The sequence below is a fragment of the Zingiber officinale genome, chromosome 2A (assembly GCF_018446385.1).
Source record: "Zingiber officinale cultivar Zhangliang chromosome 2A, Zo_v1.1, whole genome shotgun sequence".
Classification (NCBI taxonomy): domain Eukaryota; kingdom Viridiplantae; phylum Streptophyta; class Magnoliopsida; order Zingiberales; family Zingiberaceae; genus Zingiber; species Zingiber officinale.
The window spans coordinates 41,366,556-41,438,644 of record NC_055988.1 but is presented as its reverse complement, the minus strand read 5'-3'; the positions used below and the strand labels follow the sequence as shown (position 1 = coordinate 41,438,644).

The following is a 72,089-nucleotide window of genomic DNA, read 5'->3' as shown; positions in this document are numbered from 1 at the left end:
ATTTAAAGAAAAGTTACTGTCGGGATTACGAATGACACACAACAAAGGTATAACTCCCTCTCATCAAACTTAGTATATGTGGTTTTCTCCTTCGCATAGATCTTCTGGAAAGGATCTAGTTAGTTTTTTCACTGTACTTTCTACGTGTTTAGCAACCTAAATCCTTACAAGTGAGTCAGCTCGGGACAATGGCAGTACAATTTGAAAACCTACCAGTTTAGTTTTCGCATTAGTTAAGTATTTTCTTTGAAGAATAAGTTCTTGAACTATATGACCAGTACCAAAGGTCATTAGTAGTTTATGTTTTAAGAGATATCTATGTATCTTAGTTGAATTAAGAACTCATTATGAAAGTACATGCAACTAAGATTTGGGTCATCCGCATGCTTGGATATATATGTAAAAAAAATTAACTAGGGACGTTTCACTAATGGTGTAGGTGAGTTCATCGACCTTGACCAAGTTATTGTATAGTTTAGCATACAAACCTGTCTTAACTGAACTATAACAATAAACTAGGTTTTATAGTATATAATAGTCGATTACCTCAATAGAGAGTATGCATGATCTCATAAAGAAGGTCCCATAGACCAGGTATCTAGAAAAAAGGGTATGTATGATATGGATGAAAACCTAGTCTTATGTTCTTTTATAGAATATCTAGGATCAGTACTAAGAGTATGAAAAGTACCAACATCAGTATTCTTTCTCTTAATACTATTAATCATAAATAAATAATTTAATTCTAAAGTAATTTTAAGAATTGATAAGTTTAAGTTTAGGGTATTATCGAGGTATTTTTTGGATGACTATATAAGAAATAACGACCAATGCTGATTAGAATCATACTAGGATTGACAATAGGGGAGAAAATCGATTTGGATTCTCAATTTGGGGTGCCTAGAGTTGAGGCTTTGGGTGCCTATATAGGTGAAATATAAGGGCTTAGACATGGTTCCAAGCACTTGTATAGGCGACGGTTCAAGGTGTCTAGATTGGAGTCAAGGCACCCTAAGCCCAAAACCATGGGCAATTTCGCTAAACAATAGGGAGGTGGGGTGTCTGGATTTAATTTAGGCTCTTGGAATTTGATGGTGAGGGGTGCCTAGATTAGGTAAGGGCACTCCGAGTTTATTAGGTATGAGGTTTAGGTAAAGGGTTTTAATGTTATCATTAGTCTTAGTTAAGATTAATTAAGTTTTAAGTTAAGTTAATTAAGGTTTTAGTTAAATTAATTTTTAGTTAATTTTATTAAAGTTTAGTTAAATTAATTTTTAGTTAAGTTTATTTAAGGTTTGAGAAGGATTATTGATTAAGTTTGAGTAAATATTTTAGGTTTATTTAATTAAGTTTATGTTTTAGTTAAATTTGAAATTAATTAATTGGTTTTTTAGTTAAGGGTGAATTAATAATTAAGGTTTAGATTTGAACTTTAATTAAGGATCTATTAAGGTTTATTTCAGTTTAATTTTAATTAAATATTATTTTGGATTAATTGAATTTTGATTTATCAAATTAATTACGTTAGACTTCTAAGTTAGAGTTTTGGATTAAGTTACTTTAATAGTTTGAGTGAATTAAGATTACTTAAATGACTTAATGATAAGTTTATTAATTTAGAGTTTGTTAATAATTGTTAACTAAGTTAAATATTATTAAATTAAGGTTTATTAAAGTTTAGTTAATTGAAGATTAAGTTTAAATTTAAATCTTAGATCCATCTTATTCATTTCTAGATTTCCTAATAGGACTTATATATTATGTAAGATGGTTGTTAATTTTATCTTTATAAATTTATTTTGAATTCTAAGGATTGATTAACATTTGAGTTAGATTTAGGTTTAACAATTAGTTAGTTAAGTGTACATTTCAAAAATCTACTTCTAGGCTATAGTGAGGCACAAGGGGTCTTCTTGAGTATTGGAATAACAACTACTTCTAGACAAGGTCTTTTAAATAAATTATACACCTAACTTTATTCTTGAGAAATCCTGGTCTAACTAGTCTATGATGTGATGAGGTAACTTTAGTTAATTTTACTTATCTAAGTAGACCAAGTTGACTCCTTAGGCCAAGCTTCCCTAACATACTAGATTGTGCGAGCGTCAAGCAAGCATATTGTCCTTAACTAACCATTGTAATTTAAGCAAAAATAAAAGCATGCATTTAAAAGAAATAAACAAGCAATCCATTTATTTGATAATAAAAATGTTTTTTTGATTGACTCCCCTTTGAACACGGCTTAGATAAGATCTATCCAAAACATGTATGTGTTTTTGAGGGACCTAACATTGGTTTAGTTTGACTTAATTAATCAAATTGATTTTTCGAACCCATGCTTGGATTCTAGGTTTATTTCGATTAACTAGAGATATGAAAGACTTGTTTTGATAGATTCTTACTTTGTATCCAAGACTGGTTCATTTGTACACGACTTGTTGATACCCAAGAAGCATGTCAATGCCCTTGGATTTGATAGCGAACTTTTCCAATGAACCTTTAAGTTTAGTAACTCGATCTTTCATATTGAAATTCTCTTCGTAAAATTGTTGGACTTGAGTTGAGGTTCTAGCCAAAACTTGATCAATTACTAAGCTTAGGTTAGTATGCTCCTTGAGGAGTTTAACCTCCTTGAGTAGCGACTTGACCCGGTCATTAGAATTTTCTAATTTATGAGTTAGGTAAGAGATTATGCTAAGTAAATTAGATTGATTAGTTGATCTTATAGTGGGATTAGGTCCTTCAAAAATGGATACAGATTTGTGGCTTGATTCAGACTCAGCTTCTAACTCAGTCTCAGACTTAGACTTAGTTATGTTGGTGCAATCAACCTCCAAGGTTTTAATGTCAGACAAATATATTTATGTTTAAGTAGGGAGCTTGATCTAGGAAAGTCCTAGTTGTAGGTTAGGCAAGGGAAGTCCTAGTTGGAGGCTAGGCAAGAGAAATCTCGGTATATCGTGGAAGCTAGGTGGATAGGTTTGGAGGACCTGATCCCTGGGTAGCCGAATACTGAGGCAAGGGAAATCTCGATATATCATGGAAGTCAGGTGGATAGGTCTGGAGGACCTGATCCCTGGGTAGCCGAATACTGAGTCTTGGTGAGTGAAGCCAAGTGGTGAAAAACCTAGGGGGAGATAACCTTAGGTAATGAGAAGTCTTGGAGGAGTGAACTCCAAGCAAGGTTGATCGGACACGCGGTCGATCGGACTAGCGGATCTCGGTAAATCTAGGATTAGGTTTACCATTATATTCTGTATTACTATTATTGTTGTTGGCTAATATAGTATTGCAGAAAAGATCTTAGTGGATCAGGTGATCAGACACTGAGCAGGCAAAGTCCAAACAAGTCTGGAGGATCAATGTTTTGCAGGTAAGTTGAGGTATGCAACTGGAGGAGCGACAGTGAGGTCGGGTTCTTGAAGGGAACAACCTAAGGTCATTGATCCAACTAAAGAAACCGAGAAGGTTTCTAAGTTGAGATCAAGACGGTTCTACTATCTTATATTACTCATGCATTATTATATTATTGTGCTAACATCTGTTTTGCAGGATTACTGTCTAACAGTGTTTTACAGGATCGGCCGGATCGGTCAACCGAACCAAGTTGACTCAGCACATATCAGTTCTGTCAGCAACGATCAGAATCAAAAGGAAGTTGAGCTTATCGGTCGATCGAACCCATTGATCGGTCGACCGAACGATCAATATTAATGATGCAGTAAATGCAGATTGTTGGTGCAGGAAGCATCCGACGATCGAATTCGTGTTTTGATAACGGCAAAGAATTTAAAGTTAAGATCTTTTGTAGTCTAACAAGTCTACTTGAGGATTTCAGGAAAGTCCTAGCTGCGGTTAGGCAAAGGGAAAACCCTAGGGGGCGGTAACCCTAGGTCATAGGGGGTGGTAACCCTATGCGGAAAGTCTTGGCAGGTCGATGGCTTCAGGCAAAAGTCCTAGGGGGTGGTAACCCTAGGTGGAAAGTCCTGGTGTCGCGAACCAGGTGAAAGACTGGACTAGCCGGGAAGCGGATGTCCAGCAGAAAGTCCGGAAGCATCGAGTGCTGAGCAAAAGTCCAGTCGATCTGGAGGATCGACTGGCAACAGGTAAATCTCCTGAGTGGAGTAGGTGAGGACGCGTTCCCCGTAGAGGGAACAGTAGGCGTCGGGTCGACCTAGGGTTTCCGGTTGGAAACCCGAAGTCAGACTCGGACAGTCCGGAGACTGTCTATACTTCATTTATCATGTTTATTGTGCTAACTTTGTGTTGCAGGATAGTGTTTGGGACTAACGTATCTTGCAGGTGCAAAGGAGCAACCTAAAGCCTCGGATGAACAGTGTCCGAGGCGCCTCCATGGAGCTTGGAGGCGCCTCGGGTGCAAAAGCTGAGCTGGCTTCGAAGCACCACTGGAGGCGCCTTGAAGCAGGCAGAAGGCGCCTTGGAAGGCGCCTTGAGAGGGCTATAAGGCGCCTTGAATGGATGAAATTCGACCAGGTCAGTTTTGATCCACGCGGAAGACCAGGCAGCATGGAGGCGCCTTGAACAGCCTTCAAGGCGCCTTGAACACCCTTTATAAGGGGGTTTCGACCAGCACTTCAATCAATCAAGTTTGAGGCTTTCCTTCTTCAACGTGCTGCTAACAAAATCATTCCGAAGTGCTGCTACAACATTCCGACAACCCGGAGCTCCGCTTTCTTCTTCTTTAAGTTGTCGGTATAACTTTATTATAATACTTTCTTTGTAAGAAGCTTGTAATTCTTATCGAGATTATAGTTGTTGCCCACCGGAAGCGATCAAGGATCGCGGGCCTTCGAGTAGGAGTCGCCTTAGGCTCCGAATGAAGTAATTCCCTGTGTCTCTGTTGTTGATTGTTTTATTCCGCTGCTTATTACTCTGATAGTTTCTCGTACGATTTACGAACTCGAAAAACGAAATAGCCACGAGCGCTATTCACCCCCCCTCTAGCGCGTCTCGATCCAACACAGATCACGACAAATCTCGATGAACAAGGAAGGAGCATGTTCGGTCGACCGAACAAGGGGATCGGTCGACCGAACCCTTAAAGATCAGTAAATGCAAAAGATCAATGCAACGTTAGACTCCATCCAGGAAGGGAGTGGGTTCGGTCAACCGAACAGAGGGATCGGTCGACTGAACGACATTAACACTTATAAAAAGGAGCTTGAGGACTGAGGCTCAGTATTACTCTTTAATTGACTCAAGTTCTGTTCTGCAAGCAACCCGTGCTACAAGTCTTCATCAGCTCAGCAAGTCACACGATCCGGGAGTGTCGACCAAAGCTTAAATTACACTACTTGTCGGTATCTTTTATTTATAAGCTTGCATTGTAATTTACTTAAGCAAGATAGTAGATTGTTACTATCTTGTTCATTTGTACGATCTGCTTCTTTCTAAGGATTTCGGAAAGACGGGTTATAGTGATTTGCCTATCGGTGTGATTAAGGATCATGGGCCTTCGAGTAGGAGTCAACCTAGATTCTGAACGAAGTAAATGAACTTGTCTATTTACTTTCCGCTATACACAACTTTGATTTAAAAAGAAAAGAGAAGTTTTTAAAAAAGCGCGATATTCACCCCCCCCCCCCCTCTATTGCACTTAATCGATCTATCAAGTTCTAGCCATCATTGTCAAGTGGCTACTTGTTCTTCTTCTTCTTTGGAGGATGGCAATTTGTCCCACATTGCTTCTAGAGCTTTCTTGGTCCGTTTGTTTTTCTTGTTCTGAATCACTTTCTTAATTTCTCCTATGCTGAACTCTTTCTTCTTTTTCACTAGCTTCCAAATGAGGTTGACTAGTTTAGCTATAATTTCATCATTGTCGTCAGATTTGAACTCCTCTGACTGTGGTTCAACTCTCATTCATTTCTTGTTCTCATTTTGTTATCTTGTAAAAAGAGTTATAACCTCTCAGCTTAGCTCGTGTTAGTCTGCTCATGGAGTTCATGTACAAAAAAGTTGATCTAATTTAACTTTAGACAAGTCCTGTGAGACCTTGTAAGCATCAACTATTAATGCCTACAAATTGTTTCTCGAGAAGGCTCTTAAAGCATACCAAATTATGTTCTGATCTCCACTATTTGACTGATTACATGTAATCTATTGAGAATATTTTGTAGGCGACATGAAGTTGACTGGCAGGCTCTCCTTCTTGCATCGTAATATTATATAAATTATTTAACAATAAATCTTTTTTACTTACTTTTATGTCGAATGTTCCTTCATAGAGCTTGATCAACTTGTTCCATAAGTCTTGAGCGTTGATGAAGGGACCGATGTGACTGAGTTTCTCCTTGGTCAATCCACACTAGAGGATCTGAGTTGTTTTGGTGTTAGCTCAACTTGCCTTCTTAGGTTTGGATCCCAGTCTTTGTAGTTCATTTAACTTCCATCTGGTTTGGCAGTTGGCAAGGTGAACTCAGTTTGGATCGAGATCCACATGCTCACTTAAGTCTTCAGGTGGAACTCCATGCAACTCTTTCATTAATCAAAGTCATCCCCGGTGAAGAGCGGGGGATGGGCTGTGTTGTAACCCTCTTGGTGTGTCATTTCAAGAAAAATCTTGCACGCATAAAAAATAAGACAAATAGTACCAAGACTTGGTCTTAGATTAGTTATGCAAAAGAAAAAAATACCCAAAGGAAAAAGTTTGCTTGAGTGGTGTTGCACCAAATTTAAGTAATTTTATAAAATTATAAAAACATATTAGAAGAGGTGATTGTAACAATTCTAATTAAGAATGAAAAAAAATTGAAAATTGTACTAAAAAAGAACAAGCTTAATTGGTGGTTTCACCAATTTCGAGCACCTCGTTCTGATACTAATTGTTGGATTAAGAAAGAGCTAGAGAGAGGTGAGTAGTGCCCTTTATACATGTTATAAAATCGTTCAAAATCAAAGTCATGGAAGTAGAAAACTAAAACACAACAGATAGAGACACAGTGGTTTATACTTGGTTTACAACCCAGTGGCTATTACTCCAAGGTCCGTAGTCAGTTTGACTACTTTCATTGAGCAATCACTATCAATTCGTTTCTTTTACAAAAGATTGAATTTGGTAACAATCTTACCGACTCTTAACTTAAAGTGTACAAATAAACAAACAGAACAACAACTTGTGTTACCAAAGACTAGGCCCGTTTGAACTCATAGAGGGTCACAATGTCGTTGTGTCATTGTAGCTTGAGCGTAGTGGCGCTTTGCAGTTGGAGAAACGTAGACTTGAGCATTAATTCATGTTATGAAGCCTCTGTAGGTCCTTTGCAGCTAGCAAGAGGGGGGTGAATTGCCTTACACAATTTAAAACAAACACCTTTCTCAACTCGATCGGGCTCAACAAAATTACACACTTAGTTAAACAGAATGAAAGAAAAATAAGTACGAGACAAGTAATGATTTACTTAGTTGGTAATTAGAGGATTGCTACTCCAAGGAAAATAAGCTCAGTAGAAAAACCTTCTTCTCAAACAAAATGTTGGAGGCGGAGAAGCCTCATACATGAAAGTGATGCTCAGAAATGAAGAACTAAATAGAACTTGAAGTACCATGTGTGTTGTTCTAAAAGGAGAAGGCCAGAGCTCTATTTATAGCCCATTGCTTGAAACTGACTGTTGCTGACATGACACGGTCCAAGCACCTAGAAGAGCTCCAGGCGCATATGTGTAGATAAAACTTTATCCACACGCAACAGCTACACAACTGGTGAAAGATAATATTTTATCTAGTCTAGGTGCCTGGAACAGCTCTAGGTGCCCGGATCGCCTTCATATAGGAGTGCCTCACCAAGGTGCCCTTATTTGGACCAAACTAGTCTGAGCGCCTACTCGGAATAGCTCCGGGTGTTTGGACCACAGTCAACTCCTCGTTGACTTTCTGTCCGGGTCTTCCGCTCCGACTCTACTCGCTTGGGTGATTTTGGCCATCCAAAATAGAGCTCACCCGAACCCATTTTCTAGCCTTCTTGAGTAACCTTCTGCTCAGACTTCTCGACCCTTAAAAATGTTATGGGCTTCCTTCTTGTCCATCGGCTTACTCTTTCGAAACGTCTCATCCCTCAAACGCACCGAGCCCGTCGACTCTCTCCCGTGTCATCCTTTTCGTTAGCTACGTCTTTTGCTTGACTTCTTATGCTCCTAAGTTCTTGTACACTTAGACATAAGGTATCAAAAAATAACAGGATCTAACTTGACTTGGTTGATCATATCAAAACTACCATGGGGTACTTACAACCTCTGGTTGTGACCTCATTTTATAGCTCTATCCAGGCATCTAGATCGGTATAGGGCGCCACTAATAACCTCTATCTGATCCACGCTCGTCAATCAGTTATTCAACTTTCGACGCCTACCCGGCCGACGTGGCAGCACATCATCGAAGCCCTATCCGACGAGTCTTTATTCCTTCTTAGGCTCCTAGATCCCTTTTAGGCATCTATAAGCTAACATGTGCCAACCAACTAGGATGCACCACCTCATCTAGACTTGAAGGTGTGTTTCGAATGGTCTAGGCACCTAGAATAGGGGCACCTAGAGCTCTGGTCGCTTGGAGTTACTTTGGGTGCTTGGAGTCCCTTTTTCGGTCAGCTCCCATAGTTAGCTTCCTACATCACAATGTTAGCACAGATAGTGAATATGAGTATGATTGATAACTCTTCAAGTTGACCAGTATCAACTTAATTTTCTCGTTAAACCTTTAGGTTGAACTGATGTATACTGCTCTCTTTCCAAGAGCGCGTCCTCACTACTCTACTCGAGAAAGTTTACTTGGTGTCAAACCTTGGTCCACCTAACATGTTTGGACTTTTACTCAATTGATATCTTCAGGACTTTTCACTAGACCTTTAGCCTTCGACCCGTCTAGACTTTTTCATCTAGTGTTCTTGATTCTTAGGACTTCTCGCTCGATGTACTTGATCCACTAAGACTTCTTGCTTAGTCTCATTGACCAATAATTCCTTGCCTAGTCTTACCAACTAGGACTTCCTTTACCTAGCCTCAACTAGGACTTTCTTACAAGCTTGATCAACTTGTTAGAATACCACAAGACTTAACTTTGAATTTTGCTAATATCGAAACTTAGATTCGATCATATGATGCTACTTACACCAACATAAACATCTAGGCAGAGTTTATGCTCATCATAACCTTCTTTTTTGATTGCCTAAACTTCTATCGACTGAAAACCTTATCTAGTCACCCAAAAAATATCACTACAAAAAAAACACTCATATAGGGACGGTTTTTTTGACTTTTAAGAGTGGTTTTCAACCACTCTTACACTTTTACCAACGGTTTGAAAACCGCTCCTCTTGTTGCCGTCCCTATATCCTATAGGAGCGATTTTCGTAACCGTTGGTAAAAGTTGAATAACCGCTCCTATTATACTTTATAGGTACGGTTTGAAATCGATCTTACATATTGTACGTATAACAACGGTTTCAAACCACTTCTATAGCTATAAATATAGGAGCAGTTCAAACCGCTCTTAAACTCTTTAGGTGTTAGAATGGTTTAAAATCGCCTCTATATGTCATAGATATAAGAGTGATTTTGAAACACTATTAATGATAGACATTAAGGAGCGATTTTAAACTGCTCCTATATGTAGGTATAGGAGCACATCAAAATGCTATTAAAGCTTAAAATTTAGGAACAGTTCAAACTGCTCTAAAACATGTTGGATGTAAGAACAATTTCAAACCGCTCTTATACGCCATATATGTAAAAGTGATTTCAAGATGCAATTGATGCTAATAATTTAGGAGCAACTTCAAACCACTCTTAAATATGATGGGTATAAGAGCACTTAAAATGTTGTTAAAGAGCACTTTTGAAACATTATTGATTCTTGAAATTTAAGAGTAATTTCAAACCACACCTAAATGGCATGAGTATAAGAGCACTTCGAAACATTGTTAAAACTAAAATTTAGAAACATTTCAAACCACTCTAGCTTTAAAACCTATTAGATGTATAAACAATTTTCAACTAGAACCCAACAGGTATAAAAATAATTTTCAACTCATTATAGAAGAAAATCTTATTGTATATTCTTCAAAGATCTCTACTCAAATACATCTTACAAACTTGATAAGATAAGTCCAAATCAAATTCTCCATATGCTATTTTCAAATTAAAAGTTACATCAAGTTAAGAAACTTTCATCCTCCAAAATATTTTCAACATTTGCAATATTGTTCTCCAATTGTTGCAAGAACATTTAGTTTCTTTATTGTGATTGATGACTTCTCGTGTTGTTTCCCTGCCTTATAGAGCCAAGATCTCTACATTTCCTCAGAGTTATTCATGTCCCAGTAATCATTTTTTGAAAATTCTCAATATACCTCAGATTGGAGCTTCTTGTTGTGCTGTTTTAAGGTCTCATTCTATGATCTAAAGGCATCAAATCGGGTCTTGAGCAGCTCATAATTCATCTCCAACTGCTTGGTCTTCCACCTGGCCCTCCTGTTCTAGAACCAAATAGCCATCTGCCTTAGATGCAACCCAAGCGCGGCAGCCGACTGCAATTTCCTCTCTGACTCCAGTTTGTTTCCCTATAGATCGAAGCTCCTTTCCAATGCGCTCACCTATTTCATGATCACCGCCTCTTCTTCTCCTGCTTGCATGTCATCATCAGAGAGCTCATCCTCGGCCATTGCAATGTTGTGTATGTCATCACTTGCATTACCGATCCCGGCACAGTAAGGACATGGATCTTTTCTCCCACACGGGATAGAGCAGTGGAGTCGCAGCTGCAGCAAGATTAATTGCTAGTGATTGAGTTAAAATTTGAAGGAGATAGCAAGGCTCACCAGTGAGGTCTTGCAAGTTGTGGCATAGAGGCATGGCTGGTGCAGGGAGTTGTCGGTGTTCAACTTCATGGGGGCGGTTGGAATTGTAGCATCTGCTTCATCTGCTCTTGAAGTCCTACGCGATCTCACGCACAAGGCGTTGGAACGACAACTTTCGAATCAACAACTCCATGTTATTCTGGTACTTTCTGATCTCTCCCTCAGCGCCACCGTGCTCGGAAAGAAGCAGTGTCGCTTCTTTACGCCGTCAGTCGCTAGAGCCGACTTCCTCGACGCCTTGCCGCTAGTAGACTTCACGCCATCTACTTCGTAGAAGAATGATTAGGGTTAGATGCAATGAAAATTGACGTGCATCTATAGAGGAAGATTATGATGAAAAGAGGGCGTGTGTTTAATTAGGAAAGACATGGGCGTGCATTTAATTAGGAGAGAATAATGGGGCGTGTAATGATGAAAAGAGGTGGCATTTAAGTTGAATAGAAACATATTTTGATGCAATTTTCAACCATTGGATGGATTTAATCCAAAGTTAAATAATATCAAAATTACAATGATCCATGACACTTGTCTTATCCAATACATGATTGCCACATAGATAGATTGTTTGATAATTTCTTTTGATCCTTATTAATATTTGGATATTTTAATTATTAAAATTTAATAGGCCTCCTTCCTTTTAAAAAAAGGTAATTTTAATAGGTTGATTGCCGTCAGCTACATGATTAATGGGAGAATTCATTAAGCATTAAATAATAATAAAAATATTATCATAATAACTTATTCAAATATCATTAATAATAAATTTGATAGCTTTCCAACAATGCATCCCAATTGCATCTCAATAAGTGTAGATCACAAACTTCTCTAACATCACAAAACTCTCCTAAATACATAATGATTAAATAATAAAAACCTTAATATTTAATATTTCAATCCACAAAATTAATATATAATATTATTAAACAATTATCCTCCAAAACAATAACAAGAATACTCTAATTACTAATATTAAATAAATAAAATTATTTCAAATTCAATATATAATTAAAAGTACTAATATGAGACAAATATTTTTTTTTTCAAAATTTTATATTTTTATCTTACTCTGATAATAGAGGAGATCTGTGATCACTTTCATATGTATTTGATGGAGGACTTGTATACCGCCGCATAATATCTAGATTCGTTTGGCAAATGACTTGTCGACTAATGTTATTTTCATTATTTGTAAATGGTTCTTCATGTATCCTAAATGTGTCGCATAACATTTCTTGCACCACCAGGTTATGGTTATCTTCGTCATTGTTCTCCCTAGATGAAGCATGAAGCACACTACACATGCTGTCACGAGATTAAACCATCGGTTTTTCTCCATGAAAATCCCAAATATGATAATCTTGTAACATATCATATATGGTTTGATGTTCATGCATTGTCGGGCGATCATGATTTGATGAATTTATGCATTTGCGGCAAGCACATGGTTTCTTCACTTCATCAGCCGAGTCAACAAAAGCAAAACGTAGAAAGTTTAGGATTCCCACCCGATACCCAAGACTAGCACGAGACCAGTCCATCCATTCCTTCTTCATTATATGATCTGTTCAATTATTTTTTGAAACATTAGTACCTATATATTAATTAAAAGAGCGAACATGTTATAGATTACGTTGGTGAATAATTATAATCAATCAACTATAAAATAAATATTAAAAGAACTTATATTTTAATTAATTAAAATTTGGTATTAAAATCAATCAACTCAGTAATGCTAATTCTACCCTGGTATAATTAAAATTAAAATTATATGTTTCCTATAATATATGATGTACAAATAGAAAATACTATAAAATTTAATAAATTTGAAACACGATGTAATTTTAATAAATTTTGAGAAAATATTATTTTTTCATCTAAGTAAAAATAGAAAAGAGCATAAAACACCCATAAAATTAAATGATCATATAAAACTTTGTATTTTAAAATTTTAAGCAAAACACCTCTCCCTTTTTATTTGCATTGCGCTTTGTATATTAAAATAATATTTTTAGTCATATATGGTTAATTTAATTTGAATAAAAGGAAATAATATAAATGTATAAATATTTATAACTATATTAAATTTTAAATAATTTGTACCATTTTTAAAATACTAGGTGCATGGTCAAATTTTTTATTTAAGTACTCTTATTAAAAAAAATAAAATAAAAATTTGAAAAATAAAAAGTCAAATTTAAATTTTTCTTATTTTTAATAAGTTTTTATTAAGAAATTTATTTAAATTTGAATTTTATCCTAGAAATAAAGAATCATAAAAATTTTAAGTTAGCAATGATCACATGGTTAAGCTGATTCTATTGAATAAATAAATGAGTATTTTAGGATATTGTTATAAAAAATAAGGTATTTAGAGGGAGTAAGGTTATGCTACCTAACTCTCATTGTCACGCCCCAGAGGAGTCCCTGTCCGAGAAAATTTCGGCAACATCTCCCCTGTACGGTGGACAATCTGAAACTTTTCTACATCTCACAAATACCTCAGCCACAGGCGGCTGGAATAATAACAATAAAATAAAACATCACCACGCAGTTATATATAAGTATTCAGCCTCTGGCTGTCACAACCATGCAGTTAATAATAGTAATCACAAACAATAGTACTCTGACTCGAAATCCACCCTACTCAACTACACTCGTAAAACTCAAATCCGACGAACTCACCTCTTCTGCCTTTCAGGCAGGCATGTAGTAGAATAAAATCCAAATCATATCACAAGTCCATCAAACGAAAGGATTCCATACAATATCCATATGTAAAATCCAAAAACAAGACTAAAACAAAGTCTGATAGAGAAAAACTAAAATAAAATAACAACTCAACCCAGCAGAGGACTAGCACTACGTGCTGTGGGGACCAGCGACTGGAACTCCCTCCTGACAGCATCAACCTGAAAATAACAACAATGGAGGCGGGGTGAGTCCAACACTCAGCAGGTACAATTGATATGCAAAGTAAAGAAATAACACCTAGCACTAATCATGCGTACAGTCTCCTGATAAAAGAAAGATAAAAATATGCATCTGTAGTAAACATGAGAGAAACTGTACTAACCAGGACCTGAGTATAAGGACAAACAGTCCGAAAGGTATAGAAGACCTGTATGCATGTCAAACATAGGTATCCAAACAATATGCAGCATATAAATGCAACAATCACAATCACAAACAATAAATGCATCATGCATATGATGCCAATGTCATGGTCACCCCTGACGCCAGTCAGCCAACTCACAACATAAGTAGGACCAAGTGGGTAGGGCTGTGACAACCGTGCACTCAGCAACACTACTCCTGATGAGTGATCGAGTGGACGGGATGCTGTCGGAGTACATACGTACTCCTACCCCAAATCATAAATGGGGGAGCGCAATGCTCTCATCTCCCGGTACGCTATGACGGGGAGGAATCTCTAACGTGCTACACGCTGCGTCACACTACCCCTGAGCGGATCAACGGAGCACCGGAAGAGTCAAACTGACGTGCTATCACGCTGTGTCACGCTATCCATGAGCGTCACAACGGAGCACCGAACAGTGATGAAAACTGGCAAAGTGCTCGACAATAATGGAGCAATCTATTGCACAGCATGCGATCATGCAAATAGTGCATGTCACTAAGCATGGTAATATACTAAACCAACCTCTGGACATATATCAATGGGCACCATAGTGAATAAATCATATCAAGATATACTGATCAATAAGGTATCAAACCTAGGTCCTGACATGGTAAAACATGGTTATATCACTACCCATGAGCATGTGAAATCAGATATGTATCAATAAGAGATGCAAACAAACAAACAATCAAGTAGGTAACATTTATCGGGCAGTGATTAACCGAACAAATAAGAAAACACAATTAATGCAAATTGTTAATTTCATTACTAAGCATATCAAAGACAATAAGTCAAAAGTACCCGCCTCCGATAAAATGGTGCAAATCTGACTCCGAGATACTCGTCTCACGTCAAGGTCCTGTATATTAAACATATAGTTTACATTTTTATTTAGCTACAAATTTAAACGAATAGCTAAATAAAATCTTCTAAATTAATTTAGGGTAAATCCCTAATCATTCCACTACTCGATTACTTTAAAACCTACACATGAATCTAAGTTAACAATTTTTGCTAACAGAACTAACAATCATCTACCACAAAGATTAAAACCCTAACCTCACCTCAAGTTCCACAGTTTTATTCAAGAACAAGAAGATGCTGGAATTAAAGAGTTGCTGCCCAATTAAGGTTAATTGCTGCTGGAATGAGGGAATGCTGGAATGAGGGGTTTTTGCCGCACAATTAGGGTTGTTGGCTGCTAGAAACAAAACAAGCAACCCAAATCAGTATATTCCCTTCCAAATCAGGTTCCCAAACTAAACTAAGATAGGTCATCAAAGCTTATATTAAGAATTCATTACCCAATTGACCTCCTCCTCCGGTTGTAACCCACTGTTGCTGGCAACAACGTCACTTGCTGTGGTCGGCCAGTGATCACAACCCACAATGTAGATCAGAGCAGAAATGGGGAAAAACTAGGGCACGACACTGATGAGGAAGATCCCTGCGATCGCCGGCTGCTCAAGCAAGGAATAAGGCGGTGGTCGGCAGTGGCGTCGGAGCCGACTAGGGCACTCGAGATGGAGTAAAACTCGGCTCTGATGTGAGGTGATCGGAGATAGGGCTCGGGGTGGCCGCCTGTGGTGGCGGTGCGAGATGCTAGGGCACAGGGACGGCGTCGCTGGAGTCGGGGCAGAGGCTAGAGTCGGGTCCTCGGCTGCGTTGGCTCGAGAGTCGCCGGCGTTGTCCCGTGCGGCGACGTCGCTGTCGAGTAGAGAAGGCGGCTCGGCAAAGACCCGAGAGAGAAGAGGGCTCGGCAGAAGTCGGCAGCGTTGAGATGCTCCGCGAGTGGTTTGTGCCGTCAAAGAAAGAGGAGAAGAGGAAGGAGAAGAACCGCCGAGTGGCCGGCGGTTAGTGCACGCCGGCGGTTAGGGCTTCGGCGCGAGAAGAACCGGCGTCGGGGCCGAGTGAGGCTCGGGAGAGAAGGAAATATAGGCACGGGAAAAATAAATAAATAAATAAATGAAAAAGGAAAGGAATAAGGAATTTATAAAAGAAACAATTCCTCGCTTAAATGGGGTAACCCAAACAGGCTTTTTTGGGTCCCATTTTTATCCCCGTCAACTCATCCGTACGAGCTCCGAAAAATTCCCGAAAAATGTCCAAAAATTTCGGAAAATTTCCTTATTCATATTCGCCTATTTTCGGTATTTTACACTCATGCCTGACTCCAGTGCCCGACTTGTGTGGGGCATCCGGGCGCCCGAATGTATGTGAGTGGTTTGTAAATTGCTCTTAGACGTTAGATCAATATAAATAATTATTAGTAGCGTTTGACACAGAATCACTGTCAGAAGTATCCAAAATTAGCAGTTTCAATATGGTTTCTAATAGTTGTATTAATAAGTGTCGTTTCTATTAGCGATTTATGCAAATTAGCTCTCAAACTATGCAATAGATACAGTTTAAAAACTAATTCTAAACCCTTAGAGCAATAGAAGCGGTTTATAATAACACTTTACACAAGCTTCTGTTCTAAGAATCGAATATGAGCGACTTGAAAATTGCTCCTAGAAGTTATAGCAATAGGAACGGTTAGTAGCAGCATTTGACTTAGAACCGCTACTAAAGGTAGCTAATATCAGCAATTTTAATATTACTTTTAATAGTTGTATCATTAAGAGCGGTTTATAGTAACAGTTTTTTCAAATCGATGCTAAAGCTATATAGTAAGAGTGGTTTCATAATTGTTCTTAAAAGGTCAGGTAATAGAAGCGATTTTGTTTAAACTGATTCAGTTGGTCAATTTTCAAGAGCGATATTAAAATCACTCCTAAACAACCACTCCTATACAGGTGTTTTTTTTGTAGTGTATATAACACAAGTTCATCTTGAAAACACATAAAATATAGAAACAGAGCAACTAAATACTTGTCAACTTTTTAATTTACTTTGACTTCATAATGCATATTAATTTGTAGGTCAAGTCAACACCTAGCTGAAGTGCTACCTATGGCCCATAGATGAGATGCTCCCTCGTAGCAAGATAAGATGTTCCCTCACAACTTTCTTTTTTAGAAGGATCACTCTTCAACTTCCCTTTTACCTAATATATACTAGGACTTCCTTTCTGATATTTAATCATCTAACTTATCAAAACTTTTTACTTGCCCAATATTTGGTCATCCTAACCTACTTAGTCTTCACTACTTGGTTTCTAGTCCATTTATCTACTAAACCTATTAGAGCTTCACTATCGAGTATCTAGTTTACCTAACCAATTAGAATTTTCTTGCCTAGTATCTAATTCACCTGACCTATTAGGGTTCCTTAGTCAAGTTAGCTATGCATGTAAACTTGACATACAAATTAGACCATAAAATATCTAACTTTAAACTCTTTGTCATGTTTTAAAAAAATCCTAGGTTTGATTATATGGTATACTCTACATTAACATTTTTTTTAAGATTGACAATTTGTTTAAAGTTAGACAAAAAAAAAAATTGAAGAGAGTAAATGTAATCTAATTCCCTCCAAACATAACCTTTGCAAAATATTCTTTAAACGTTATTTTCATAAAAAAAAATTTCAATACCTTTTACAAGAGCCTTTTACAAAATATTCAAAACTTAAAAAATATTTTTAAATATTTTGAAAATATTTTTCAAAACCCTTGGTAAAAAATATTTTCAAAAAAAAATCCTTTTAAAAAACTTTTGAAAATATTTTCAAAAATTCTTTGTAAAATTCTTTTGATTTTTTTTCTAAAATCCATTGTAGAAACGCATTGAATTTCTTTTAAAAAAAAAAAATACTTTCTAAAGATATTTTGAAAAATATTTTCAAAACATTTTTTTAATAAATTTCTTTGAAAAGTATTTTGAAGTCTATTTTAAAATTAAGTTCTAAAAATAAATTTAAAACTTATTTTTGAAAAACAACTTTGAAAATCACATTTTGAAAATAAATTTGAAAACTGAAAGCTAGTTTGAAATAAAAAAAAAAAAAAAATCTGCAATCAATTTTGAAAACAAATTAAAAAGTCATTTGAAAACAAATTTAAAAGTGATTTTGAAAACAAGTTAAAAAGTAATTTGAAAACAAATTTAAAAGGGATTTTGAAAAAAGTTTGAAATTCATTTTTAAAACAAATTTGAAAATAATTTTGAAAACAAGTTTGAAATCAAGTCAAAAACACCTTTCGAAAAACTAATTAAAAAAATAAGTTTAAATCAATTTTGAAAACTAGTTTAAAAATCATTTTGAAAACAAATTTAAAACTATTTTGCAAATAATTATAAAGACTCAGCTGAAAAATAATTTAAAAACAATCTTGAAAATTGAAATAATTTAGAAAACTATGTTAAAAAAATTTTAAATAATTTTTGATTGAAATAATTTTTGAAATTTATTTAAAATAGTTTCACAAATTTTTTAGAAGCATTTTTTAAAAGCGTTTATTAAAAAGAGTTTCATAATGTTTGATAGAAATAATTATTGAAAATAATTAAAAGGATTTTTCTTTTTTACTTACTCCCCTTTTTCAATAATTGTGTCTAAATAAAAATTATTTTTAAAAATTTCTGACTACCCTTTTATCTAATAAAAAAATCTAAGTTTTAAAAATTGAGTCAAATTTTCTTTGACATACATCAAAGTGATTTAATTTAAAAATATTGAAAAATTAATTTTAATTCATATCAGATAGCAAAATGGAGATAATTAAATCAAGTAATAATAAAAAGATTGATTCATGATTGGAATAAAGACTTTGAGCATAGAACAAGTATTAGAAAGTGATAACTCAAATAAGCAATTTTGGATTAAGTATAACTAAATCAAGTAGTAAGTATGCACAAAATAAATTAAAATCATCAAGTCAAAGTCATCTAAGTCAAATCTAGTCAAAGCTAAAGTCAAAATCAAAGTTTGTCAAATTCAAATCAAAGCCAAGGTCATACTTATTTTGAAATAGGTTAAAAATAAGTTTGATAATGTTTTCACGTGTACCTCAGCTTGAGACTTAGAATGTACATTAATTGTACATCAAACTTAACATAGGATTAATCATTTAAGTGATTAATATATATTTATATCTTGGTTCGTGTAGATGCACTGTGATCAATATCTAGAACCAAGTGAGACTCCTAGCATCTTATGTCCATCTATGTGGTTCAATACACAAGCAATGTATTACCTAGGTGTTTATGAGATGTGAAGGGCGCCTGGATGAGTTCATGCAATTTTACTGTGAGCCCTATGCTAGTTTCATTTGCAAAAAATAAAAAAATAAAAAGTAAATATGTATATATGTATTAAAAGAGTTAAGTAAAACACCCATTCTAAATAGTATATGCTAAGTTTTTGCTATGTTTAAGGTCTACTATATTTGGTTTTGCTCATAGCTCCCCCTAAACTGATGCTCGAAGGTACTTGTCTAATCTTTTCTTTTCTATGTTTAGGTTTTGCACAAGCATTGACTATGTTAGACTTAGACCTTGAAACGTGAGGTTTATGTCTAATTTTATCTAATTTTTCCTTAGCTTCCCCTAAATTGGTGCTATGAAAATTAGTTTGCCTATGTTTTGGTTTGTTCACTATTGAGTCTAGGCTCATATGGTCTATATGTTTTTCAGGTATTTAAAAATAATTTAAACTTACTTTGTTACCCAAATATGACTTGGGTACCCAAACCTTAACATAATTATAATTATGTATATTTTTTTATTTACTAAAGAAGAATTTTGTTTAATTTCTAATTTGAATTTATGCTCTTTGAGATCCAAATATTATATTTAAATATTTGGAGCCTGACATGAACCTTTCCCATATTACTTTTGGATCTTCAATTTCAACGTTCAAAGAAAAATTATCTTGTTTAACTTGAGTTGAGGTTCCTCTCTAAACTTCTTTGTTGATGAGTAAGAGTTGTTCCTTAGATTTAATTAGCTCATAAGTTAAACATCTGATAATTTGATAGAGTTGATCAACAAAGAGATTCATTACCTCACCAATCTGACTCATCCAAGTCACTAATTAAATCTTCATCATTAGGTTGACAATATGAATTAGATTCGACTCTTACTCAAGCTTGTGTCCTTCCTTTGCCATAAAAGCTATGAGTCAGGTTTGATTCAGTTCATCATTATTTGATTCTTTTGATAATGATTTATTCCAAGTAGCCTTAAGTGTCTTCTTTCTCCTGGACCTTTTGGGTTGATCATTCTTTTTGTCCTTTAACTAAGGGCATTCTAATTTATGGTGCCCCTTTTTATTATTCTCCAAACAAGCTATGGATGATTTTATCCTGATGTTCCTCATTTGGGTTGTTTTTTATTTGGGTTGTTTTTTATTCTTGAATACCTTCTATCCTGCTGTTCCTCATTTGGGTTGTTACTTTTTTTATGTCTTTCATGGTGCCTTTTTTTTCTTGATCATTTTTCTCACCATTGTTGTATTGCCTCCTCCTATTGCTCTGACATTGGAATATGGTTCTAACACTTTTTCGATTTCCCTCAGCCCTTTGGGTGCCCCTTTGCCTCACCTTTTTAGTGGACTGACTCATGGCTTCTCCGCCTTTACAGCCACCTTACGTCTATTGGCTTAAGTTACCCTCAGGTTTTGCTACTTCCTTCTAAGTGCTAGTATGCCATTTTTTTAAATGGTATAACCTAAACACGCAGGGACCAACCTCCTTTGAGTATCTTGCAAAGAATTACTCAGCCATAGAACAAAGCTCTGATACCAAAAAGAAACGTGTAATAATAATTTTCAAAATTCTGAACAAAGATAAGTATGCAGAAATAGGAAACCATATAGACTTTATTCAGAAAATAGGAACTTAAAGACTTACAAAAAGACTCTCTTATAACAACCCAACTAGGACTTCGGAGAACTTCCGGTGCCTGCAAGGCTTATATAGAGGACAGCAACAAACACTGGGTGCTCATTGTGCCCCATCACCATGTTTGTTTGTTTCCTGGATAAGGAGGAATCTCTGTACACTTGTACTATAAAATCTACTTTACAGATTCATATCACCGAAAGTGATGAATTATTGTTATACTGCCAAACTTATCCATGTATGTACTTCTTTTGATGTCTTCGGGGGGGGGGGGGTGGGGGCCAGGGTTTGAGCGTCAATTTCTTGTTCCTATTTTGACAATCAAAATTATAGATATCCCACGGAAGTTTCCCACCAGCCACCAGGGGGTAATCGAAAAGTGCACGCAGTGGGTAGCCCAAAAGTTCAGTATCCTTTGATTACAACTCTGTTGGGAGGAAAACTCCAAGTAAAGTAAAGTAAATTTATTTGTGGAGCGTAGACAGGGACAGATTTAGAAATCAAAGATAGATTGGGCTAATGTCAAATTGAGTGAGTTCGTCAAAGACACCATAGAAGAGGTCTAAGTTCACTGTGTGTGATCAAGTTATCATCTCATCTTTTCCTATATTCCACTGATTTAAATTTTTATTAAATGTTTTTTTTATTATTTATGAAATTGTTAAGTTAATTTACCAATAGTAATATCTAATTCGTAGATATTGAAAATTTAGGGGTTTATCGTAGAATGTCTGATCGCTGACGTCAATATTAGAGAATGTGCTGCTGATAATGAGATAGAGGTAGTTTGTCCATGAGCACAGTGCGAGATCATGCTCGAGCGTCTCACGCGAGACCTTAATCTGCAATGGCTTACCTCTGGTGTCGATGTAAGGGTATGCCGACGTGGAGGAAACGTTAATCCAGTCATGGTAGCTGCAACCGAGGGTGATCATGTTGATGACTACGCCTCCAGCGGTGACGACCTGACCACAAATGGTGATAGTCAAAGGGCATGGGGACAAGTAAATGAGGGAGAGGAGGGAGACGATATCGTCGACGAAGACGATATCGTCGAGGGAGGACGAGTAGAGGACGACGATGGGACGAGCCATGGGCGGAGCTTACATGGGCCCAGTGTGGGTAGTTGCCCACACTGGGCCTGAACAAAAAAAAATTATAATTAAGATTTTTTTTTGCCCTAAATCAACCCCTAACTAAATTAATCGCTTTCTTCCCCTCTTCCACGCGTAACGCCGAACAAAATCCACATCAGTAGTCAGTCCTTCCTCAGCGGCCACAGGCACCAGTTGAAAACATCGTGTGCGCGACCACCGGACCACGCCGTCGGCTACACACCTGCAACAACTTCACAAACGCCTCCGCCGCAAATCGTCATAGGTTCATAGCTCACGCGGTCATGCGGTCCTTCCTTGACGCCTCCTCTTCGAATTCATCTTCCTCGGTTCCTCCCTTAGTCCCTTGCCGCCGCACTCCATAGCAATTAGCAAACTAAGAAGCTTAAGGTAACCCTTAAAGCCTTAACCCTAAATGTGTTTTTTTCTTGTTCCGAACAAAAAAAGTCAGCGAGGCAGCGAGGCACTTCTAAATTCTAAGTTTTGTTTCCACAACTAATATTAGTTATCTGTATATTGTTTTGTTTTCTACCATATGCTTACAAAATTAAGAGCTACTAATGTCTAATGTTATAGTTAATATGAGAGAAAATTATTGCAACCAATTCCGAATTGATGAGTGTAACCAAATGTTGGGCACTTCTGGTGGATTCAAAATTATTGCAAAATTAAAAGCCGAAAAAGAGTTTTGTGGACAATTTTTTCTTGTAACCAATTCAGTCTTACAATGCCTGCCCGGTAGCGTACGAGTGCAACCAATTCGGTCCTGTACTTAACGACCATCGTTGCCTTGGTGTGACCGCGTCACTGCTCGGCATAAATCCATTGTTTTTATTCATTTTTATACATTGATGTTTACTTAATTGTGTTTGCTTAGTTATTTACACTTCTATTATGCAATTAAGCAATAAGCATGAGTCTTATCTTTAATATTAGGTGGTTTTAGGATTTTGTTTAAGTTTGAATTATTAATTCATTTTTTATTTTTTTTTTATATTAGGAAATCACTATGTCTACAATGCATAGATTTTTTAAAAGAAAAACTCCAGAACCAGAAGAACAAAATATTGGAGATGTTACAGTTGAAGAATTTGATTTTTCATAATTATTAGCAGATCCTGGACTAAGGATTCCAATTTGTTTTTATAATGCTAACATTAGGGATCAAGTTCGAAGGATATATTTGCAAAAAGGCCCATGCCAACCTTCAGGTTATGAATTCCCAAAATAGAAATTTGGAGTAAGCCAATTTAGACGATTTAATCCTTCATGGTTTAAGGAGTTTGGTGATTGGTTGAAATATAGTATAGAAAAAGATGCGGCGTATTGTTTGTATTGTTATCTCTTCAAGACAACTAAGGGAAAACAAGCAGGAGGAGAGACTTTTGTTAGCGAAGAATTCACAAATTGGAAGGGTAAAGATAGATTAAATATTCATGTTGGCCAACATGATAGTGAACATCATAAAGCTCGAATGGATTGTGAAGCTTTGATGAATCAAGATGAGCACATCCAATCAATTTTGCACAAACAGTCAAAGCAAATGCGAAATGATTATCGTATCCATCTCGATACTTCGATTGATTGTATCAGAGTTTTGTTGCGACAAGGGAATTCATTTCGGGGTCATGATGAGACTGAAGGTTCTCTTAATCCGAGTAACTTTCTTATTCTATTGGAGTTTTTAGGTATTCATAATAAAGAGATTAATGATGTAATATTGAAAAATGCTCCTAAAAATTACAAGTTAACATCACCGAATATTCAAAAGGATATAGTAAGGGCCTGTGCAACTGAAACAATTAATGTTATTATCAAAGATATTGGTAATTTATTATTCTCTATTTTAGTTGATGAATCTCGTGATGTGTCAATGAAGGAGCAAATGTCAGTTGTTTTGCGCTATGTGGATAGTAGTGGGCATGTAAATGAGCGTTTTATTGGAATTGAACATGTTACTAGTACTACAACACTCTCACTTAAAGCTGCTATTGATAAGATGTTCTCTAAATATAATTTGAGCATAGCTAATGTGAGAGGACAAGGTTTTGATAGAGCAAGTAATATGCAAGGTAAATTTAATGGTCTAAAAGCACTTATTTTAAAGGAGAACCCATGTGTATTTTACATACATTGTTTTGCCCATTAGCTTCAGCTAGCTCTTATAGCTGTGGCCAAGAAAAATCTTCCGATTTCTAATTTCTTTCATATTGTTGGTGATGTGGTAAATGTTGTTGGATCATCTTGCAAACGTTCTGATCTTTTTAAGGAGAAACATTCAGATTTTATTGTTGAGACACTGAAGAGGGGTGAAATTCAAATGGTTGAGGACTTAATCAAGAAACTACCCTTCAACGTGCTGGGGATACAAGTTGGGGGTCACATTACAATTCTTTGATCAATTTGATTTCTATGTTCTCTGCTGTCAGTGATGTGCTTGAAGTGATTTCAGAAGATGATTCTAGTTCTCCTGATCAAAAAATTGAGGCATTTAATTTATTGGAGTCAATACTTTCATTTGATTTTGCATTCAATCTACACTTGATGAAACATGTCTTAGGGATTTCAAGTGAATTGTCGACGACATTATAAAAGAAATATTAGGATATTGTTGTTGGATCGTGAAACGTCAATAGAGGGGGGGGTGAATATCGATTCGAAAAATCACGTTGTAAAGAGTTAAGCGCAGCGGAATTAAAAACAATAGACAAATGAACACAGTGTTTTTACTTCGTTCGGAGCCTGTGACGACTCCTACTCGAAGGCCCGTACTCCGTGAGTACTTTCGTTGGGCAATTTACTAGCAATTCGAAATGATAATTACAAAGGCAGTACAAGAAATGCTAATAAATAGTAAAACAAAGCTATACCGACAGAAGGAAAGCTACAAGGAAAAGAGCGCGTTGTCGGAGCTTCGTTAGCGTCGTTGGAGCGCTGAGCAGCAGAGCAAGCAGTCTAAGAGTTCTGAGTTGATGTTTTCAGCTCTGCCTCCGCCCCATCTTTTATATGAAGCTCAGGGCGCCCTGGATCCCTTCCGGGCGCCCTGGTGAGACGTGGCAAGTCCAACCAGCGAGCTCCAAGTGGCGACGCGCGATCAGGATAATTTTTGTCTCCAGGGCGCCCTGGTGCCTCCCAGGCGCCCTGGTGCCTCCCAGGCGCCCGGACCTCCGGGTGCCGGACCACCTTTTTCCAGCGAACAACTTTCCTGCAAAACAAGGTTAGTCCGAGACAAATAGATCCTGCAAAATAAAGTGTTAGCACAGTTTATGAGTTAAGTATAAGAAGTATGACTTAGATTCCGTCTTTTCGAGACCGGAATCTAGTCACGATCTCGACTTAGATATCCGAAATGGATCTAAGCCGGATCCACGCCTAATGTTCCCTTCCCGGGAACGCGTCCTCACAGTCACTCCCTTCCAGTGACTTACCTTTACTTACCTGTCAGACGTCCGGTCAGCCCTTCAACCCGTCTGGACTTCTTGCCAGCTATTCGGTCAACCCGTTGACCTAGCTAGACTTCTCGCCAAGCGTCCGGTCAGCCCGTCGACCCGCTTGGACTTCTCGCCAGCTATCCGGTCAGCCCGTCGACCTAGCTGGACTTCTCGCCAAGCGTCCGGTCAGTCCGACGACCCGCTTGGGCTTCGTGCCAGACATCCGGTTAGCCCGTCGACCTGTCTGGACTTAGCCTGCACACTCGATCAGAGTGTTAGATCACGACACACCTAACTTAACCTGATTTGTCATTCATCAAAACCTGAGTTAGACCGTTAGTGCTAACCGCACCAACAATCTCTCCCCTTTTGATGGAATGACAACCTGGTTAAGTTAGTAAAAAATATGCTAGTAAAAGAAACCAACATGATTTTTAAGGTTTAAGTTAGTTTTTAAAGTTGACATTTTGTTTCTCTAACTTAACCACCTATCTCTCCCCCTTTGGCATTCATCAAATAAGGATGTAAGTCAAGTAATTTTGGAATTCAGACAAAGTAAAATTTGCAAAAAAAATGTCAAGGTAACTTGGGGGAGTTCAAATAGTAATTTAGCTTTTGTTTCTTAACTTTTGTAAAATAACTAAGTTTTGAAAATAGATAATTTAGCAACATAACTTAGTATTTAGTACATTTTGAGTAATTTTGAAAGATAATTTTTGCAAAATAAATTGACTTTGCAAAACTTAAGAAAGAGAATTTTAAGATCAAATTTTCAAAGTAAGTTTCAACTTTAAAAACACTTTTCAAACATGTGTTTTTAAAACCAAAGTTTCAAGACTGAGTTTGACTAAATTTACTTTTCAAGATTGAGTTTGCAAAAGGATTCAATTTTCAAAAACCTCAGTTTATAAAATCAAATTGAAGAATTTAGTTTTATAGAAACTAGTTTTCAAGAATAGGTTTATAAGGATAAGTTTTCAAGATTAAGGATTTTAAATCTAAGTTTGAAGAAAAATCTACTTTTCAATACTGACTAAGTTTGTAAAAACTTTATGTTTAAGGTGGAGAAAATAATTTAGGTGCTAAGTGTTGATTTAATCCTCCCCCTAAACCTGATATCTAAAATAAAACTTTTGAAAATATTTGCTAAGAATTTTTAATATAAGATTTTCAAAGTAATTGGGGTAGAATTTTCTAAAGAGATTTAAAGAGAAAAAAAATAACACTTAAGGAGAAAAAAAACTCCCCCTGAATTTGATACTCCTTTAATTTATTACTCTCCTTTAATTTTTTAATTTTTCTAGGGGATTAAAAAGAAAAAATTGAACCTCCCCTTGAATTGGTTACTCCCCTTAATTTAATATCTCCCCCTTAAGTTAATACTAAGGTTTGGTTGTGTTAAATTTCAAAGCCCTAACACATTTGTCTAATTTAGTGACACTTATATTATTATCTCTGTATCCTTGGTATAACTGTTTATTTGAATTTGATTAATCAATTATTAATTAATTTTAGATTCAGGCGCTTAACTTTAGTTTAAGGTTAAATAAGATAAGATTTTATTAATTCAATAACAGTTAAGCATTATCAATAATTTATTGATTAGTTTTTACTTGGTTTAATAATTTAATACTTAGTGAAATTTAAATTTCATATTACTTGATTGAGTTGGTCAATGAAAGTGTTAGTTATAATTATTATTATTATTATTATTATTATTTATTTATTTATTTTTTAAAGGAATTTCTAAAACAACATTTAAAAGGAATTTAAAATGATTTTTATAATATGTTTTATGTCAATTAACATATGTTTGATTCAGTTTTGATTTTAGATTTAAATTAATATTAGTGGTTAATTTAAGTTTAAGTTTAATTTTAAGTTTAAGTTAAAATTTTTAATTTTAATTGTAATTTCAATATTAAGTTTTAATTTAAGATTTAATTTTCAGTTAAGTTAAATTAAAAAACAATTTTAAGGTTAAAATGATGTTTAAGATTAAAAATGAGTTTAAAGTCAAAATAATAATTTCTAAAGTGAAAATAATCTATAGAAATAATGTATTATTATTACAATTTTTTTAAGATAATAGAATTTTATTATAGTGAAAAAATAAGAAGAATTTTTCAAAATGATACATATATTTTAAAATAGTTTTAAAACGATTTTTAAAATAGTTTTTTTTTAAAAGAATTTTAAAAATAATTTTTAAGTTTAAAATAATTTTAAAAATATTTTTTTAAGTTAATTAAAATAATTTTAAGTTAAAATAATTTTTATGTTAAATTATTTTTAAAATAATTTTTAAAAAGAGTTTTTAAATAATTTTTTAAATGAATTTTTAAAATAATTTTTTAAAAGAGTTTTTAAATAATTTTTTTTAAAATAGTTTTTAAAGAATTTTTAAAAGAGTTTTTAAAGAATTTTTAAAAGAGTTTTTAAAGAATTTTTAAAAGAGTTTTTAAAGAATTTTTAAAATAGTTTTTAAAGAATTTTTAAAAGAGTTTTTAAAGAATTTTTTTTTAAAAATAGTTTTTAAAGAATTTTTAAAATAGTTTTTAAAGAATTTTTAAAATAGTTTTTAAAGAATTTTTTTTAAAAATAGTTTTTAAAGGATTTTTAAAATAGTTTTTAAAGAATTTTTAAAATAGTTTTTAAAAAATTTTTAAAATATTTTTAAAGAATTTTTAAAAGAGTTTTTAAAGAATTTATAAAATAGTTTTTAAAGAATTTTTTAAAATAGTTTTTAAAGAATTTTTAAAATTGTTTTTAAAGAATTTTTAAAATAGTTTTTAAAGAATTTTTTTAAAATAGTTTTTAAAGAATTTTTAAAAGAGTTTTTAAAGAATTTTTTAAAATAGTTTTTAAAGAATTTTTAAAATAGTTTTTAAAGATTTTTTTTTAAATAGTTTTTAAAGAATTTTTAAAATAGTTTTTAAATGATTTTTTTTTAAAATGTTTTTTTTAAATAATTAAGTTAAAATAATTTTTAGGTTAAAATAAATTTTTAAGTTAAAAAAAATTAAGTTTAATTTTTAAAATAAATTTTTAAGTTTAAAAAAAGTAAGTTTAAAAATAAATTTTTAAGTTAAAAAAAAGTTTAATTTTTAAAATAGATTTTTAAACAATTTAATTTTAATTTAATTTTAATTAATTTTAATTTAATTTGAAATTCGAAATTTAATTTGAAATTTGAAATTTAATTTTAATTTGAAATTCAAAATTTAATTTTAATTTGAAATTCAAAATTTAATTTTAATTAATTTTAATTTAAAAATTAATTAATTTAATCCTTAGTCATCTCACCTGATCTAAGTTTTCAATCAGGCAATCTTATGATTTTGTGAGATGAATTAGATTTAATTACAGAGTTTGGTTTAACTTGTGTTAGATTCAGGTTTAGCCTTGGTCTCAACAAATAGGCATTCTTCGGATAAACTTCTAAGCTTGGTGAGTCACTTGGACGTCATTAGAAGTAACCAACCTTTCGAGGTTTTCCGAATAGTCTTATCCACGGAGCTTAGTACTAAACCTTGGTCTAACTAGTTAGGATCCATTTAAAGGTAGCTTCGGTCGGTTCCACTTGGCCAAATGCACCAGATTGAAGCCATATCTTTCTAGACATGTGATGCCCAAGCTTCCCCAACGTACTATCATCAAAAAAACTTCACCAGTACCATGATTCAAGTTAAACTTGAACCCTCTTTAATTAGTCCTAATTACCCTATCGGGTAGGTTGGTTGAGGTTACCCTTTTTGGGTAGGTTGGTTAGGGTTACCCTGTCGGGTATGTTAGTTTTGGATGTGCCAGCTATTCTGGAGCCTCCCCCTGAATTATTGGCCATTAATTTAGTTTTTAGTTCTGAGTTTATTATAGTTAAGTTTTGGTTAAAATTTAATGTTTAATTTGTAATTTAGATTCAAGTTTTTAATTTTGAATTAATTAAATTAGTTAAATTATCTTTCTTTAAGAGAATGTATTTAATATTTAAATTTTCTTTCAATTTCACTTTTATTAGGTTAATTGAATTATCTTTCTTTAATAGCTTATTTTTAAAGTTTAAGTTTTTATTCATTTTTAAATTTGAATTAATTAAATTGTTTGAATTATATTTCCTTAAAGGTTTATCTTTTAACCTTTTATTAATTGTTAATTTTGAATTTTTTAGATTATCTTTATTTAATATGTTATTTTTAACATTTAATTTTAATTTTGTTAAATTTAGTTTTGTTTTTATCAAAGTGTTTGATTTTATTCTTATATTTTCTTTATTTTTAAGTTGATATAATTAGTGGAATTTATTAGATTATTCTTATCATTAAAAATTAATTTTTTATTAATTAAATTATCTTGGGTTTGGATAGGATTTTCTAGATTAATATTGTCTAGATTATTAAATAATTTATTAATTTTATCTAGATCAATATTGACCTTGTCATCTCTATCATTTGAGTTTTCAGATTTGTTTAGGTTGAAGTTTGAATTTTTTAAATTAATTGGATTTGTTTTATCAGATAATATCCTAGGGGTATTTTTATAATTATTGTCAACTACATTATTTTCACATATATTTTCAGAAATAACTAGATCAATGCTTATATTTTTTAAACTACTATTAGCAGGGGTATTTTGGTAAATATCACTAACCTTGAGCGCAACCCCTAATTCAGTAGGCTTTTCGATTGGATCTAACCTGAGTTCGGATTCGATTTTTACTTGATCCTCGAGCTCCATCGGCTCCTCGTGAAGTTTGATCAATTGGTTCCAAAGCTCATGTGCATCATTGTACTTTTTTACTCTGCATAAAACATTGTTAGGTAAAACACTACAAATGATTTTACTTACATTTGTGTTTAATTCTGAGTTCTGAGAAGGTTTTCTCAATATCAGCCAATAATCAAAGTTTACGCTTCCTAAGAAGCATTCCATTAATCGCTTCCAATAGTTGAAATCTTGATCGTATGGTGGTGGTTCGTGGGGGTTCCGTCCTTCTTGAAGAGTCATTATTCTTGCACACAGAGAAACAAAAAAAAAATCTCAAGACTTGGTCTTGGATTAGCAGTGCTGAAAAAAAATAATATTTCACTATTTTCAGAAAAAATAATAAAATATTAATAAAATATAAAAAAAATATTATTTCAAAATTTTGAAAATGTGATATTTTTTAAATACTAAACAATGGTGAAAAGATGGCGATGTATTTTTCAAAAACCGTTTTGGAGGGAAAAAACGAAAGGCGTAAGGTTTTATTTAAAAGATAAACAATATCTAATTTTTTTTTTCTTTAAAACGACCCCCCTTTGCTTGATTGGTGGTTGCACCAAATTAGAGCGGTACCTGCTCTGATACCACTTGTTGGATCGTGCAACGCCGATAGATGGGGGGGGGGGGTGAATATCGATTCGAAAAACCACGTTGTAAAGAGTTAAGCGCAGCGGAATTAAAAACAATAGACAAATGAACACGGTGTTTTTACTTCGTTCGGAGCCTATGACGACTCCTACTCGAAGGCCCGTACTCCGTGAGTACTTTCGTTGGGCAATTTACTAGCAATTCGAAATGATAATTATAAAGGCAGTACAAGAAATGCTAATAAATAGTAAAACAAAGCTATACCGACAGAAGGAAAGCTACAAGGAAAAGAGCGCGTTGTCGGAGCTTCGTTAGCGTCGTTGGAGCGCTGAGCAGCAGAGCAAGTAGTCTAAGAGTTCTGAGTTGATGTTTTCAGCTCTGCCTCTGCCCCATCTTTTATATGAAGCTCGGGGGGCCCTGGATCCCTTCCGGGCACCCTGGTGAGACGTGGCAAGTCCAACCAGCGAGCTCCAAGTGGCGATGTGCGATCAGGATAATTTTTGCCTCCAGGGCGCCCTGGTGCCTCCCGGGCGCCCGGACCACCTTTTTCCAACGAACAACTTTCCTGCAAAACAAAGTTAGTTCGAGACAAATAGATCCTGCAAAATAAAGTGTTAGCATAGTTTATGAGTTCAGTATAAGAAGTATAACTTAGATTCCGTCTTTCCAAGACCAGAATCTAGTCACGATCTCGACTTAGATATCCGAAATGGATCTAAGCCGGATCGATGCCTAATGTTCCCTTCCCGGGAACGCGTCCTCACAGTCACTCCCTTCCAGTGACTTACCTTTACTTACCTACCAGACGTCCGGTCAGCCCTTCAACCCGTCTGGACTTCTCGCCAGCTATCCGGTCAGCCCGTCGACCTAGCTGGACTTCTCGCTAAGCGTCCGGTCAGCCCGTCGACCCGTTTGGACTTCTCGCCAGCTATCCGGTCAGCCCGTCGATCTAGCTGGACTTCTCGCCAAGCGTCCGGTCAGCCCGTCGACCCGCTTGGACTTCGTGCTAGACATCCGGTCAGCCCATCGACCTGTTTGGACTTAGCCTGCACACTCGATCAGAGTGTTAGATCACGACACACCTAACTTAACCTGATTTGTCATTCATCAAAACCTGAGTTAGACCGTTAGTGCTAACCGCACCAACAATTGTAAATGCAATGGATTTGGTACAAGTATGCAAACACCGACTCCAAAATATGAGAGAAGATGGTTGGGATTCATTTTTAGAAAAGGTTCACTATTTTTGTCGACAACATTACATTGATTGTCTCAAAATGGATGATATGTTCACACGTTGGGCACCACGTGGTCGCCCCCATCGTAATCCTCCAAAAGTGACAAATTACATCACTATCAAGTTGAATTATTCTATGGTGTTATTGATATGCAACATCAAGAATTAAATGATCGTTTCTCAGAGGCAAGTACAGAGTTGCTTCTTTGTGTAGCTTGTTTGTGTTCACAAAACTCTTTTTTGGCTTTTGACAAGAAAAAATTGTTGCAACTGGCTGAGTTTTATCCACAACATTTCTCAAGATTTGATCTTCTTGTACTTGATGATCAACTTGAAACTTATATATGTGATATGCATTATAATAAAACATTTCAAGGATTGAAAGACCTCAGTGATCTTTCAGAGAAGTTAGTTATGTCAAAGAAAAGTATGGTGTATCCATTGGTTTTTAAGCTTTTGACATTAGCATTAATTTTACCGGTTGCGGCCGCGATGGTAGAGAGAGTGTTTTCTGCCATGAGAATTGTGAAAGACAGGTTGCGCAATCGAATGAGTGATGATTGGATGAATGATAGTCTTATTGTCTATGTAGAGAAAGATATATTTCTAATGGTTGATAATGAAGCTATTATACAAAAGTTTCAAAATATGAAGACTCGGAAAGAACAATTGTAAGGTAATTATATTGTGATATTTGATTTCAATTGTATGTTTTGTTAACAAAAGAAATAACTTCTTGACTTAAAATCTTTACAACTCTCCTTTGAAATTAATATATTCTTTAAAAAATCATGTAGTTCTACTAATGCTGAATATGTCACGTTATCACTATAAGTTTTAGCTTTCCATTTTGAATTTTGATAGCAAGTGCTAATTTATTTGATTCATTTGCAACTATTTCTATGCAGATTTCAATGTGGATGATGTTGGCTTGATATTTGAAAATTATGAAGAACTTTTGAGTGCATCTCATAGCCAAGAATCTGTTTGAAGATGGTGGATTAGATAGTTTTTTTTTATATTAGGGAGGCTAATCCGGTTGGACAAGCTCATCGGGTTAATTTTCATTTTGTCATTTGGGGTTTAATTATTATGTTAGCTTCTATGTATCATGTTCTGTTCTATTATATAACGAAACATGATTAACTATTCCTTTCTCTAGTTCTTTCCAATGAGACACACTCAATATATATATTGCCTAGTCTCTATTGATCTTTGATTTTATACCATGTATAATTTTGCAATTATAAAATTTTAATTTTGTTTTACTTTATTAAATATATTATATTATTGCCTACACTGAATTAATATCCTAGCTCCACCCCTGGGACGAGCGAGGCGAATAAGGCGAAGAATTGGACTGTGGTTTCAGAGTCAAAGATGAGGATGATAGAAATAAGGGCTACCTTCTATGATCGTAGTTGGCTGGTAGTTAAAGAAATAACAACCATGTATATTGCAAGTTTAATCTGAATGGATAGAAGAAAGAAGAAATCCGTATTTATAATTATAATAAAAAAATTAATTAAAAAAATATATAGTTGAATTAAAAATAAAATTAAAAGTTGTAAAAAGAAGATTTGTCAATGTGAAACATGTTTCCAACCTTATGTGTAATTAATTAAAATTTTTGGAATTAATAAAAAAATTTGAAAACAAAGCTTTATACTTAATATTTTCTTGGTGGTTATTTTTTTCTACTTGGTATTATTTTTTTCCTCTTAACATGGAACCCTCTAGGGCTAGGTTGCAGCCCAGGATAACACGTGAGTGGTTCCGTCTCTGAGTGTAGATGAGTATTTTAATAGAAAGATATAGATAAGATATTATTTTGATAATTTTTTTAAGAGTATTTTTTTAATAATATGGATAAAAACTGTTTATATAAGATATGTATATTTCCTACTTAGGTGGCGATCCTGTCAATGTACGGATTTGAGGCTGCCATTTTAGGTTGTGAGATTTAGAGGATCCACAATAGCTAGGGATATTTCTCCCAAGTATTTGTAGCTCCCACTTCCACATCATCTTTCAAATATTCGACTATTCAAATATCTCAGCTTTCACAATGAAATATCCCACCAATCAAATATTTATCAGTCCCACCCATCAAATATTCACTCTCAAATATCTTCAATTCCACAATCAAATATCTCATCAACCAAATATTTATAGGGCCCACGACCATTGAATTAACTTACATTTAATTTTAAGAAAAATATAATAGAATATATATAAATTTAAGTTCATACAAATATAAATATTTTATAAATTTAAAATTAATACAGAGATACAAACCATTTTTAATTAATAAAATACATAATGATAAACTACAAAACAATTAATAAAATAAACATGCAACTGATAAAATAAACTATAGAAATTAACTACATGTTCAATTTTTTCTTCAGTTGTTCACATATCGCAAGATGATTTTGAAGTTGTTCATCAGTCATGTCTCGTGTGTCCATTACGAGGAGTTAATGTACCTGGATGAGTTGATCAACTTTCTTATTGTTATTATATTCTTTCAAATGTGTCATTGATTGTTGCATAGCCTGATTCAATTCATCTATTAGGTTTACTCTTTCTTTGCCTTTCCTCTTTGCTACCTTCTGTCCCATTGGACGAGATCGGATTTCTCTATCATCTATATCAGTAGTTGTGTTAGGATTAGAAGAGTCAGTATGTGCACCTGATGATTTTGATGTTCTTGCTTTTTTTGTAGCCCGTCGCTCTGAGGATTGGGGAGCATACAAAGGACTATCTTTCACGATTCTCCACACATGCTCATATTGGAAAGTAGTTTTAAAAGTACTCTTGTATTCTTCATGAGCTCGCACCATCAAATCCTCGTCACTCCATCCGCTTGGTCGATCATTATACCATTTATTGTAGATTCCATTGTATCTATTTACGATCTTTTTCAATAAAGCCCAATGTGATTTTGCTTTCTCCGCAGTTCTCTTTTTAGCTCTCTTAACTCGATTGGTACTGAAGTATGCCACAGCTCGTTTCCAAAATAACTCACTCTTCTAGGCATTACCAACTACTGAATCTTCACTCATAATTGTGTAGACCGCTGCAAGGAGCTTATCATCTGCTACTGTACATACTGTTCGCTTGCTATGGTCTTCATCTGATTCGTTGTCCATCTCTGGTGCTTGATTGAGAATAATATCGTCGGACCCTATTTCAGATGAGAATGGAGGAAATTATGAATCGAGGATTGCATAAGGTGTACATTTATCACTGTCAGTTGCATCAACACTAGCTCTTCTCGATTCATTTGATTGAATCTCTGGTGATTGAAGCGGATTAATTCCATGAGATGGGGCTTGCATGAAATACTGACTACTCTGCCAATATTCTGGAGGATATGTATAAAACGGAGCTCGAGGGTCGCCACTCAAAGAATTTGGATAACTTTAAAAATTATGGTAATATGGTGGTGGGTATGGAAAAAGTTGGAAATTTGGTGGATGTTGAGTGGGAAATGGAAATTGAGGATTGAAGAAATTAGGACGGACTTGAGAACTTTCTTCACTAGAATTTTCGTCGATATTTGGAGAGTTGAACAAATCCCTAAAATAATGACTAGAATTTTTATCCATTTTTCTCTAAATTTTTGGTAGACAATGGGTATGGAAATGATGAAAAAAGATGAAAGAAATGATGTATATATAGGGAGAAATTGAATATTACCTAACATTTAATTTTTCGAACGTTTAATTTTCTGAATGTTTGATTTTTCAAACGTTTAATTTTTCTAACATGCTCTTATTTTTAATATTTTAATGTTATGAATTTAATTAAATTTAAAAAAATAAAAAAATTTAAAAGTCACAGTAGCCCACCATTTTGGTAGGGCTCACCACATTTAATTAAAAAAAAATAAAAAACTCAAAATAGTAAAGTCCACTATTGTGATGGGCCCCACGAGAGTATGTTCAATGATTTTCATTCATCTCTCAAATATTTTTTATAATAAAATATATTTGAAAGGAAAGATATTTGAAGAAATATCCCTTTCAAATATCTCTCATCGGAGATGCTCTTCTAGAAAAGAAGCAAGCCCTAGGATGGGCTGGTCTAGGCGTGTACTCATAGCAGGAGCAAGACAATAGTCAAAGTTTAGTCAAACTCCCCCGCGCGATTGTAGAATAAGTTGGCGAGCAGACGTTTGAAAATTTGAATTCTTGTGGCCTCGAGCGACACCAGGAGGAGCTGCGAGTGAAGGAGAATGGTGCTGCTCTGCTTCTTGCTCGATCTCCGCACCATCTCTCCGCCGTTGCTCCGCCAGTTGAAGCAGGTGAAAGCCCACCATCTTTGCTTTCGCAGTTGTTATTTTGATTGGTTCACCTTCCGTCCACCCCTTTTGTTCGATCAAATTCCCTTTGATCTGTCATCGATTTGGCTCTTTATCTGTTCCTTATGTCAGATTCCTTTTCATGGTAATTATGTGGTGACATATTATATTTGGGAGGGGGGGATAGGGTTTGTTGCAGCTCGCCAATCTCTACATATCGTCGCCGGTTAGATCGGGGAGGAAGTCGAAGAAGGAGATCCCATTTCTCCGAGACAATATCGCGCTGTGCTACCTCCAGCCAAGCAAACCCTCTTCGCCCACTTCAACGGAGGTCAGTAATGGGTAATGGAATTTGATTTGGAGCATCCTATATCTCTTCTAGCATTGTGTCTCCCAATAGGCCTCGAAGATTGCCAATAAGTAATATAAAATTAAGAGAACTCTTAATATGTACTCACTGTGGGAAACTAAAATGGTCGAATGTGATTGTAAAGCACTTGGATTGTAGGCACTGAACTATCGTCTTATTTTTTACTCTGTATGAAAGTTAAAACTGATTAAATTTCATCATAGTAACCATGAATTTCAATAGTTGAAGGTTGCATACAGACCCGGGGAAAGATTTAGTGTCCGAGACTTTCATCATGCTGTGAACAACATTTCCCTAGACAATCTTTTCCCAGATGTTAAGACCTGTGTGCCAACAGCAGGTAGCACTGAAGGTAATACTAATAACTAAAGATTATAGCTTTCTTCTTTCTCTTCTCAAATAAAGAAGAATTTGATGTTGCACTGAAGATCTCGTTGTTGTCTCCCTACAGTCAGATTGTAGCCTAGCAGAAAGGAAGTTGACTAATATGCAATACCACACACACTTAGTTATATAGTTTGTTTACTTTTAGGCTTTGCAGAGATGACACTTGCAGACCTTTTGAACAACAATGCTCTGTACAAATGGGGCAGTGACAATCTCCCAAAGAAAGTAATTGTCATTTGTTCAACCATTTCTGCAAGCACTGGATCTCTTCGGAAATCACTTATGGTATGCAGTTTAAACAAATAGGATTACTTTTGTGGTGAAAAATTCTTCTATGTGGTTCTTTGCTTTTATCATTTCCAGGATGCAGCAGATAGATGCATTGCAGTGGAGTTTGTAGTACTGGTAGAGGGAGAGACAAATATCTATCATGATGATGCTGAGAAACTCATGCAATTTACCAACAGTGTTTGTGACCTTGAGAGTTGTGTTATCAGGAGTTACATAATGGGTAAATTCTTGCGGCTTAGTAAAATTAGAAAATCATCTGTCTTAATCATGCTTAAACATGCTAATTACTTTTAGCTTAACAGTTAGAAAAGATCCTAAAAGATTGTTTGTTATTATTTAGGATATGATTAATATCAACCTTTAAGATTATATATTTGACTGGCCAGAATTTATTTGCGCAACCCAAAATGATTAGCAGTTATATCAATTACATATTTTTTGCGATTTCTGTTTCCAGTAGCAGCTAAAACAACCCAAAATGATATATTTGACTGGCCAGAATTTATTTGCGCAACCCAAAATGATTAGCAGTTATATCAATTACATATTTTTTGCGATTTCTGTTTCCAGTAGCAGCTAAAACACTTATTCATACTCAGAAGTTGTCAACAATAGGAAAAAAACTTTCTGTGAAGTCTTAGTAAACTTAAAAATAAAATGTATAAATTGCAGATACTTGGCTCTTAAATGGCCTGGTGAAAACATGGTTCCAAGAGATTAAGAATGATGCAGAGGAACCACTACAAGCTGTGTTTGTGTTAGGAAATGCCCTTGCCAATTCTGCAGATCGAATCTGTTGCAATTTGTTTCCTTCCTCGACTCATATTAGTGATGGTTTCATCTCTTGTCAGGTAATCCCATTTATATGATTCATACCAGCTCATAGCATTATTTGCCACTTGTTGGCTTCAGTGATTTAACATCAGATTTTTTTTTTCTTATATTTCATAGAAGTACTAACCAAACAAGTGCAATAATTATCCATAGGATAACTTGTATATTAAGATTAATATGGTTTCTTGAACTATCTGCATAACTAAGAGAATTTATAAGATTTTTAAATGCTAATTTTTCCTTCCAAATAATAGCAGTTCTGCTTCTTTATAATTGGACTAGAACTTGTTACTAGTAGAGCTAGGAATTGAATGCAAAGGGTTCTTTGAATGCTGATCCAGTGTTTGAGATCATCATATAAGATGATGTGGGTTAAATCTATTATGGATGACTATGGAGTCACCTAACCCAGGCCAAAGGGTATATATTGAAACAATAAAGTGACTACTGTATTACCAAAAATTTTGTTTTCTTGATCCTACCAACTAAAACTGTTATTGTTGGTCTCAAGCCAGATGTAAATGGTTAAAGGGTTCCATTAGATATAAATATAAATTTTCTAACCTTTGAACATAAATCTTAGCTTTATTTTTTACGAGACTAGGACATCATCCATAAATGATTCAGGGGAGCTTCGCCATTTGGGTTCCTCAATATGCAAAGGATGGGCGAGGAGAATGCCTAGAAGAAATCCATCACATCTATGCCCGGGTATGATACAAAATAAGTAGAGGTTGTTGCGTTGTTGTGGGCCAATGCATGTAAAGAAGTTGATCCATAAATGATACTAAAGACATGAAAATAAAGTATTCTACCACTTAGTAGAGAAAAAGGTACATGAATTAATAGATAGCATGAGGTGGAAACTATATGTCCCAAATTTTACTTGTGTACATGCACATGATACATCATAATACATGCATATCAAGTAGATGATAACACATGAATTTGATAATACCATTTTTCTGAAAAGTATAGTAATATGTGGTTTAGTGAATGAAATTTTATGAAATATAAAACAAGAAAAAAGCATTGCGAATGCATTCTAGCGCATCCTTAGTTAGTAAAGATTAGTATAAATATAAAAGTTATGTTTATTTCATAATGAAAAGTATTAATAGTAAAGAACTTTAGAATCAAATTTTAGCAAGTATATCCATATCATACATGTCGAGTTTGTTGGGTTAAATAATCCCTGTCTTACGGTTGGGTTAGACCACAATGGGTTGATAATGTGGCAATATAACTTAAATTAGCTACAAATTTAATGTTGTTAAATTGAGTGCGAAGAGTAGTTGTGCTTGGATGGTTTTGGGGAGTGATTTGGAGCTCGAGGTTAGAGGCTGAATGGAGGAATGACTTGAAGTACTTGAGGGTGGGGAACCCACATCAAGAAAGAGTTTGGCTGACTTGAGAGCCTACAACCTTGATCAAGGAGGGAACGTGGATGATTCAAGGAGGAGGCACTTGGATGACTTGAGGGTGGTGAGCCTAGATCGAAGATGAGCTAAAGACCCGAAGACTGCGAACCCTATATTGTAATTATGTGGATGTAATCTTGGGTTTGTTTTTGACCATGTAATATATATTGATGTGTAATTTTTTGGTAGTAAGGTACTTAAGGTGTAGTTGTTAACTTTGGATTCATATTTATTGACCAACTCAAGGCTTACGGTGTGTTGTAAACCAGTAAGGGGATTGCCCTACCATTCCAGTTGATTGAAACAAGGTACTCTAATTGATGGACAGGCCAATCAACTAGACCTTGGGTTTGGGCAAACAAATATTTCTATTTGAGCTCTTAGTTAATGAATGCTATTTAGTCAACTTAATAGATGAGAAGTCAATTAAAATATAGCCATTAAAGTGCAATGATCATATTTACGTGCTCCAGTCAACTAGACTAGTATATCAGCTAGCTAGATACAACAAATCTAAATTAATTGTTGTAGATTCTATTACTTTGTTTGCTTTTGAAATACATATTTAATTGAATCTGAGTACTGCTTTTGACAAATTCTAGCAAATTCTTCTCTTTAATAAAATTCAGGTTCATAATTAATAATAATTTTTTATTTAATAAGTTGATTTTATTTTTTTAATATGTTGGCCTACAAAATTTATATTAAGGGTCGGTAGTCAATGAGGAAAAAGTTCTCACTTTCTTCTTCATGGTGGTGGATTGACAACCTAAGATTGATGGCACAACATGCGCAAAGGGAAGATACACAACATGAGTAGAGGTAGATTGAGTAGAGAGGGAGATCTCGTGGTGAATCATTTGTGATCAGATTTGATAAAATGGCTGAATCCTCTTTCTTTGATGATCTTTCCTTTAAATAAGAATTGCTGGACAACCTATTTCAGACAAGAACATAGTTATAGCAATTACACTAATTACTGCTAATCTACTTTAGGGAAGAATATATATTGTAATTACTGCTAATCTACTTTAAGTATGAATATATATAGCTAACACACAAATTATGGTAAATTAGATCTTGAAATCTTAGCCATAATTTTTGCAATAATCTTAACAATTGACAACCCATAACCTCTGCCATTGATATCCCCCCTCAAATTGATGCTGATGAGATCATCAATTTGGTAACCAGAAAATGATATCATTGTCGTGAGAGAGCCTTAGTAAATACATCAGCAGTCTTGAACAGTGGTGATATGAGGTAGAAAAATAACATGAGCATCATATGCTTCACGAATAGAGTGACAATTCACTTCTGTGTGCTTGGTGCACTATATTTTGGATAACACTAGTATTATCTGCATGAAGTGGAGTAGGAAACCCAAGCTCACCCAACAGTCCTCGAAGCCAAACAATGTCAGAACATGCAAAGGACATAACACGATATTCAGACTCAGTAGAGGATTTCGACACCCGATCTTGCTTTTCCAAGAGACAAGAGAGTTGCCAATGAACATGCACCAACTAGTAATGGAATGTTGAGTATAAGAACAACTAACCCAGTCAGCATCACTATATGCAACCAAGTGAATAGGAGAATCCATAGGAAAGAAAAGACCTCTGGTAAAAGTTCCTTGCAAATAGTGAATAATGCGGTGAACAACAACCAAGCGAAGGTGCCGAGGGGTCTACATAAATTGACTAATTTGTTGGACAACAAAAGAAATGTTAGGCCAAGTAATACTTAGATAATTCAAGCTCCCCACTAAATGTCTATATAAGGAGGGATCAGGAAGAAAATCACCCTTATCACGATGATATTTAACATTCACTTTTAAGGGAATATTAACAGATTGAGCATTTCGAAGGCCAACCAATGTAATTATCTCCTGAATGTATTTATGCTGATTTAAGAAAATACCAATCGTTATAGAGTTCACTTCAAGGCCTAAAAAATAGCGTAAAAGACCCAGGTCCTTCATATGCAAAGAGCCTTGAGAAATCAATTTTAGTTCTGTAATAATGATATCATCAACATATACTAGGAGCAAAACAATTCCTTTAGCAGTCTCGCAAATAAACAAAGAGGAATCATATTGACTTTGGATAAAAGAGAAGCGAATAAGCGTGGATCGAAACTTATCAAACCAAGCAACGCGGAGATTGTTTTAAATCATAGAGTGACTTTTTTAGTTTATAGACATCAGAAGAGGGTGTAGAAAATAATCCTGGTGGTGGAGTCATATAAATTGTTTCCTTAAGATCCCCATGTAGAAAGACATTCTTAACATCCATCTGTCATAATGAACAACCCTTATAAGCAGCATTTGCTAGAGCAAGTCACACTGTCGTTATTTTTGCTATGGTGCAAATGTTTCCTCATGATCAACTCCAAACTCTTGTCGATTTCTGAGTGCCACCAACCTTGCTTTGTATCAATCAAGTGAGCCATCAGATCTCAGCTTAATACAATATACCCATTTACAACCAATGGGTTTGATATTAGTGTGCAGGGAACAATATCCCAAGTATAGTTCTCTTGAAGAGCTTGAAGTTCCTCTTGCATAGCTTTCTCCCAACATACATGATTAGTGGCCTGAGAATAAGAAGTAAGAGCTGTAATATCAGCTAAATAGCATAAAACCATACCTATCAGGAGGACGACTGATACGATTAGATCTTCGAGGAGCCACTGAAGTGGGTAATGGATCAGGGTCAGGAAGGATTTGCGATGATGGGGGCTGTCGTTATTGATAGACAAAACCAGGTTTAAAACGCTCAATGGAGGGAGATATATCATTAAAGCTAGGAAGAAGAACACCATTTGAAGGGAGATCTTGCCATTGAAAATAGTGCTCATGTTAAAAAAAACCACATTTCTAGAAACACAATCGATTAGTGGTTGCATCATAACACAGAAATCCTTTGTGAGTAGTGCTATATCCCATAAATGCACACCTTACTGATTGAGCTGTAAGCTTGTGGCGTTCATGTGAATGTAAGTGAACAAAGCAAACACATCCAAAAGTGTGTAGCATACGATAATCAGGTTGCATACCAAAAAGACAGAAGTAAGGAGAATCAAAATTCAATTGTTGAGAAGGTAGCCGATTAATCAGATAAACTGCAGTTGACAGAGCTTCCACCCAAAATCTTGGTGGAACTGATGTCTCTAAGAGTAAAGTGGAAACCATATCCAGCAAATAACGGTTCTTCCATTCAACCATCCCATTCTGTTGAGGGGTATAAGGGTATGATCGTTGAGATATAATGCCTTTCTGTTGTAGGAAAGCTTGGAAATCATGTGACATATACTCACCACCATTATCAAACCATAAAACATTAATGGAGGTGGAAAATTGAGTCTCAATATAAGCCACAAAAATTTTAAAAACAGTCAACACTTCAGCTTTGGTACGTAGAAAATATATCCATGTGAAACGACTATAGTCATCAATGAATGTCATGAAATATTTATACTACGCATGTGAAATGATAGGAGTAACACCCCAAACATCACTATGTATAATCTCAAAACATGTATTAGCACGAGTACCATAAGTAGGAAAAGGTAGCACTTTACTCTTTCCTAGTTTACAAACAGAGCAATTAAGAGAGAAATTATTAAAAGAACATTGATTTTTGTTGCCAAGAAAACCATGCTTTATCAAATGAGACAATATCACATTATTTGGATGGCCCAATCATTTTTGCCAAACGTCAACCTTATTTTCAATAATATAGAAGCCAAAGATAAAGTTCTAGGAATAGTAAATTACAATGGAAATAATTTGCCCACTTTAAGCCCCCTCGCAGTCACCTTCCCTAACCTCTGATCCTGCACAAGACAACCACGACGAGAGAAATTTACATTACAATTATTATCCACCAACTGCAATAGAAATTAAACTAGTAGACAACCTAGGAGAGACAAAAATATGATGAAAGGAAGGTCCAATATCACCAATGGCTGTAATTGGAAAATTACTACCATTAGCAATCTGAATATTTTGTTTACCAGTATACTTTTGAAAATTATGCAGCCAATCAGGTGATCCAGTCATATGATTTGATGCCCCAAAATCAACAAACCAAGGAGAAGAAACAATCTTACCTTGACCATGAAGTACAAGAATAGAAAATGCTGTGATGATCATCTGTTGGACCATTTACAGAGTAGCAAAAGACTGATTTGTGCCCGCAATTGTGGTTGTAGAACTGATAGTGGTATGGTCTGAGATAGCAGCCTGAAAAGCTTGGCCTCGTCGATTTCCTGGCCATGTAGGACATTGCTTGATAATGTGTCCATTCTGTTTAAATAATTGCAGAATTTCCTACCACAATTGCGGGCAATATGCCTAAACTCTTTGCAACTATAGCACTGCATTTGTCCCTTTCCTTGGTTCTTCCCTTAAGCAGCATAAGCAACATTAACAACCGCAGATATCTCCTTGGACGAAGCTAGAGCCATTCTTTGTTCTTCACGCAACAATTCTCCAAGACATGTATCCAGGGAAGGGGACAGGATTTCTATTTAGTAATCTAACCTATGCAACTTCAAATTCTGGCCTTAGTTTTATCTAAACCTGATCGCGTCTACTATCTTCATGAATTGCTTGAAGGCTAGCTAAGGCATCTTTAGGTACCTTTGAATACATAAGACCAGAATATTCGCTCCAAAGATTAATAAATCCAGAATAATACTCCTCGAGAGGGAGATTACCTTGACTAAAGTTACCAATCTCAAGTTCTAGTTGAAATTTTCTTGCAGTGTTATCTTGATGATATATGCATTGCAGATAATCCCACATCTCCTTATGAGGTTCAATAGAATCTAAAACCCAAGAGATGATTCGAGCATCCTTTGCCTCCTATTGACTAAGTTTTATACATTCTTTAGGAGCAGGAGCATACCCGCCAATGTGATTCCAAAGCTCCTTCCCCTTTAGAAACATTCTGAACTAAAATTCCCATGCTGTATAATTCCTTTTTGTAAATTTGATAGCCAAAGTCTTTAGATATTCTTCCAAGAAAATTCTCAGCAAACATTCTTCCAAACAAAATGCAATCTCAAAGCTAAAGTTGTTAATCAGAAATTAATCAACCAAAAAAAATGAAAGCAAATCAGAAAACTTTGTAAGATAGAAGCAAAAAGAAACTGACAGAGATTCGAAGATTCAGTTATAAATTTTAGAGTCTAGCTTTGATACCATGACAAGATTTAATAATATGGCTGAATCCTCTTTCTTTGATGATCTTTCTTTCAAATAAAAATTGTTGTACAACCTATTTTAGACAAGAAAATATTTACAACAATTACACTAACTATTGCTAATCTACTTTAGGTAAGAATATATAATGTAATTACTGCTAATACACAAATTATGGTAAATTAGATCCTGAAATCTCAACCATAATTTTTGCCATAATCTTGGCAATTGACAGCCCACAACCTTTGCTATTGATAATTTGTTCATTGTAACATGGGGATCATGCAATGGTATTGGTTTCTTTCATGAAGGCAGGAACAAATCACTTGTCTTCAACAAATAGATATATGGGTAAGGATCATGTGCATGTGCAGTGGGGCAAAGCAAATGAGGTATACAATAGTGAGGATGGTGATGACCAATGATGTATCCTAGGGTTGACTGCAATCAAGAAGGGAAGGTGAGCAACATTTGTAGGGCTTGCAATGACTATCAGAAGGGTGTGGGGGAGGCTTATGGCAGCTAATGAATGGGCTTTTTGTAGCTGTTAGTGCATTGAGCTCACATGGGAAGTAGAGTGTTCAGCTAGAAGCGTTGAACTTGCCAATAGAGAGAAGGCAGCTTCCTTGATTCTTATTCTTGGTTGGAAAGAGGGTCAAGGGAGTGTAGGTCATTACAGTGTAATTCCTTAAAAGAAATGGAAGTAGGTAAAAGTGTATGGTTCGAATGGTATTCTCATCAAAGTTGTAAGTGTTTTAGGATCAAGGTATAATTTGGTTAGGAAGCTATTCAATAAAATTTTGGAAATTCATAAGATGCTAGAGGAATAGAGAAAATATTTTTAGTAACTATTTAGGAAAAAAAAAGATGTATACAATATGGTTCTAATTATAGAAGAATTGATTGATAAGTGATTCCATGAGCTATGAGAAAGAGTTACAAGGTGAGAATAGAAGAGGAGATATATCCTAAAATTAATTTGATTTCACATTCAAAAAATTGGCAAAATATGAAAGCAACTAATAAAAAACATAGGGCAAAAAAGTTGAATTTGCATATGATTTTTATTAATTAAAAAAAGCTTATGATAAAATTCCTAAACAACAATTCTAATGTGCTTAAGAGAAAAGAGAAAGATATAGTGATATTTTATACTGGCATAATTAAAGATATGCATGATAATATACGTACTAGTGTTAGAGTTGCAGAGTGTGACAAATGATTTTTCAATAACTATAATTTTATATCGCATGCCAACTCTTAACCCCATTGTTTTTATATTAGTTTGAATCAAAAGATAAATCACCTTATTATATATATTTTTTGCTTAAAATATTGCTAATTGATAAAAGTGTAAATAGATGAAATTTGATGTTTGAATGGTGAAGAAAAAGTTTAGAAATTAAAATTTTAAGTGAATTCATTGGAATAATTAAGATCTATTGACATGAATATCTTTCAAGAGTTTAAGATATTTTGGACCTATCATTAAATAATGATGAAGATATCTTTAATAGAATAATTAATTAGTGGTTAAAACAGGAGGTGCTTCTTGTGTGCTCTTTATATTTAAAAAAAAGTGACTATAGTACCACCCAACATACTTTGGATAAGAGCATTATTGGGGAAATGATTCTTGCTTTATGGTTTGGTTATATTATGATATTTTTAACAATATGACTTAAGTTAGGTATGTCTTTGATGTTGGTGCATTAAGTATGTAAGTTAGTGATGCTAGATAGACTTCAAACTTGAGGGCAAGTAACTCAGATCAAGTGATTTAGAGTTTAGTAGTAGTTAGTTCAAATTAATAGATTGTGGAGCTTAAGGATTGTGGCTTAGATTGAGGATATTCTCAAGGTTCTCAAAGGCATGAGGCTTGAATATGAGGAAGAGCTTGGTGGATTCTAGAGTAGATGTCTTTGATTGAGGAGATGCTCTGGATACTTACTCATGGTTTGGTGGTTTAAATCGAGAAAGGTCTTGTTAGACTTGAGAGCTTGTTGGAGTCTAAAAAATGGTTAGTATACTAAAGGGCAAGCAACTCAAATCAAGGAAAAGCTTGAAATCTCATGGGTAAGGAGCATAGATTGAGGAGATGCTTGGACAACTTGAGGACAAGCAACCTTAATTGAGGAGTTGAAGACTCGAAGACTATGAATATTATATGGATGCATTATTGGATTTATTTTTGGGCATGTAATTGCCTAAATAATTGGTGAGCTACTTGTGCTTAGCTATTGTGGTCGATAGGTTGTTTGGAGGTTTGGGGTTGACCTTCATCCAAGTTGGTTTCTAGGCTTGGATCAATTAAATAGGCTTATTTAGTTGGCCAAAGAGCTTGGTTGCCCAAAGTAGGGTTCGGTCTGTGAAGCAAGTATCTAGACTATCGAGATTTGAACGTTTGAGAATCAGAATTCGAGAGAGAGAGAGTGAGGAAGAGAGAGAGAGAGTAAGAGAGCAAGAGGTCTAGATGATGCAAGTGAGATTGAAAAGTTGTTTGGGAGATAATTCTAGGATTTCGATTTCATCATAATACTAGTTGATGTACTATGAATTGTTCGTCTCCTACCCTCTATGTTTGTACTCTTATAGGGATTCTAATTAAATACCAATAACTTTGCGTTGGTTGCACCAGAGTGTTTATCCCATTAGATTTCAATGCTATTAAATAGAAGAGATAAGGTAGAAAGTCTGGTTAAATGGATACCTATATCACATAAGGGCCCCCGGTCTTATAGTCTAAATTACACAAATTACTTCATAACATGGAATTGTGATAAACCCATTAAGTTCTAATTAGATAATCCCTTATGAGAATTGATCTCCATTTCAAAGCAATATTCTAGAAGGTCGGCCTCGATGATACGATCTATAGCATCTCCCTTGCATGGTGACCAATCCTTTACATTCATTCAATCAAACACACAATCTATCAATCATACTTCGCACACACATTCAATCAAACAAGAATAAAGTATAAACATGTCATGGAAATAGGAAATTGACAAATCCATAGTGTATATATCATTACATTATAATTACTCCTTACATCTTAGAATTTGGAGGACTACTCCATAGCAAGGGAAATAGAACTCAAAGACATCAAATGAAACAATCTACAATTCAAATCTAAGAAAAAAGAGAAGAGAAAGTTTAGCTGGATGAATCAGAGTCTTTGAGAAGGGGATCCTTGCTAGGAAGATGGACAGTTAGCTGAAATCGGCCTTGGATCGTCGATGAATCACCGGAATCTACTGTGGATCTGGACCTCGTGGGTTTCCCCCTAAAGGGGAAAACCCTTTTCTTCAAATGAGGATCTATGTTCCCTTTTATACCAGGGGCACATGGCCCTTGCTTCATTGCCATAAGGCTGTGCTAAGAGGCACAACCGTGGCATAAATCGTGCTAGTGGCAAAGCACAGCTGTGCCAAAAAGGCACGTCCGTGACATAGATGCTTCGACTGCTAAAGGACATGGTAGTGCTTGTGAGCAGGACCGTGCCTAAAGGCATGACACGAGCATAAATGTAGATGCAAGAAAGACACAACCATGCCCTTGGGCACGACTGTGGCATGAAGTTTGTTGGTGTCTGGCTTAAAGGACATGACAGTGTGCTTGTGAAGTACGACCGTGTGTGCTGCTGAACTCTGTGCCAACGTCCAATTTGCTCCATTTTCGCTTTAAAAAGTGTCCTGTCAATAAAAATACAACGAGAGCAAATATCTGAACCAAAAGAGTGAAAGTATGACATAATAATGAAATAGGGTGCAATAAACATAGATCATGCTCATGAAATGCAAATGGATGTATGATAAACAATACTTAAAAATATGAATAATCTATGCACATAAGTTCCCTTTAATTATGGAACCATGTCAACCCTTTAACTCTAGGAGTGGTAGCAAGGTAATAAGGTAACCAAGTCATCCTTAGGGTTCACCTTTAAAGGTTAAGGCTAAGAGGGTAATTAGGAAGGTAACAAGTAGGCTATCTCTAGTGAATACCTAGTAAACCCTATCAGCTCTAATAAGTATTGAATTCCTAAGAGTGTGATTCCATTACCGTAAATGAGTACATGATGTGTCAACTATCAATTGGAAGAGTTAACAATGATAAAATTGGCATTTTGGGGTACTCTTGAGTCTTGAGGTTATTAGGATATCACAAAAATAAATATCCTCATCATATTCTAGAAGATTTTAGAGTGTACCAATATGTTTTTGTTGGTGCAAGCTGCACCAGAATCAAACCTAAGTTTTGATGTTGTCAAAGGTTCAAGTTAAGTCTTGTTGTGATCTAACAAGTTTACTGAGTGTGTAGAATGTTTACTCAACCGGGAAAGACCTAGTTGGAGGCTAGGCAGGAGAAATCTTAGCAGATCGTGGAACCCAGGTGAAAGTCCAAGAAGGTCGAGGGGAGACGAAGCTTGGCAGTGTGATCGAGAGGTCTGAAGGACCGAAGATCAAAGGAAAAGTCCTGGGGAGCCGATCAAGGCTGAGTGAGAAGTCCAAACTTGATCTGGAGGATCAAAGTTTGGCAGGTAGGTTGAGGTAAGCAAATTGGAGGAGCGACAGTGAGGTCGGGTTCCCGGAGGGAACAACCTTAGGTCGCTGATCCAACTGAAGAAACCGGGAAGGTTTCCAAGTTGAGATCAAGAACAGCTCTACTGTTCTTTTATTACTCATGCATTATTATACTGTTATGCTAACATCTGTGTTGTAGGGTGTTTTTTGTTCTAACACTGTTTTGCAGGTCTAGGCGGATCGGTCGACCGAACCAGAGTACCGGTCGACCGAACCAAGTAAGATCAGCACAGAAGTCAGTCCAGATGAGAACTGACCCAAAGTCCGGTCAAAGCTTGATCGGTCGACCGAAAAGTAAGATCGGTCGACCGAACCTGTTGACTCAGCAAGCCAGTTCATCAGCACCGAATCAGCAAGCAAAGGAAAAAAGGGCTGATCGGTCGACCGAACAAGAGGATCGATCGACCGATCCAATCAGCATTTAATCAGCATTAAAGGGTGATCTCGGCAGATTTCAGCGAACAAGGAAAAACCTTGTTCGGTCGACCGATAAAAGGGTTCGGTCGACCGAACCATTGAAGGCCAGTTAAAGCACAATTACGAGCCAGCGTCAGATTGCCAGCTGGAGGTGATCGAAGTTGGTTCCGTCGACCGAATAGGGGATCGGTCGACCGAACCCTCAGTACTCCTATAAAACCAGGCTCGAAGACAGAGGCGAAAATAACTTTTCTGATCAACTCTTGTGCTCGTTTGCAATCTGTCCACGCTACAAGTCTTCATCAAATTTGCAAGCGACTTCATCCGATTGTCGACCGAGCTACGACTTAAATTCTGCAATTGTCGGTATAGCTTTATTTTTGTACTGCACTTTAATTCTGTAAGATAGTAAAAGTGTTACTATCTTACATATCTGTATTTGTACGATTCACTTTTTTCTGAGGAGTTCGAAAAGAAGGATTATAGTGTTTTGCCCATCGATGCGGTCAAGGACCGCGGGCCTTCGAGTAGGAGTCGAGCTAGGCTCCGAACGAAGTAAACGATTGTGTCTCCTTTCTTATTTTCCGCTGCACGATTCTGACTTAAAAAGAAAAGAATAATTTTAAAAAGAAGCGATATTCACCCCCCCCTATCGCGCTACTCGATCCTATCAATTGGTTCTAAATTTTTGTTTGTTCTGTCTTCCCCTATTTTTGATGTGTGTCAAAGGGGGAGAGATAGTGTATTCAGGGGGAGAGGTTTATTTCAGGGGGAGAAATAAGAATTGAAATTGCTTGTTTACTTTTTGCATATTATTAACTTAACTTTGAACCGTGGTTGCCAAACATCAAAAAGGGGGAGATTGTTGGTGCAAGCTGCACCAGAATCAAACCTAAGTTTTGATGTTGTCAAAGGTTCAAGTTAAGTCTTGTTGTGATCTAACAAGTTTACTGAGTGTGCAGAATGTTTACTCAACCGGGAAAGACCTAGTTGGAGGCTAGGCAGGAGAAATCTTAGCAGATCGTGGAACCCAGGTGAAAGTCCAAGAAGGTCGAGGGGAGACGAAGCTTGGCAGTGTGATCGAGAGGTCTGAAGGACCGAAGATCAAAGGAAAAGTCCTGGGAGCCGATCAAGGCTGAGTGAGAAGTCCAAACTTGATCTGGAGGATCAAAGTTTAGCAGGTAGGTTGAGGTAAGCAAACTGGAGGAGCGACAGTGAGGTCGGGTTCCCGGAGGGAACAACCTTAGGTCGCTGATCCAACTGAAGAAACCGGGAAGGTTTCCAAGTTGATATCAAGAACAGTTCTACTGTTCTTTTATTACTCATGCATTATTATACTGTTATGCTAACATCTGTGTTGTAGGGTGTTTTTTGTTCTAACACTGTTTTGCAGGTCTAGGTGGATCGGTCGACCGAACCAAGTAAGATCAGCACAGAAGTCAGTCTAGATGAGAATTGAGCCAGAGTCCGGTCAAAGCTTGATCGGTCGACCGAAAAGTAAGATCGGTCGACCGAACCTGTTGACTCAGCAAGCCAGTTCATCAGCACCGAATCAGCAAGCAAAGGAAAGAAGGGCTGATCGGTCGACCGAACAAGAGGATCGATCGACCGATCCAATCAGCATTTAATCAGCATTAAAGGGTGATCTCGGCAGATTTCAGCGAACAAGGAAAAACCTTGTTCGGTCGACCGATAAAAGGGTTCGGTCGACCGAATCATTGAAGGCCAGTTAAAGCACAATTACGAGCCAGCGTCAGATTGCCAGCTGGAGGTGATCGAAGCTGGTTCCGTCGACCGAATAGGGGATCGGTCGACCGAACCCTCAGTACTCCTATAAAACCAGGCTCGAAGACAGAGGCGAAAATAACTTTTCTGATCAACTCTTGTGCTCGTTTGCAATCTGTCCACGCTACAAGTCTTCATCAAATTTGCAAGCGACTTCATCCGATTGCCGACCGAGCTACGACTTAAATTCTGCAATTGTCGGTATAGCTTTATTTTTGTACTGCACTTTAATTCTGTAAGATAGTAGAAGTGTTACTATCTTACATATCTGTACTTGTACGATTCACTTCTTTCCGAGGAGTTCGGAAAGAAGGATTATAGTGTTTTGCCCATCGGTGCGGTCAAGGACCGCGGGCCTTCGAGTAGGAGTCGAGCTAGGCTCCGAACGAAGTAACCGATTGTGTCTCCTTTCTTATTTTCCGCTGCACGATTCTGACTTAAAAAGAAAAGAATAGTTTTAAAAAGAAGCGATATTCACCCCCCCTCTATCGCGCTACTCGATCCTATCAATTGGTTCTAAATTTTTGTTTGTTCTGTCTTCCCCTATTTTTGATGTGTGTCAAAGGGGGAGAGATAGTGTATTCAGGGGGAGAGGTTTATTTCAGGGGGAGAAATAAGAATTGAAATTGCTTGTTTACTTTTTGCATATTATTAACTTAACTTTGAACCGTGGTTGCCAAACATCAAAAAGGGGGAGATTGTTGGTGCAAGCTGCACCAGAATCAAACCTAAGTTTTGATGTTGTCAAAGGTTCAAGTTAAGTCTTGTTGTGATCTAACAAGTTTACTGAGTGTGCAGAATGTTTACTCAACCGGGAAAGACCTAGTTGGAGGCTAGGCAGGAGAAATCTTAGCAGATCGTGGAACCCAGGTGAAAGTCCAAGAAGGTCGAGGGGAGACGAAGCTTGGCAGTGTGATCGAGAGGTCTGAAGGACCGAAGATCAAAGGAAAAGTCCTGGGGAGCCGATCAAGGCTGAGTGAGAAGTCCAAACTTGATCTGGAGGATCAAAGTTTGGCAGGTAGGTTGAGGTAAGCAAATTGGAGGAGCGACAGTGAGGTCGGGTTCCCGGAGGGAACAACCTTAGGTCGCCGATCCAATCAAGAAACCGAAGGTTTCGTTGATATCAAGAATTCTGTTCTTTTATTACTCACGATTATTATCCGTTATGCTAACATCCGTGTTGTAGGGTGTTTTGTTCTAACACTGCTTTGCAGTGTCTGGTGGATCGGTCGACCGAACCAGGATCAGACCAGAGATCAGTTCAGATGAGGCAAAGCAGAGTTCAGTCCGGTCAAAAGTAAGATCGGTCGACCGAACCATGTGACTCAGCAAGCCAGTTCATCAGCACCGAATCAGCAAGCAAAGGAAAGAAGGGCTGATCGGTCGACCGAACAAGAGGATCGATCGACCGATCCAATCAGCATTTAATCAGCATTAAAGGGTGATCTCGGCAGATTTCAGCGAACAAGGAAAAACCTTGTTCGGTCGACTGATAAAAGGGTTCGGTCGACCGAACCATTGAAGGCCAGTTAAAGCACAATTACGAGCCAGCGTCAGATTGCCAGCTGGAGGTGATCGAAGCTGGTTCGGTCAACCGAATAGGGGATCGGTCGACCGAACCCTCAGTACTCCTATAAAACCAGGCTCGAAGACAGAGGCGAAAATAACTTTTTTGATTAACTCTTGTGCTCGTTTGCAATCTGTCCACGCTACAAGTCTTCATCAAATTTGCAAGCGACTTCATCCGATTGCCGACCGAGCTACGACTTAAATTATGCAATTGTCGGTATAGCTTTATTTTTGTACTGCACTTTAATTCTGTAAGATAGTAAAAGTGTTACTATCTTACATATCTGTACTTGTATGATTCACTTCTTTCCGAGGAGTTCGAAAAGAAGGATTATAGTGTTTTGCCCATCGGTGCGGTCAAGGACCGCGGGCCTTCGAGTAGGATTCGAGCTAGGCTCCGAACGAAGTAAACGATTGTGTCTCCTTTCTTATTTTTCGCTGCACGATTCTGACTTAAAAAGAAAAGAATAATTTTAAAAAGAAGCGATATTCATCCCCCCCCCCCCCCCCCCCCTCTCCTCTATCGCGCTACTCGATCCTATCAGTTTTGATATCACAATTTGAGAAAATTGGCACGTGAGGATGAGTAGGGAGCTTATCTAATGAAATTGGTACAATAGGGGATCAGTTTCATGTAAGGAACATTTAAGTATGCTTAAAATCATTGAAATAGATTCAAATTGTATAGAATGTGGGTACATCTCAGTTTGGACTTGGAAACACAATGAAAGCAAAACAAAACTAGGACTTTAGGATTAAAGTTCACACAAAATTAATTGTGTTTGGAGAATAGTCGACTAAACTTGGATAACAACCAATTGGATATGGCAAGAGTCTACTTAGTGAAGAAATGAATTGGGACATTTAGCCTTAGGGATAGTTTCATGCATTTGGATGGATAAGAAGCTAGAAAGTTAGCTTATGTCCGAAATGCTTGAAGAAAATCTTTAATTTTTGAATTAAATAAATTGTACCAAAATTTGAAGTTTTAGAGCATTTGTAGGAATCAATGCTTTGTAAAATTTGGTATTTGACACATTAATAGAAATTGATGTATAGTAGGATTAAGCTTGTTTTTGTTTTTGCAAATTTGTTTTTAATTCATATTATAGTGAAATTGACACATGGTAAGATTATTCTATGCTTTGACTTCTATGATTATCATCCATGATTATTTATAAGTTAAATGTATTATTTTGTTCTTGCTCTTAAGGATGATGATATCAATTGATATCATTGGTTGGAGTGTCAATTGGGATGGCCATAGGTAGAGATGCACGATCACACTAGTTTAAGGAAGAACCTTGATTACCTCTCACAAGAAGCCTAGGTTACCTTGTATTGTGTATTGAGACACACATATATAAGTTAGATATTAAGATGATGAATTAAGTTCAAAGAACGTTGTGTATTTAGATGAACTAACCACATCAATACACTTAATCATGTATTGACCAGTCATGGGGAAAACTTATGTACAAGTGATGTGTATATAGTCCAAGGATGATGACTAGAAATTGGTTAAAAACACCATTTTAAAATAGTTTTTAAAAAACTTTGGTAGTGTCTATTTGTTCATACAAGTTACCATTGATGACCTTGATATAAAGCTTGAGCTTGAAACATTGAAAGCTAGGTTTCTAACTCTGTGCTATTCCGTGAAAATAAAGTGTATTTTCATAGAAAATTATTTTAGTTTAAGGCAACAATCGATTGAATCAACGCTATTCAATTGACTCAGCTAGGGGTAGTCAATTAGAATTGGATCAATTGACAAGCACAGTGCAGAAGCACTATGAAATTTTAGACTCAATTGAAACTTGTTTGTTTATGTTGTTTACCCTTATCTTATTTCCCTCATACTTAAGTATTCAAAAGGAGCTTGCCAATGCAAACTAAGGGGAGAAGTGTTGAAGATAGAAAATAAAGACATTGAAGGGAGGCTAAAATTCAAGGTTGGATTTTAGACCTTATGAATCCAAAATTAGATTTTCCTAATTGATAGAAATGTTGAAACCATTGTTGGTGGAATAACTAAGGAGAACCTTAGTTTTTTTTTTGAGGAGTATACCTTAATTGACATTAGTTTTTAGGTGTTTGAGTTATGGATTAAAATTTCATTTTGTTTTGCCCGATACGGGTGAAAAATTTCGTTCCTTTCATGGACCGACACAGGAGGCGTCAATTCGACTCGGTGACGCATTCGAAGGAGTCACGTGGGCCCGACGACGTGCTCGGATGCGCCTTATGGGCAGGAACATCATGGTGGGAGAAACGTCATTGGGCACTCCTCCGGGTGGGGACTGGGAAGGTTTTAATTTAATTAAATGACTTATGTTAATAGTTTCAATTAACTCCTAGCTATGATTGAGATAATTTAAATAGACTTAATTAAATCCTAATAAAATTATCCCATTAATTTAATATATATATTTATATTTTTTAAAAAATATTATATTATATTATTATTATTATTATTTTATCTTTAAATATTTAGATTATTTTTTTTAGTTAATATATTTTATATTTAAAAAATACCTAAACTATGTTGGCACGATACGATACCGAAACCATATCATTCTAGTTCGGACTGATACCTCGGCACGACTTGAGATTTTAAACCATGGTATCAGTATTAAACAAACTGAGATAAAACCTCAATTTACCCTTAAACTAGATTAAAGCCAGCTTGGGTGGACAAAACAAATATGTTTGGTCGCCTCAATATTATGTTTAGTTGACCAGAAAATTTTGGTTAATTGAAATATGGGTTTTGATGAATAAACTATTTTTGTTCAAGGGCATTCAACTAGATGACCTTGGTTAGTTAATTGAATGACCTTGTCAATTGACTAGATGATGTTAAATTAATAGCGAACATTATTCTATCAACTGGTTATGGTATTGTCAATCTTCAATGCTCAAATTATGTAGGGTCAATTGACTAATAATATTTTCGATCGAAAGTAAACATTACCAAAGATATATAGGTTCTTGGAGAGCTTTTTGACACTTTAAAAACATATTATAGCATCTATTTTTTTTCGTTTTTATCAAACAATAAATGGCCTAAGAAATCCAAAAGCTTGGACCAAGGTTGAAGGCTTTAACATTTCAAGCTTTTGAAAATTTATGAATTTCTTGCTTTTGTTCTCATCTCCGAGAGGTGAGGTTTATTTGTTGACAGAAATCCCAATAAGGGTCAAGCTGGAGGACCACTTGTAAAATTGTCACCTAGGCTAAGGTGTTAGAGGTTATAAACCATGATTTGTAGAGGTGTACATTATTTCCTTATGGTAAGGGATGGATTAGTACAATTCTTTTTGGTGACATACTGAATATGCCATAGGCTTTAGAGTAGGAGAGGATCTCAGAACAATGTAAAATAGTCTTGTTAGCAATGCATTTATTGTTTATACTTTTGCTCGTCTATTCATCCCCTTTGGCGGGCTATTCATGATCCAACATGTTGGATTGTTATAAAGCAATGCAAAATGTTTATATAACAGACATGAAATACTAACATTAACGTATGAAACTATTAGAAAAGAAAAAATGAAAAAAAATACTACTATACCAAAATAGTTAGGTGCAATTTGAATAAATGATATATAGACATGGTGACTTGCTCAAAGACAACAAATGGATTTTATAATTAGAAGGGTTGGATTTATTAGAAGGAAAGGTCTAACTAGAGACTTGATCATGAATGGCCTAAACCAAAAGTTTATGGTTGCCAAGCATGGGTTTCTTAGCCTATTGGTCATTCTCAACACAATTTTTTTTTTTCAAAAATATTTAGTAAGTATTCATTTACCATGTTAATTTTTTATATTCTTATTTTTCATTAAGTACTTATTTTATATATAAATATTTTTTATTATTAAATTTGATACTAGCTTATGGACTCGATAGAGATCGTACCTAGGCCAATGCTGGGTCAGTGGGGTACTAACCTGTGTGTGTCTGGTTGTTTCAAGTCCACTCCCCCACTTGGGCATGACCCATTTAGTCCTCTAGGTGTAAGGGGTAGAAGGAGACTAAAGAAAACATAGTTAATGAAGTGAAAAATAATTTAATTGACTTGACTATTACTAATTCATGTAGATTTTTATAGAGCTCAATGAAACAATAAGATTCATGTGGTTAGTCCCAAGTTATTAGGCGTATATGGCTTGTGATGATGATGAACCTACCAACTACCAAGCATGTAGGTTAGTTTCTATTTTATTCAATATGCACTAATAATCACTATATTTCTCTGCTAAAAAAACTAACATCTTCACAAACTTAGTTTGATAACCTATTTCTTTACAATTCAGTGTTTATACTAATGAAGTTATTAAGTGATATGTGGGTTTGGTTTTAGTTATCTTGTGAAAATGGATATGGTTTTTCATCATTGCTTATATTTTCACTCTGTTCTGATTCAACAACCTACTTTTTAGTCCTTTGTCTCAACTCTAGGTTGATATAATGGTATATGTACTTTGAAGATGATCTTATCACACACTTGGTTCCTCGAGTACAAAACCATAAAATAGTTAATTTATACTCCAGAGCACTTGACTGACTGTTTGTTACTCCAATCCTATTTAGAATCTTTATATATTTTGTTTTTAAGCTCATATGCCCACTTGTTCCATAAAATCAAAATATTTTTTTTACTGAACTCTCAGTATTTTATATTTCACTTACAAACTTTACCATTCTGTCATCAAATTTGTTGAGACAGACATGCAGGTGTCATGGTTATCCTATTGACACTGTCATTGACAGTAAGACAAATTATTTTTGTCCACTGAACCATCAGGTGTTAGGGGCGTCTGATCTGATTGACAATGTTGCAAGAATTGGTGAACAAACAGTTCTTTTTCTGCCATCCTTTGAAGGTTGTCCGGTTCCACAAAGTGTCTCTACACTTCTAACTTTCAGGGTTATTGAACGCACCAACTTAGCCTCATTAAATGAAGGTAACCCCTCCAGTCTATGAAATTTGGACATGCCTAATGACAATTGGTATTGTTAATTAGATTAAACATGCAGCAAACTATTGTCTATTTACATTGCATTTGTTATATAATTCAAACACTGTCTCACTTCTCTCTGCTTAATGCAATAGTTTGCTTCTGATCTATGAATAGGATTAGGAATCTGGATATAAGGTGTTGTAATCTACGATTAAGATATGCAATGAACTAGATGGTATTTTGATACACTTATCCCGTTCAAACAATGTCAAACTTCACTTCTTGATTCAATTGTTAAATTATTTAATGCATGTGGAAATGAAACTTTTGCTTATATGTTTATTAAGTATTTCAATATGCAACTTTTTAAAAATAAGGAATAAGATATTCTAGTCAGCCATAATTTTTCCATTGAGCTTACTTCAATTTCCTAGATGGATCTTTATCATTATTGTTTAACAGGTCTGATGATGGGTAACTCCCTTTACGTAACTCCATCTTGTCATGAAACTGAATCTTCAGATGAATCTGATAATGCAGATCTGAACGCTTTGAGTGAGTGTGCTTGTTTTGAGTGTTCTTGCTTGTGAGCAAATTGTCATTTAACTCTGTATATGTTACAGTTTTCCACGGGCTTTGTAGAACTCTTTTTCTACTAGACCAGGGCCTTGTTTGCACTTCAACTTGCAATACAGAGACTATGCTAGACGGTACCTTTCTTTGCTATTATATTCTTCAACCTTCAGATGGAGGTCCAATGCTTTTAAGGGTAAATTTCAGCTCTAATTGCTCATTTTCTTTTGCAATTAGCTAGCTCATCGGCTTATCTGATGATCAACAGATAGTAGGAAAACTTGACATGTCTAATGTTGAAGTTTGGATGCTCCAAGCTCATTATGAACTTGTATGCTATTTCATTTTATTAATTAGTCAATTTTTAACATGTTGAGCTTAGTAGTTAGCCAATCAACTTCAACATATGTTAAAATCAGGAGCTCCATGTTTTATATCATGCACATGTCAAAAGAGAAATTATCTTATCAATTCATATATTGAACTTAAGCTAACTAAGGGAAATATACTCATCCACACACAAAGGGGGAATCATAAAGGGAGAATGAATATAAATATATTAATTGGATTTGAGCTGACCAAGAGAAATATACCCATCCACACACATAAAATGACAATGAATATAGATATATTAAATGGTTCTTTTCTAAACTGGGCCTTCATGATGAGTGATTAACCAATTAACTTCAATACCTATAAAAGAAAAGTAATATTATATAAGTGATCATAAATTACGAGTTAATAAATAATCTTGGAAGTTATGCTTAAGTTCTTGGAAATTAAAACTGTCTTCAATCATATATATACTACATAATATGCGAGCAGACTATTGGTATTTTCTCTTCACTACAACAGATAAAAACAAAATCAAATATTAATTCATAGTGCTAGGATTTAGTAGCTTAAACAATCAAGTGATTCTTGTTACAATGTTTACTACTCAACAATTTTTATACTAGTGCGTCAAAAGTTCATGCAATCCACAGAGGCTTGCTTCATCTGAGGAAGCTCTGCCCATTCCTAATACAACTCAAGCCAGTGATGTATCCATACCAGAGGACTTGGTAAATTCTGTTAGGACCTCTTTGGAAAAGGTAAACAATTGCTTCTACCAAGATAATCATTCTACTTCTTGTTTAACAATCTTTACAGAGATGATATATGTATCTTGAGTGACAATTATGAATTGTAGGGATGTGTTTTCCTCTTTTGGATCATATTCTTTCTTGTTAATATCTTGGATGTGTTTCCTTCTTCAGATTGAACTAAGAGAGTACAACCCTCTCCAACATGAAAGAGGTTTCCATGCTAAGCTTAACTGGCTAATTAACGAGAGCTTGCAATTTGGGTAAATTCCTTATTTCCTAGTCATACTTTTGATTCCAATCAAAACATGTCCAACACTAGGAGATGTAATTGTGTTTATCTTTAGATATTATTTACTTGGGGGATGTTTTACTTTGCCATATACTCGACATATCTATATAATTGTTCCCTTAGTCCTTTACTAATGTCAATTTACCATTATATTACGTACATTGGGAAGTTCCACTTTATCTTGGCATTTTTTTTTTAAATAATGCCCCTTTTATAATGAATGGAGTGGAGAGGAATTGATGTGTTCAATTCCCTCTAAAATTTCATTCTAATGTTTGGAGGACAATTTAAGCATTACAAAGAATATCTCATTTCACACAATCTATCCCCTACTTTAAAGGGAAAGATTTATTTCCACCTCTATTAGATATTATAATTATTGATAAATTATCATTGTGAAATTAAAATTAAGACAAATAAAAGAGTTAATAGGGTAGGATGTAGGATTGTAATTAGGCCAAGTTGACCTAACACAAAAAGATCTAGTCGGGTTGGTTAGGCTATATGGGTCGAGCAAATCAAATGAATTTGACTGGCTGAGCAGATTGAGCAAGCCAACTAAGCTAAGTGAGCTAGGCCAATTGAGTGGATCTGACAGGTCAATCGGGATATGTGAGTTGTGTTAGTATTAACCCTAGTACCAATTATGAGATAATCGTAAAGAGCTCCTTTTGTATCATATTTCATTATTAATAAAGGCAAAATTGGTTATTATATTTACTTCAATTCAGTGTCGAATGAATAAGTATAATAATGTCATAGAGTAGGAGGTTCTAATCTATAACATATCAATTGGTTGAATTGATAGTGAGATATTGTAGATATACATAGAACACTATTCTTAACTATTCCTAGTCAAATATTAATATGCAAGGATAATATTAATGCATTGAGATTAGCATGTAGGTTAACAGATGATTTAATCTCACAAATCATGGATATGAGATATCAGGTTGACACATGAGTATATATTAGAGAATATATATTGAATGACCTGCCATGAGAATATTTCATGGATCGTTATATGAGTCTCATAAACATTCTCTGTGACTATTGGTATGAATAGTCCTTATACCTGAAATCACTACGGTTCTCTACATAAGGCGTTGTATACTTTGGTATCGGCAAACGTCACCTGTAACAGGGTGGACTATAAAGTTGATAACTGGGTATGTAATGAGTTATGCGGAGGGATGTGAGTGATGTAAATGAGATCTATCCCTTCCATATGACGGAAGCGATATCTGTGGGCCCCTTCATTAGTAGGATACAAGAATGCATGACCATGCTCAAATGAGTCAATATGTGATATTGAGCTTATTTATTTTAGTGTGTCTACTTAGAGATCAAGAAACACAAAGATTGATAAGAGGATGACACAGTCTATGTCTCATTGATCAATCTAGATATCAAGGATAGAAGGATCAAGTCATATAAGATAATAACTACGGAAAGGTTAAGTCAGATCTCGACATTCTTGTCACTTGGGTAGCAATGATGCCTTGCTAGATGCCACTCATTGCTGATGTATCTAAATGTTGATTTGGATACATTGCCAACGTTACGAGAACCTATTGGGTCACACACAAAGAACAAGTTGATTTGGAGATAAGTTCATATGATGGATCATTGGATTAAATGTAATCCGAATTAGATTCATTGAGTTAGATTCAATTGGATCTAATTATTGGATTGAGTCTAATTCAAATTAGATTTATGGAGTCAATTTGGATTGATATTCATGGAGCCAATTTGGATTGATATGGTTCAATGAGTTAGACTCATTGGGTGATGGTTCAATGAGTTAGACTCATTGAGTGAACTTGAATTCAACTAGGAAGATGAACGATCAATTTTGAACCATTGGATTGGAAGACCAAGGACAAAACCATTTGGTATTCATGAGATGGATATAAATATGATTTATGGATAAAATTTTCATTAGATGAAGAACTTTTAGTCTTCTTTTTTCACCTTCTTCCCTCTCTTGGCCGAAACCTCCTATCTTGGTCACTAGCACAACCTTAGGTGGTTGTCTTCTCCACTTTGTGAGTTTGTGAGACAAACGAAGGCTTGTTCGTGTGGATACCGTTAGAGGCAGGGACGCATGATCGTGCTGAGATCCTAGCTGTCGGGAGATCGTGTGCATGTACTAAAGGTATAACTCCCTACTTCATGTAGAAACTTAGTATATGGTTTCCTTTCGCATGAATCTTCTGGAGAGGAACTAGATGCTTCCGCTGTATTTTCGCGTGTTTAACGTCCTACTTCCCTACAAGTTGAGCCAATTATGTGGATTAGGTAAACCCACTAGGTTGGGTTGGCCAAGAGAACTAGTTGGGGCCAACTGAGCCAAGTAGACAGATAGGACATGCTAATCAAGTAGATCAAGCTAAATGGGTCAAATAGGCTAGGTGAATTGAATGAATTAGATGCCTCAATATACAACCAAGCAAAGCATATTGTGTGGATTGACCAAACCGGATGCGTTGAAAGGATGAAGTAGATTAGACAATGCTAAATAGACAAGATTAACCATATAAGTCTAATTGATCGAAAGAGTTGAATGAATGATTGGGCATAAATTGAATTATTTTACTAGTTGTACCATTTCTATTATTATAATCAAACAAAGAGTTGAAATGAATTATTCCTTTTTTTATTCCATTCTATTCTTAATCTCACTTTGTTTTTATTTTATTTTACTTTATTTATGCTTATCAAATGCAACCTTAGTCTGTGAGTAACACCAATTTTTTCTTCAAATTGTGAGGATTCCTTTTGGTCCCAGATCAAATTTCATAAAATCAATTATAGTTAATACATTAGGATTGTCTTGTGGTTATTACAGGTGACAAATGACACAATTGGGTCACACACGACTCAGGTCTAGTCAAGTTGTTTACATATGTTGGGTCGCTATAGACATGAACCATCATTGGTCATGCACGATAAGGCCCATGCCACTTGTGTCTTGAGCACAGGCCTACTTGGCCCATGCCTAGGTAGGCCCAAGTTTAGGCTTGATTCTTTTAATAAAATAACAAATAAATAAAAAAAAAAATCAAAAAATAAGTGAAGCATTAAAATAATATATAAGTTTTTTTCTCGTATTTTAAACGTACTGATGATTGAGTCACCTCCACTTAGCTTGACCCGTAGATCAGGCCTGACATGGCTTGAACCCGGCCGGATTGTAAGCGGCCTTGTTGCCATTTCTAATGGTTCTCACATGGTATGTTGGACAAATATTTCTTTTTATTTTGATTATAATTTTGTAATCTTTTTAAATTCGTTTTTCTAATTTTTATGTCTTTATTTACTTGCCTTGTAGATATGCGGTGTTAGTTGTTATAGAAAAAATTAACTTGTGGAATAGGAGAAAAAGTAAAACGAAGGCTTTGATGGTCTTGCAACAAATTGATAATTTGGTCAATCTAGAAGCATTTTATAAAATTTATCAAATTTGTATAATTAAAGCAAATTTTGACTTGAATAAAATAGCAGTTCAAACACAATATTATGATAGTATTAAAATTTGTTTTCCAGGTCAATTTCTTCGCACTCTATTCCAAACATCGTTGAACGCAATAGCCTCAATGAACAGCAACAGCGGCCACTGACCCAAATGTCTGATGGACAAATGCATGCCATCCAGAACACAGAGAACAATTGTACCATAGCAGATGAATGGGAGAAACTTCTCATTGTTGATCATCTGGACAGTTGCTATTCAGCTCCTAGTAGCTCCAAACCAAAGATCAAATCCTCAAATCCAGGATCACAGGATAAGTTTTCAGATGAGAAAACATCAAGAATCCTGGAGAGACTGGAAGCTCCAAAGCAACAATTTTTCAGAGTAAACTTCCCTTCCAACACAAAGAACTTCAATGAGCTGATAAAAAAATCACTGATTCCACTTCAATCGAGTTTAAGTCAACCACTGAAACCTAACTTTCAGAAGCTGAAGAGGAAGCAAAGATGAAGGTAAGCCTCATTCTTAGAGTTGCAAGATATCCATGTTTGCAAATGCTAATGGATCATACATTCATCTTCTACTTACAAAATCATTTCTTTTAATAATTCCATCTTGAAATTTGATACACAAATCAGTCTTGATAATGATGCCTTCAAGGAGTTCTATTTTCAACTGTTTCTTTTGACTGCCTTCCTACCTTCTTTTTCTGATGAAGGTGATTACAGTTGCATTCATGCTTCAGTAATGAGTAATATTGTACACTGATACGGGATGTAATAAGTAGACCCAGAAGATGACGTGACGGTCAAAATCAAGTTGATGTGACGATCAAAGTCAATGGAAGAGAACATCCTCCACCTGGCTTTGATATTCGCCCATCGTTAAGGCTTTTAGGACCAACCCAACTGGATTATAAGTCGTTCGGAATAGGGACAACTGACCCTTATGTCGATCGGCCCTTATGCCGGTCGAACATGGGGACTTTAGTGCTTTACTCTTGAGCTAGGAAGGTAGCATGCTCGGTCATTCAATAGCTGACTGAGCTTTAGGGATGTCCGGCTCATCTCACAATCGACCAGCCATAGATCTGGTCAGAATAAGAGTCGACCTCCCCGATTCTCATAAATCTCTCTATGTATGCCTGGTCAGACAAAAGGTCGGGCGGGCCTAAAGCACTTAACTTCATATTAATTTCCAAACGGATTTCCAGCATGCACAGTTTATCATATGGCTTCTTGAACGGATTTCTAGCATGCCTAATGTATCATATTATTTCTGAATGAATCGTTAATACTATGCAGTACATAACTGAGCAGCTTAATGCGAGGACAGACATAAAGACGACCGGCCTTATAAGCCGATCAGAATATACTCAGCCAACAAAATGAGCAGAGAATTCTACAACCTGTCAGAATAACAACCACATGTAAGAGAATGTTTTTCTGGAACCTTCTTAAGATGTTATCATGTTCTCTATAGCCGACCGCTTATAACAACATATTCCTTTAATCGCCTTATCAATGACATAAGTATAAACAATAAAAGAGGTACACATGTGGGTAAGGGAAAATTCCTTGGATAATTATTGCACAGGTTGTACACTTTCCTTTACCTAACAACCTCTGACATTCTTTGCCACCTCATGATTATGGAGGTTATGAGAGGTCGTATAGCAAGGGAGGTCTCCTCCGTTGGCGAGGTACATTCTCTGAACATCTCAAGCTTGCTCTCGTGCTCACGTTCTTTATTGTTCTTCATTTACCCATACGGAATTGTACTGACTTGAATGTTGGAGGGCTTTCGCCAGGTACCCCCTCCTGATTTCTAGGCACTGACGTTGTGTTTGCTCGTCTTCATGTGCGCAGGATCAAAAGGAAGTTTCTTTGTAGAGTAATAAGTCTTCTCTTAGTCAACAATCAAATCACTATTTCCAATACACCATCTCTTCAGTTTTGGATCACACACATTGCCATGATATACATTTTTGAAAATTGAAAGCATAGAGTGAATCACGGTGCATTTATGCAACTCAATTCATAAAGGAATACCACATAGCAGCAGGCAAATTCTCTGACTAGAGTATCAGAAATAAGGGATTAAAATATTTACAAAGAATAGGGTACTGCCCTATCAACAGATATATCTACAAACTAAGATAGAAAATGTCTACCCAGAGTAATGATGCTGCGAGTAGACTCTTCAATAGTTAATCTGATATTTAAGGGTCGAATCATAGTTGTGACACACTGTAAAAAATTTCTTCCCGTGGGACGATAATCCTAAGAATGTTGGCCGTTTAGATGAGCCTTCATGAGAGTTTCTGATTTATTCTGATAACCGGTGAAAAATTTTTATAGGGCTAGACCGGTCACCTTCAGAATTAGTCAGTTCGAAATGAGCCTCTACGAGAGTTTTCTGATTTATTCTGAAAATCGATGAAAAATTTTTATAGGGTTAAATCGATCATCTTCAGAATTAGTCAGTTCGAAATAAGCCTCCACGAAAGTTTTCTGATTTATTTTGGTAACCAGTGGAAAATTTTTATAGGGTTAGACCGGTCACATTCAGAATTAGTCAGTACGAAGAGTTAGATGTCTAGATTATTCAAAAAGAGAGAATGTCTGGTAGGAATTTTATCATTAGGTTTGGCTCTGCAACTCAAGGAATAGAATGTTCCCTTCAAGGCTGCGAGGAGCTTTTCTGAATCCCAGCTTTCGTCTGTGAAAATTTTACCACATCTTGCTCTTCAGATAATAAAGAGCCACGCTCAAAACATGGTATTTCCACACCTAGATGCTTGTGGTGAAGCTATCTGACACCAATTTCTACAAGCTGCCATAGAGAAGGGATCGTATGCAGGATTAAGTTTGCTTCTGATGTAATTCCAACCCGTCAGAACAATACTACAATTAAAAAATTGATGGGTCCATCTCCAATGCAGCATCAAACGTTAGAAAGAATTTGCTTTTGCAATAATCCGTCTTTGCATGTCCAGCCATTTGAATCCAGTTCTTGTAAGCGCATCCAATGAGATAGACTTTTGAAGGTTAACTGCTTCAGTAATGATGATGGATCTATTGAAAGTAAACCCCAGTAACTTTTTTTTTGATATTAGGTAAATGGCTTTCCTTCAAGTTCGCCGAGTGGGTAAAATCAGAGCAACTAGTGTAATGCCGACTTCTAAATATCGTCCCTTTGGAATTTGAGTTATGGTCCTATTAGATATTTGTTGTGAGTGTATTTCCACTTTACTAAATCCGTGAGGGCAAAATTTAATGGTAATTATTAATAGAAGTGTAAATGAATCGAGTCAAATTTAATTGTGTTCAAGTTTATTTATAAAGCCGTCAATTTAAATTGAGTTCATTAGATTGGTATGTTTAGTTAAATAATTTATATGAATTATGTTGAAATTTTATCAACTCATATAAAAATAGACTTAAAAGGGTTAGCCTGTGTGAGTTGCATGTCCAGGCGAGTTGATCCGTTGATTGAGAAGAAAAAAAAAATTCAAACACTCAAAAGTAAAGTAGAAAATTCAATGAATTTATGGTGTACCTCGCCTAATCTACAAGCTAAAACTTGAAAAAATATATACACATAGAGAGGCGTCCGCATGCATTACGCATGCGTGTCATCAAGCTAAACTTGAAATTTTCAATCTTTAATATATATAGATATACATACGGATTTGAGTCGCCTCCCACATATATATATATATATATATATATATATATATATTTTTTTTTTTTGATGTATTTGTAGATTGGATGGCCAAACTCACCCCCGGATTGAAAAGGGAAAAAAAATTCTAACACTCAAAACTAAAATAGAAAATTTAATGAATTAGTAGTTAACTTGCCTAATCTACTCGCTAAACTTGAAATTTCTCATCTTTAATATAAGGTATATATATATCTTTAATATATATATATATATATATATATATATATATATATATATATATATATATATATATGAGTTTGAGGCACCTCCCATGTAGAGGAGGACAGATCCTCTAGATCATTTTTTACAGTCTAGAGGATGATCCCTAAATATATATTGATGGAATATATGATTTCCACTTATAAAATAAGTGGGGACCATTCATCCCCATCAATATATATTTAGGGATCATCCTTTGGATCGTAAAATATGATTCAGAGAATCTGAGCTCTATGTAGAGAGGCATTCACATGTGTTGCGCATCGCCAAGCTAAACTTGAAATTATATTTACTGGATTTGTGGGTTGGACTGCCAAATCCGTTTTGGATTGAATTGGATCAGCGATTTCGCAATCAGGAGGTGGGATGGCTCGCTCCGCTCGTTTTTTATGGATCGGCCAGTCCATGGGCTGGCATTTCTACTTATTTATTTACTTATCAAGCTTATTTTATTTTAAAAAATTGTATTGAGCACAAACTTTTTATCGAGCTTATCTAACCATTTCTTCTTATAAATTAGTTTAAATGTTGATTTAATACATAAAATTTATTAGAAATAATTTAAGATTATAAAAGATTATAAATTACTATATATATTATTAATATTATACGAGAATTTATCAAAGGACACCCTCAAAATTGTGTAATTCTAAAAGGGTGCAGCATAATTTAATTTCTCAAAGACGCACTTATTTTTCATAAAACTGTTGCCTTTCGGTCCTAAATTATTTGTTTTTCTGAGCCAAATTGAATAGAATTGAACCAAATAAAAATAAAAAATAAATTATTTTATTAAAGAGTTTCATAAAAAATATGATTGATGAGTCTAAAAATCTTATGTTTTTTTTTTAAAAATTATATCAGTAAACTTATGACTATGACTATGCCTAGGGGTGTAATATTAATATTTAAATTTGAGCTTGAAAAATTATATGATATTTGAAACTTGATTTGAATATCAAAAATATAAATAGTTTTGGTTCGAATTCGATTCAAAATAAAATTCGAGCTCAAGTTCGATTCGAATTGTTCAATCCTTGATTCGAGCATATTCAAATTATAATTCGAAATAACTTAAATTTGAATTCGGTTTGAATTATTCGAACTTTAATTTAAATATATTTAAATTTAAATTATATTAAAATAATTAGAATTCGATTCGAGTATGGCTCGTGAGTAACTTGTGAACTATCGACCAAATAGTATAGGTTCGGAGTCTGCTTGAAAAAAATATTCGAACATGTTCAAGTTCAGTTCAAATTCAATAATTTTAAATACGAATCGAATATTTTTTAAGTCAGCTCGAAAAACTTATCTCGATTCGTTTGTACTCCTATTCATGATCATCTCCTAAATTTATCTATTTTTTAAAAGTTTTATAATTTTAATAAAAATTTAAAATATTAAAGTATAAATAAAAATAATTAAAATTAAAAGAACGTTAATAATTTTTTAAAAAGAAATAAATTAAACCAAACTAAAAATAAAAAAAATTAAATAACTAAAAATAAAAATTACTTTAGTATTATTTTTGGTTAAAGTCTCACCACTTGGTATTGATTTTGTTAAAACATTACATTAGTGTTGATTTCATCGAAACATCACCACATTAATGTTGATTTATTGAAAGAATCATCACCTTACTTGGTGCCTATTTCATTAAAACAACACCTACAATGGGGGTACTTAGTTGGCTAAAGGATGATATATTTGTTATAATAGGGCATGGATCAATTATCGACGGGTACATACATGTCCTTTGGGAAAGAACTCTTTCGACTCCTTAGTTACTTGGTGGTTTGCTATAAGTTGACCCTTTGATTTATTTCCCTTTACATAACTTGGATACAGGTTGTGAGGGGCACTTGGGATGAACGTAATTATTTTTTGTTACAATGATTTCATCAAATGATCATCACCAACATTAATTTTTGAAAACAAACTGTGCATGACTAGGAAGTCCTTGAATTTGAGATTTTAGATCTCGATGAGACTAAGGAGCTATGTAGAAATCTATAGGACTTGGATTGAGTTACATTAGAGGTGTCTAAGGGCATCACCATATTGATGCTGATTTTGTTTAAATACACAACATTTGTGTTGATTTCGTCGATGTTTGGTTTTTCGGACCGCGAAAACCGCTTTTCGCGTCGCGGAAACCCCGAATCACCCATGCCACCGGATCCGTGCAAAGGAAAAATTTGAAAAATTTCGAGTACGAGTTAGAAAACTTCGATTTACACTAAATCTACAAAGGCTAAGATGTATATACCCTTGATGCGCGCCCTACGCGAATCCCGCTCGTCCAAAATGCCGGATCTCTAGACCGTCAAGTGTACGGTTCTCTAGAAGTATCCACATGGACAACTTAGGTGGAGAAGACCTAAACAAAGGTGTGCTAGCACCTTGATAGGCCACGGCAAGAAGAGGAGAGGGAGAGAGCAAGAAGAACTCAAGGAAGGAGTGAATGCAAAAATCACCAAATGAAAAACTCCTCATCCTCCCATCAAGTGGCCGACCACTATCATTTGTGTAACTCCCCTCATTAATGCATTAAGTGGCCATCAAAGAGGGAATATGTAACCTCTATGAGGTGACACACACATGTGCCTTGATGATGGCACATCATCATTGGCCACTTAATGCCAAGTCACATATGATGTGGCATAAAGTCAAGTCAAACTTGACTCTTCCTCTTCCTCACAAGTCAAGTCAAACTTGACTTAATCTCTCTCATGGTTGATCTAATCCAACCATTTAATTCAAGCCAATTTAATATAATGAATCTAATTCATTTAATTAAATTGATTCAATGAGTCATAATCTAAATTAGACTCATTGAACACATGAATCAACTTGAGTCCAACTCAAGTTAGCCCAATTAGGATTACTCTTAATCCAATTTGATTCATCAAATGAATCTAATCCTCTTGGTTCATCATATGAACCTAATCTCCATCTAATTTTCCTTAGTGTGTGACCCTATAGGTTCTTGTAACGTTGGCAATGCCCTAAACCCATTTAAGAGCATAAGTAATGAGCGGTATCTAGCAACACATCATTACTACCCAATGTTACAAGAATGTTGAGATCCAACATCACCTTGTGACTACTAATTGTGACTCCTCACAATATATGACAAGTGTCCTTCTATCCTAGACATCTAGATTGGTCAATGTGAGGCATAGACCGTGTCATCCTCTGACCAATCTAAATCTTGAACTCCAAGTAGACTCACTAAATCAAATGAGCTCAATATCCTATATTGACTCATTTGGGCATGACCATGCACTTCGTGGTCTCACTCTATCAAGAATACCGATGTCTCTCCCGTCATATAGGAGGGATAGATCACATTTACATCACTCACATCCCTCTGCATAATTTGTTATATACCCAGTAATCGCCTTTATAGTCCACCCAGTTATGGGTGACGTTTGACGAAACCAAAGTACATAACTCCTTATGTAGGGATCTATGGTGACTTCAGGTCTAAGGACTAGTAGTCATACTAATAGCCACATGAGAAAGTATATGACACTCATATAACGATCCATGATACTTTCTCATGGCGGGTCATTCAGTATACATTCTCTAATGTATACCCATGTGTCAATTTGATATCTCTATATCCATGACTTGTGAGATCAAGTCATCGAGTTGACCTACATGCTAGTCTTATTGCATTAACATTGTCTCTAAATGTTAATACTCAATTAGGAATGATTAAGAGTAGTGTTCCCTATATCATCTCACTATCGGTTCAACTAACCGATTGATATAGGTGAGAACCGTCTACTTAAGGACATTATTATATTTAGTTTATTTGGCACCAATACAAGTAAGTATAATAACCAAAATCCAAATGCCTTTATTTATATAGAATATGATACAATAAGTCCAAAATATAATCATTAAATGATTGGCTCTAGGGCTTTAGCTAACAATCTCCCACTAGCACTAGTGCCAATCAGTGTAGGCTCTAAGCCCAAATGACCTAGTGTGACCATCATGCTTCCTCTGTGCCAAAGCCTTGGTCAAGGGATCTGCGATGTTAGCCTCTGTAGGTACTCTGCAAATCTTCACATCTCCTCTCTCGATAATCTCTCGAATGAGATGGAAGCGCCGTAGTATATGTTTGGTCCGCTGGTGTGAGCGAGGTTCCTTCGCCTGTGCTATAGCTCTATTGTTGTCACAATAGAGCTCAATAGGGTCAGCAATGCTAGGAACCACCCCAAGTTCAGTGATGAACTTGCGATTCCAAACTGCCTCCTTTGCTGCCTCTGATGCAGCAATATACTCGACCTCTGTCGTAGAATCAGCTACTGTGTCCTGCTTCGAACTCTTCCAGCTCACAACACCACCATTAATGCAAAATACGAACCCTGACTACGATCTATAGTCATCCTGGTCAGTCTGGAAGCTAGCATCACTGTAACCCTTTAAAGCTAGCTCATCACTACCTCCATATATCAAGAAATATTCTTTAGTCCTTCTTAAGTAGTTAAGAATATTCTTGACCGCTATCCAGTGACTTTCACCTGGATCTGACTGGTATCTGCTCGTCATGCTCAAAGCATACGAGACATCAGGTCGAGTACATAGCATGGTGTACATGATCGATCCTATGGCTGAGG

General features: G+C 35.5%; 2 protein-coding genes across 5 annotated transcripts; both read left to right on the top strand.

The window, feature by feature from the left end:
* Window positions 1-23,382: 23,382 nt before the first annotated feature.
* On the top strand, window positions 23,383-24,306 carry LOC122043642. The gene is made up of 3 exons (XM_042604248.1): window positions 23,383-23,551; window positions 23,597-23,940; window positions 24,058-24,306. The coding sequence occupies exons 1-3, from the start codon at window positions 23,383-23,385 to the stop codon at window positions 24,304-24,306; spliced, it is 762 nt and encodes a 253-aa protein (XP_042460182.1).
* An 11,692-nt stretch (window positions 24,307-35,998) lies between these two features.
* Window positions 35,999-64,948, top strand: LOC122041056. 4 transcript variants are annotated; one of them, XM_042600594.1, is made up of 13 exons: window positions 35,999-36,240; window positions 36,425-36,568; window positions 36,830-36,959; window positions 37,140-37,279; window positions 37,358-37,505; window positions 37,958-38,136; window positions 57,845-58,082; window positions 58,542-58,634; window positions 58,703-58,848; window positions 59,612-59,746; window positions 59,912-60,000; window positions 63,579-64,016; window positions 64,809-64,948. In XM_042600594.1, the coding sequence occupies exons 1-12, from the start codon at window positions 36,172-36,174 to the stop codon at window positions 64,012-64,014; spliced, it is 1,947 nt and encodes a 648-aa protein (XP_042456528.1). In that variant the 5' UTR covers window positions 35,999-36,171; the 3' UTR covers window positions 64,015-64,016; window positions 64,809-64,948. The 4 variants fall into 4 exon arrangements, with proteins under 4 accessions (XP_042456528.1, XP_042456530.1, XP_042456532.1 ...); XM_042600596.1 differs by having other exon boundaries at window positions 59,639-59,746; window positions 64,809-64,947; XM_042600598.1 differs by lacking the exon at window positions 59,612-59,746.
* The last annotated feature ends 7,141 nt before the right edge of the window (window positions 64,949-72,089 follow it).

What these genes read in the sequence shown, in the direction of transcription:
- LOC122043642 (XM_042604248.1), top strand. Translation starts at nt 23,383, where the DNA reads ATGGATTGTGAAGCTTTGATGAATCAAGATGAGCACATCCAATCAATT. An exon ending in GGGTCATGATGAGACTGAAG is followed by an intron (nt 23,552 to 23,596) that starts GTTCTCTTAATC and finishes TGGAGTTTTTAG; the next exon opens with GTATTCATAATAAAGAGATT. An exon ending in ATAATTTGAGCATAGCTAAT is followed by an intron (nt 23,941 to 24,057) that starts GTGAGAGGACAA and finishes TTTGCCCATTAG; the next exon opens with CTTCAGCTAGCTCTTATAGC.
- LOC122041056 (XM_042600594.1), top strand. Translation starts at nt 36,172, where the DNA reads ATGGTGCTGCTCTGCTTCTTGCTCGATCTCCGCACCATCTCTCCGCCG. An exon ending in CTTCGCCCACTTCAACGGAG is followed by an intron (nt 36,569 to 36,829) that starts GTCAGTAATGGG and finishes GAATTTCAATAG; the next exon opens with TTGAAGGTTGCATACAGACC. An exon ending in CTCTTCGGAAATCACTTATG is followed by an intron (nt 37,280 to 37,357) that starts GTATGCAGTTTA and finishes TATCATTTCCAG; the next exon opens with GATGCAGCAGATAGATGCAT.